This window comes from Amblyraja radiata, chromosome 17, assembly GCF_010909765.2.
Source record: "Amblyraja radiata isolate CabotCenter1 chromosome 17, sAmbRad1.1.pri, whole genome shotgun sequence".
Taxonomy (NCBI): domain Eukaryota; kingdom Metazoa; phylum Chordata; class Chondrichthyes; order Rajiformes; family Rajidae; genus Amblyraja; species Amblyraja radiata.
Window position 1 is genome coordinate 8189775 of NC_045972.1, and position 72089 is coordinate 8261863.

Genomic DNA, 72089 nt, shown 5'->3' on the forward strand with positions numbered 1-72089 from the left:
CCCTCACTACCCTCTGCAGAGCCTTCCTGTCCGAGCAGTTGCAGGTGGAGTACCACGTATTGTGTAGCAATATGTAGCAAATGTACTAGTTTCTGGTGCCCACTGGCAGATTGGAGACTGGGCATTGATGAGGTCTGGTTACTATGAGTGTGTAGGAAGGAACTGCAGATGCTGGTTTACACTGAAAAAAGACACAAAATGCTGGAGTAAATCAGGCAGCATCTCTGGAGATCAGAAATTATGACGTTTCGGGTCGAGACCCTTCTTCAGGTCTCCCTCTCCCTTGACTCTCAGTCTGCAGAACAGTATCGACCTGAAACGTCACCCATTCCTTCTCTCCAGAGATGCTGCCTGTCCCGCTGAGTTACTCCAGCATTTTGTGTCTATCTCTGGGTACTATGATATGCATGTTGAAAATACCATGGATTTACAAAGCTACATCTCAGTTTTGAAAATAATGGCGATAGAATTGATTGCTAATCTGCTTGTAACCTTCCACACTAATGCAGATTCAGGAATGGTCTCCATAGGTTGGAGGGTAGCAAATGTGAACCCACTATTTGAGAAGAAAGGAAGAAGATAAAGAAAATACACTGACCTGTTAAACTGGTATTGGTAGTACAGAAAATGCTGGAATCTATAATGAAGGGCATCATGTAAACACACTTACAAATAAATACTAGACTAAGTGGGACCTGTTAGGTCCCAGCATCACACGGGAGGGCTGGTCCCCCAACGCAATATTCCACCTCTCCACCAATTCCAATATTGGTGGCCAGTGGGGGGTGGGGGGCTTTCTGCAGCGCTAGTATGGTTGTTGTGGGCTGAAGGGACTGGTTTCCAGAGGGCTAGTATGGACATTGTGGGCCAAATGGATTCTTGGGCTGGCGGCTCAGTCACTCAAGCCTGTTGTGCTGGCAGCTGGTGGGCTGGCAGTTGACTAACGGCTATTCCTTGAAATTCCATTTCAAGCAGGGTGCAAGGCCACCAAATTCAAGCTCAATTTCTTACAACTTCAAGCAGGGTGCAAGGCCACTAAAGACAGCGAGTCGTGACCTCTCCCTCCTCCATCTTGCAGAGACTGAGCCACGCCCACACGTCTGGGTTTTATAGTCCCTCCCCCCTCCCACCAGAAGGGGCGTGGCCTTTATGGCGTGATTGACAGGAGAGAGAATCTCAACATTTTATAAGCACTAATAACTCTTTTATTTTTAATCTATGGGAAAAATCCTCCGCACCTGATGAGCAGAGGGGGACTGAGTAAGATGGCAAAAAATCACAGCCGCACGTGGTAGCATTTTTTATAAAATCAATATAAAGCGCAAACAGGAAGTGGTCAAGATTAGACTTTTAATTATATAGAAGGCAAGGCAACTTTAATTAGGCGAGGCAACTTTAGTTAGGCAAGGCAACTTTAATTAGGCAAGGCAACTTTAATTAGGCAAGGCAAGTTTAATTAGGCAAGGCAACTTTAATTAGGCAAGGCAATTTTAATTAGGCAACACAGCTTTAACATTTCCAAACCAAAGGCAACACAGCTTTAGCATTTCCAAGCCAAAGGCAATACAGCTTTAGCATTTCTAAACCAAAGGCAATTCCAAACTATATTTTCAAACCACATTAAGGGCACTGACAGGTCAGTAAAACCACTCACAGTTTAGTAGACACATGTGTTCAGTGTTATCCACAGCTCAGACTGAGAGATGTGACCCTCCCACTCCCCCATCTTGCAGAGACTGACTGAGGCACTCAACAGTTCCGGGTTTTATAGTCCCTCCAGAAGGGACATGGCCTTCACGAGAGTGAATCTCAACATTTTTTAAACACTATTAACTCTTTTGATTTTAATCGATGGGAAAAATTCTCTTATCCTGCGCAGCGGAGGGGGACTCTGAGTAAGATGGTCAAAAATCACAGCCGTAAGTGGCAGCGTTTTTTCTAAAATCAATATACAGAACAACAGGAAGTGGTCAAGATCAGACTTTTAGTAATATAGATATCATTGATTAGATTTAACATTAACTTTGAAAGGGAAATCATATTTGACTAACGTATTGGAGTCTGATTGTATCTCGTAGAATAGATTGGCAACTAGCAGATGTGGCAAATTTGGATTTTCAGAAGTCTTTGTTGGTGAAGAAGGTTAAATTACATGGACCAAGGCATGAGATTTGTGGAGTGATATCTGGTTAATAGAAAACAAATAGCAGGAACAAACAGGAGCCTCTCAGGTTGTGACCAGTGATGCACCACGGGGAACATTGTTTGAGCCCCAACTATTCACAATCTGTATAAACGTTTTGGAAGAGGGGACTGCGAGGAAAGGGTTAAATGTTTGCAGAACGTGCGCGACTCAGCAAACAATATCTCCTCTTGGTGCATGAAGGAAAATGTCAGAAATTGGAGGTATAGGAGAAGGGGTATCAGAAGAGGGATTAGCCAAAAAAATAAATCAATGATGTTGCTCCAAGGCAGTCATGATCCAGGTCATGTTCATTGTGGACAGCAGTCTGGAAACCAAATATAAAGAGGGGGGGGGGGGGGGGACATGCCCTCCCAAAGTAGGGATTTCACCTTTAGGCTGGGCCATGACAGCTGCCAAGGAGATGACAACAGACAAGACTGCCTGCCTTGTTGGATTTGCAATCCCCTGGGCGTCAGTTAAGTAATCTTGTAAGAGAGTGTGCTACATAATAAAATAGCTGTCTCCTTCCGAAATCCGTGAGAATCATTTGACGACCTTTGTGTAGCCATACAGGGACCAAAGGTGATATTTCCAAAATTGGTACCGGCACAACAACAAATGGGAATGTAAGTCGCGATGAGGATGCAAGGAGATTTCAAGAGGTTATAAGCAGGTTGAGTGAATGAGAGTACAAAGTGGAGGTTATCTATTTCAGTTTTAATAAAAACAGAACACCAAGACTGCAACAACCAGGTTCAGGAATAGCTACTTTCCCTCAGCCATCAGGCTATTAAACCTGGCTCGGACAAAACTCTGATTATTAACAACCACTTTCTGTTATTTGCACTTTATTTGCAGTTTATTTATTCATGTGTGTATATATTTATATCATGGTATATGGACACATTTATCTGTACTGTAGTAAATGCCTTACTATTTTTCTGTGTGCTTAAGCAAAGCAAGAATTTCATTGTCCTATACAGGGACACATGACAATAAACTCACTTGAACTTGAACTTTTTAAATGAACGTGAGGTTTAGAAATTATGATATTCAAAAACATCCGATGACCTTATGTGTAAGTAACTGAAAGCTAACATAAAAATGTAGTAATAAAAAAAATGTAGGAAGGACCTGCAGATGCTAGCTTACAACGAAGATAAACATAAAATGCTCGAGTAACTCAGCGGGACAGGCAGCATCTCTGGATAGAAGGAATGGGTGACGTTTCAGGCCGAGGTCCTTCTTCAAACTTCAAGTAACTCTTGCTTCCCCCTCTCTCCATCCCTCCCCGACCTAGTTTTCCAACCAGTCTGACTGTCCCTGATTTAATTTTATCTCTGCATACTGCGTTGTCACCTTCTCCTAGCTAACAATGATCTATTCTACATTTTCCTTGATCCACAACCCCTTTGATGTCTTGTTTTCACACCTTACACTTCCTTATCTCTGTGCCTCACTCTCCCCTGACTTTCAGTCTGAAGAAGGGTCTCGACCCAAAATGTCACCCATTCCTTCTATCCAGAGATGCTGCCTGTCCCATTGAGTTAATCCTGCATGTTGTGTCTGTCTAAAGACAAAAATTTCGGCAAAACATGAAGGCCCTTCGTAAGAACAGTCCTGGGTTATTATATACGATACGGTACCTTACGTTAAAAATTGGATGTACTTACAGTGGAGGCACCAAAGTGGTTCATAAAATGGCAATCATATCATAAGAGGAATGGGGGATTGGTCGGTTGGGGGCGCTCCGAGTCAGCTGGCCTGCCAGCAGCGTGTTCGTTATTTCGACTTTTTGGGGGTTTTTTGGTTTGTCTAAGTGTTTGTTTTGGGTGTCTCTTGGTGTGTCTTATGTGGGGGTGGTGGGGGGGGGAAAGGGGAAACCGTTTTTCAGTCACTTCCTCGACGGAGAGGCGACTTTTTCTATGTCGCTTCTCCGCCCCTCCTCTCGCAACCTAGCAGCTTGGATTGGAGCGGCCTTTCCCGGAGTCGGGCCCAGAGCTTCAGCAGCGGGCGCAACGCAGACTTTTCCATCGCGGAGCGGGCGAACATTTGCCGGGGGTCGCCAGAAAGGAGTACTCCGATCGCTGGCCTGGTGACTTTGACATCGTGGGGACTGTGGTCTGCTGAGCTTCTAGCCGCGGGCGGGGCGTGGACTTACCATCCAGAGTCTGGGATCCCTTGCCGGGGATCGCCGGAGAAGAGCTCCGACCGCTGGCCTGCGGCCTATAACATCCTGAAGCCGCGGTCTCCGGTAGAAAAGTTGCCGATTCGGGCACTCCAAGCCGCGGAGTGTGTTCGACCATCACAATGTCGGAGTCTCGATCCTCCCGATGAAAGGGCCTGTACATCCAGCGACTACGGGGTTTATGGCCCCGACTACGGATGAACAAAGGGAGGAGGACTGACTGAACTTTGTTGCCTTCCACCACAGTGAAGAATGCTGTGGTGGATGTTTGTTTTAAATTCTGTTGTGTATTGTGTGTTCTTTTTTTCAACTGTATCGTTGCTGGCAAATTCATTTCACTGCACCTTAGTTTGCTGCATGTGATGAATAAATTTGACTTTGACTTTGGATAGACTAGGTACCCATCCTGTAGAATTGAGAAGGGTGTCACAGTGTTCCATTCGTTAGTAGAGGTGCTGCTGAAGGAGACAAGACCTCTGCCTTCTGTGGCCGAGAATTCCACAAAATCACAACTCGGGGTGAAAACGTTTTTTCTCATCTCAGTGCTAGGCAAAGAGACATTTCAGGTAACATTTTTTGTAAAGATTCTTTTAGCAGTATGAGGCCATTTATTGAAACATATAAGATTATTAAAGGTTTGGACATGCTAGAGGCAGGAATCATGTTTCCAATGCTGGGAGAGTCCAGATTCAGGGGCCACAGTTTAAGAATAAGAGGTAGGCCATTTAGAACGGAGATAAGGAAACACTTTTTCACACAGAGAGTTGTGAATAGGCAATAGGTGCAAGCCAATCGGCCCTTCAAGCCAGCACCGTCATTCAATGGTGATCATGGCTGATCATTAACAATCAGTACCCCGTTCCTGCCTTCTCCCCATATACCCTGACCGCCATCTTCAAGAGTGGATTGGCAGTGGAGGCCAATTCTCTGGAGGCTTTCAAGAGAGAGATAGATAGAGCTCTTAAAGATAGCAGACTCAAGGGATATGGGGAGAAGGCAGGAATAGGGTACTGATTGTGGATGATCATCGAAATGTCTATTTCAAGAAATATATTTTTTTCGGGGGTTATTTTACTGCTTGTGTGTTAGAAAAATTCTAAGCTTCGGTTATGTAAACTACCAGCTACCAGCTTGAGAATTACTTTCAATTTATTGAAAATGCAGGAGCTTCAGGGGGCTCTGCCCCTGGACCCAACCGGGGGCCTAGCCCAGCCTCCTGGACCCCCGGCCAATATTTCTAAATTTATTTCTGGAGGTGAATATCATGCTTAGTCCACATTGTTTAAAAATTTGGAGTCTACTGTATGAGAAGGATTTAAAAAAAAATGTATAATAGTGTAATTCAATACAAAATAATAATTAAAATAAAATTAAACGGTTATTAAAGTATCATGTAGGCTAGCCGTAAACGATAAACATTCACATTAAGGATGTTTCATTCTAAATATATTTAATATAAAATAATTATAAATAATTGAAAACACTATTATTATTTATGACATAAATTAATATTTGTGGTGTTCTGTCGTGGAACAACCCCATTGATGAAGATAACAGTGGTTGCCCAGACCTCGTTCCTGGTTGCGAAGGGGCCCCATAACTGTTCAAGTTTCAGGGCCCGCCACTGGATGGGGAGAAGGTTGCAGCCAACAACTTTCTCAGCAGCAGTTTTTAAAAACACTCCCCTACCAATAAGAGCCAAATATGGGTGGAAAAGGGCAAATTCTACACGCAGTTCGATAAACTACAGGAAGCAGTCTCCAAATTATTTGTTTTCCCACACAAACATAAAGAACCTCAAAAAGGAACATGCGGTGCCCACAGGCACCATGGGGGGTTTCCAGGACCGCTGAGCATTGTGGAGGGTTGACTGCCTCCTAGATCAGGATTGTAATATAGTTATTTAATATTTAGTATTTAGAATATTCAGTCATTTTTGTATTTGGCAGTACAGCTGGTTTTAAAATATTATTGTTTGTAAATAATTGAATTTTTATTTTTGGTTAAAAAGTATTCTCCAACAAAGAATATTGTATTTCAATACTACAACAACATGCTATTTGAACGTTGGTCCTAAAGGAATGGTGTTACTTTAAAGAATCTTCATGGGCGAGGTTCAATCTGTGTGGGAAGCAACTGCTGACGCTGGTTTACACTGGAGATAGACAAGAAATGCTGGAGTAAATCAGCGGGTCAGGCAGCATCTCTGGAGAAAAGGAATGGGTGACGTTTCGGGTCGAGACCCTTTTTCAGACCACCTGCTCCTTCTCTCCAAGAGATGCTTCCCGTCCCATTGACTTGGCCTCCACAGCCTTCTGTGGCAATGAATTCCGCAGATTCACCACCCTCTGACTAAAGAAATTCTTCCTCCTCCTCTCCTTCCTAAAGGAACACTGAGTTACTCCAGCATGTTGTGTCTATTGGCGGTTGTATCTGTAGACTGGTTCTGGTCATGTATAACCTTACTGGCAGCTTAGACGGCGTCGTTGTGGGTGGACATTTGATCTCTTCAGTGTCACAACAATGATATCAGCAACAATTTACGTCGGGCCCCACCCCAGTACAACCCATGTTGTCTCTTGGGATCTAACATATTGATTCCAGATGTTACAGTGAGATTTGCAAGCGCTCGGTAGCGAGGCGAGAATTGGGTGCAAAATTGTCTCAGTAGTTTGCGTCAGTGCATGGAGAGAGGGGGAGGGGGTTTTCCACGGGAGACGCTGTGCTCTCACCTGCCGACAGGTAAACGCCTGCCCAAAATAGGCAACAAACATCCGGACGGCAGCCAATAGCCGAGGTAGCGATTCGCACCTGGACTGGGAGCAACGCCTCCTGAAGTTGGCGAGGCGTTAAATCTTACTCAGAGGCGGAAGTTGGCAATAAGCCCCAACGCAGGAGAAGCAGAGCGGAGAGAGACGGAGCAATACCGGGGAGAGACTGAGAGCAATACCGGAGAGAGACTGAGAGTAATACCGGAGAGAGACTGAGAGCAATACCGGAGAGAGACGAAGAGCAGGCAATCACTGGCGTTGCAATGAGTAGTAGTTCTACCTTCTCCTTGGGAGTGTTCGCGCTGTTGCTGCTGTTCCAGGTAAGTCCTGGCCGCCGCCGCCCTCAGGTGTGTCCGCCCGCCCGCCCAGCGGGAGAGTTTGGCCGCTGCGATCCCAGATGTAAACTGCGCTCCTTGTCTTTCCCCGTCATCTTATTGATCTCACGGCAATTGGAGTTACTCGAGCGGGGACAGTTGCGGCGAGTGGCGTTGGGTTGGACAAGGGTTGAGTTGGGGGGGACTGGTTGGGAGGTTGTTTCTGTTGTCTAACACCAAGCGGCATCTCCTCCACAGGTCTGGGGCGGCGAGGGTTCACCGCGATGCCCAGGGTTCGCTCAGGACACGTACCTTTTCCACGTGGAGTCTCTGGCGCCGGGTCAAGTCGTCGGCAGAGGTGAGACGGTGGGAGGGTGTCGGGGTGGGGTGGGGGGGTTAACGCGGGAAAGGTGCCCGGCGGCAATTCCAGAGTCTTGCCAGGAAAGGGTGGAGATTACTAGCGGAGTGGACATTGTCTCGGGGGCAGCGCAGCTCCACAGCCGGTAGAGTTGCTGCCCCTCACACCGCCGGAGACTCGGGTTCGAGCCCGACTTCGGCGACTCTCTGTGTGGAGTTTTTTATAATGTCCTCCCCCCCCCCCGTGACCGCGTGGGTTTAGTCCGGGTGCTCCAGATTCCCACCCACCCCACATCCCGAAGGCGTAAATTGGTCTGTGTAAATTGCTCGCGGTGTGTAGGAAAGTGAGATAATGTTGAAATGGTGTGATCGATGGTCGGGGTGGGCCGAAGGGCCTGGTTTCCATGTTGTATATCTGAACTAGACCAGCGATGCTATGATATGAGGGGGGAGGTAGGTGGTGAGGGAGGGATGCGGTGGTGGTTTCCTCACAACGCGCATTCTCCCCCCAAAAAAGCACAGTGAAAATTGGATGGTTAAAAAGGTTGTGGCCATCTGCACCGCGTGTGTGTTTGGGCGGAAACGGCACTTTCGATTATGAAGGTGTGTATGTATTCCTCAGATGCGCCTTGCAGTAAGTCGAGCTGCTCTGTGAATTGCAACTGTGTATTGTCTGTTCCAAATACAAACCACTTGCTACCGTTGAAAAATCTTTGAGTGGTTTTGTGACCTGTTCCTCTACTGTGGTTCCAGTAAAGTTGTGAACAGGTGTGCAGTTATCGAGATAACATTATCATCTTGGGTAGACAGCAACTTTTTGGCCAATTTGTGTTTTCTAAACTAAAAGTTTATAACTACATCAAACAACTATATTCAAAACTTTTTTTAAAAAGTTTTGCTACCTATGTTTTGAACTATTTTCTGTGTTTGATTTTGGATCGATTTTGTACAAAATGGATGCCATCAAATTTCATAAACAGATTCCATTTACCTCAGAAGAGTCTTCTGACAAACGCAGTGTGCCTGTGACTCATAGGAAAGAGTTGGGGGGTTTTAAAATAATGGGTGCTTTTCATTGAAATGGTTTACTTTCCACAGACTGGACTGATGTCCATTGAGCAGTCCTCGTGGAACTAATCCCTGAAACCTTCAGGGGTTTATTATGTAGCCTTCACTGTAGGATCTGGCAAAAATGTGTTTGCATTGGTGTAATAACTGTCACAATAGTGACCGTCATTAAATGCAGCAGTCACTGGGTTTGCAGTTTTGTATTTTCATTGAGTTACATAATTTAAAATATAAAAGATTGGTACTGTTCAACCCTGCAGCATTTTCTCACAAAGACCCGTCATTTATTTATTTGCCTCAGTACTCCACAATTTGAGATTTGTAATAGAAAAAATCACATGTGGTTAAAGTGCACATTGTCAGATTTTAATAAAGGCTGTTTTTATACATTTTGGTTTCACCATGTAGAAATTACAGCAGTGTTTATACATAGTCTCCCCATTTCAGGGCACCGTAATGTTTGGAACACAGCAATGTCATGTAAATGAATGTAGCCGTCTTTAGTATTTTGTTGCATATCCTTTGCATGCAATGACTGCTTGAAATCTGCGATTCATAGACATCACCAGTTGCTGGTGATGCTCTGCCAGGCCTGGATTGCAGACATCTTTAGCTTATGCTTGTTTTGGGGGCTAGTCCCCTTCAGTTTTCTCTTCAACATATAAAAGGCATGCTCAATTGGGTTGAGCCACTCAAGAATTGACCATTTTTTAGCTTTGAAAAACTTGTATGTTTGGAATTATTGTCTTGCTGTAGAATGAACCGCCAGCCAATGAGTTTTGAGGCATTTGTTTGAACTTAAGCGGGTGGGATGTGCCTATACACTTCAGAATTAATTATGCTACTACCATCAGTGGTTGTATCATCAATGAGGATAAGTGAGCCAGTACCTTCAGCAGCCGTACATTCCCAGGCCATAACACCCCCACCACCGTGTTTTACAGATCTTGGGCAGTTCCTTCTCTCCTCCATACTTTGCTCTTGCCATCACTCTGATATGTTAATCTTCGTCTCATCTACAAGACCTTTTCCAGAACTCTGGTTGCTCTTTTAAGTACTTCTTGGCAAACTATAACCTGGCCATCCTATTTTTGCGGTTAACCAGTGGTTAGCGTCTTTCAGTTTAGCCTCTGTATTTCTGTTCATGAAGTCTTCGGCAGACAGTGATCATTGAGAAATTCACACCTGACTCCTGAAGAGTGTTTCTGATCTGTCGAACAGGTGTTTGGAGATTTTTCTTTATTGTAGAGAGAATACTTCTGTCATCATCTGTGGAGGCCTTCCCTGGCCTGCTAGTGCCTTTGCGATTAGCAAGCTCACCAGTGCTCTCTTTCTTCTTAATGATGTTCCAAACAGTTTATTTTGGTTAGCTGATGTCTCTAACAGTTTTATTCTTGTTTCTCAGTCTCATAATGGCTTCTTTGACGTTCATTGGCACAACTTTGATCCTCATGTTGATAAACGGCAATAAAAGTTTCCAAAGGTGATGGAAAGACTGGGTGCTGAACTCTTTTATACCTGCATTAAGAAGGCATTTAAACACACCTGAGCAATTACAAACACCTGTGAATCCCTGTGTCCCAAACATTATGATGCCATGAAGTTCAAGTTCAAATTTTTATTTGGTCACATACACCTTTAGGTGTAGTGAAATTCTTTTTGCCATGCAGCACATAAAAAAAAGAATACAACATGACAGTAATAGATAGTTTCAACATCAAAACATCCCCCCACAATGGTTCCCATTGTGGGGAAAGGCACAAAGTCCAGTCCCATCCCCATGTCCACCCATAGTCGGGCCTCCTTACTCGAGACCGTGGCTTCCGGAGCCGACAGGGCCGCGCCGAATGGAGCTCAACTGGCGATCTCATCAAGAGATCCCAGGCTCCCGATGGAAAGTTCAGCGCCACCTCCCGCAGCCGCTCCACAGACCCGCAGCTCCGCAACGGACCCAGCTCCAGTTACCGGAGTTTCAGCGAAGTCACCGCCAGCCCCGCAATGGCGCTCCAGCACTGCACCGCCGTCCTCCGACCCGCAGCTCCGGTGCCGGTGCCGCCGCCGATGCCGAAGCTCCAGGCGGTCCCCCCAGGAGACGCCGCTCCAGGCCCGCTGGTAGGCCGCGGGGACGGGTCGAAGCTGCAGCCCGGAGAAAAGCTGCATCTCCGACCAGGTAGGGACCCTGAAAATTAGTTTCCCCCCCCCCCCCCCCCCCTCCCCCACACATAAAAAAGCTAGAACTCCTCAAAACAAAACACTAAACTAACTAAAAATAAGAAAAAGAGATGAAAAAAAACAGACAGCTGCAGGCTAGGCAGCCATACCCCCTACAGGACGGCGCCAACTGGGGGACTATGTATAAACACAGCTGTAATTTCTACATGGTGAAACCAAAATGTATTAAAATGGCCTTTATTAAAATCTGACCATGTGCAGTTTAACCACATGTGATTTCCCCCCCCCTTTTTTTTTTCTATTACATATCTCAAATTGTGGATTACTGAGGCAAATAAATAAATTATGGAATTAGATAATTAAATAATGTCCAAACACCATGCCTGTTCTTTTCCCAAACATTACGGAGGGCACAGAACATAATTTAAATACAAAGGTTTGATACAGTTCAACCCTGCAGCATTTTCTTAGATGGTAACATTCCACTGAGGTTTACTTGATATGCAAGGATATGTTTGAAATGTTCCATTATACTTTATTCACTCGTGATAGTACAAAGGGACCAATAAAATAGTTCATCGTCAAGGGTTTTTTCTTGTGTGAGGTGAAGTTTTATTTGCCAGGAAGGAATTAGATAATTAAATAATGTCCAAACACCATGCCTGTTCTTTTCCTCCCTCCTCCCCACCCAGCCTCTTGCCACCATTTTAAACATATTTTCCATATAGTCATGCTGTCACTTTTAAATAGGATAATGAGGAGCAGCATAAAGAGAAACATCATTCCTTATAGCATTAGAACAATGTATACTTTCTTTCAAGTAATCGCCTCCGACCCATTAAGCTTCATGGCCACCACCTCTACTGTGCCATTTCTATAAATCTCAGACATGGAATGTGTTGATGTATAGAAATTGACTACATCAACACGGAAAGTCATGGTTTATTTTCATCGCCCTATGAATTGAATGAGTGAATTGCCAGGGCAGTAATTAAGTTTCACATGACTTGTGACACATGCCTATCTAATAATGACAACATTGTTGTGGTGTTCTTTTCTGTAACCCTTCCAGCTGATCAGTTACAATCACATATCAACAACAACCGTAGCCTTTTGGTTTGGGGCTTGTTTTATTTTTCATCTCTACTTCAGCCCTGTTTATTTTGCAATCTATTGATTAAGAGATCAGAAAAGTCACCACTCCTCTGTTTTGAAGTCTTTGACATCCATTTAAAACAAATTAACTTTGAGTCAGGAACTTTTTTATAAGACTGCACCTCGTATGAAAATGGTTTGTCAGAGATGGATACTGTGAAGCGTAAAAAAAAAAAATGATTTGGTGAAATGAAATCATAATTTTTTTAATTTTATTTTGGAGAAGTGTGTGTAATGAAGAGTTCAAAAGGGAACTGCAGATGCTGGAATATCGAAGGTACACAAAATTGCTGGAGGAACTCAGCGGGTGCAGCAGCATCTATGGAGCGAAGGAAATAGGCGACGTTTCGGGCCGAAACCCTTCTTCAGACTGATAGGGGGTGGGGAAAGAAAGAAGGACAAAGGGAGGAGGAGGAGGAGCCCGAGGGCGGGCGGATGGGAGGAGACAGCTAGAGGGTGAAGGAAGGGGGGGGGGGGAGGGGACAGCACGGGCTAGCCAAATTGGGAGAATTCAATGTTGATGCCAAGGGGACGCAAGGTGGGGTCCTTGCGTCCCCTTGGCATCAACATTGAATTCTCCCAATTTGGCTAGCCCGTGCTGTCCCCCCCCCCCCTCCCCTTCCTTCACCCTCTAGCTGTCTCCTCCCATCCGCCCGCCCTCGGGCTCCTCCTCCTCCTCCCTTTGTCCTTCTTTCTTTCCCCACCCCCTATCAGTCTGAAGAAGGGTTTCGGCCCGAAACGTCGCCTATTTCCTTCGCTCCATAGATGCTGCTGCACCCGCTGAGTTCCTCCAGCAATTTTGTGTACCTTGTAATGAAGAGTTACTAGGTTGTCATCTCGTATGGCAAAAATGCAGATAGTTGGAATGCTGGAAAATTGTATCTGTTCAAAGGCTTGTGTAAGGTTGATAGAACTCGATTGTTTAGTTTTTGGTTCAGGAATGATAAAAGAGCAGAGAAAGATGTAACTTGAATTTGCTTCCAGGGTTAGATGTACCTCAGCCATGGTCAATGTTCACAGTTAAATTTGAATGGAGAGCTAGGGGATACATAAGGAACTGCGGAAATGTAAATAAAACCATGTCTAAGATGGAACCATGGATTTATTATGTTGATTAGTGTTTCATTTATCGTGTTTGTACATGTTGGCTGGGCTCTTAACATAAGCTGGTTTGAAATCGAGGAACTGCTGGTGATCAGAGGCTGGTGGAAATACCCTGTAGGTTAGTGAGCACTGCCTGAGAAGCAGTTAATGATTTAGCTTCCAGAAAGTATTTTTAAATGTTAAACCTTCAATGGGAGTGCTGTACACTGATGTTTTACACGTATTTGACTTTCCTCAAGTATAAATTTTGACCTTTTGTGCAGTGAATTCAAAATGTAGGCAGTGTGTCATGTTACATTCATAGCCAAACTATACACACAATGAACTTTGTTCTTTTCCACCCCTTCCTGGCAAATAAACAAATTGAATTTGCAAACGCTGTAAACATTTAATTGGTCAGGTAGTATCTATCGAAGGTGAAGCAGAGATTCAATTGGAATTCAATTCAATTCATTCAATTCAACTTTAATGTCATTGCACAAATACTGAGTATGGGTACAACGAAATGCAGTTTTGCGTCAGTCCGTAGTAGTAGTGCATATAGAAATTTAAAAAAAAGAAGATACAGAATAATCAAAAATACAGAATAATTAAACAATGGGGACGGAGGGACCGGAGGAATCTATCGGCGGGACTCCGAGTTCAGCAATGCGATGGTATGATTGTAGAAGCTGTTCCTCATCCTGCTGGTACGAGACCTGAGGCTCCTGTACCGTCTCCCTGATGGAAGGAGGGCAAACAGTCCATGGTTGGGGTGGGAGGGGTCTTTAATGATCTTCCCAGCCCGTCTCAGACACCGTTTCCGGTGGAGGGCATCCATGGCAGGGAGCGGGGCACCGATGATGTGCTGCTCGGTTTTCACCACCCGTTGTAGTGCCTTCCTGTCCGCAACAGTGCAGCTGCTGTACCATACCGTGAAGCAGGTGGTCAGGATGCTCTCGATGGTACAGCGGTAGAAGTTGGTCAGTATCTGGGGGGACAGGTGGGCTTTCTTGAGCCTCCTCAGGAAGTAAAGGCGCTGCTGTGCCTTTTTGATCAGCTTGGAGGTGTTGAGGGACCAGGACAAATCCTCCGAGATATGTACCCCGAGGAATTTGTAGCTGGAGACGCGCTCCACCTCAGTCCCGTTTATATGGATGGGGGTATGACTGCCTCCTCTGACCTTCCTGAAGTCGACAATAATTTCCTTCGTCTTCTTGGAGTTGAGGACGAGGTTATTGTTGGCACACCAGGTTGTCAGGTGCTGGACCTCCTCTCTGCAGGCTGACTCATCGTTGTCACTGATCAGTCCTACCACCGTGGTGTCGTCAGCAAACTTAATGATGGCATTGGATCCGTACTTAGGGATGCAGTCGTGGGTGAAGAGGGAGTAGAGGAGAGGGCTGAGCACACAGCCCTGTGGTATGCCGGTGTTCAGTGTTATAGTGGAGGAGGTGAGGTTGTTGACCCTAACAGACTGTGGTCTGTTGGTGAGGAAATCCAGTGCTTTTGGTTGATAAAAGGACACAAGGTGCTGGAGTAACTCAGCAGGTCAGACAGCATCTCTGGAGAACATGAATGAGTATTGACATATTTCATGTCCATACCCTTCCACCCAAAGATCATCTATGATCTTTGCTTCTACCTATCCACGTTCTCCAGAGATGTTGCCTGACCTGCTGAGTGACTCCAGCACTTTTTGTCTTTTTGTGTATTAACCAGCATCTGCAGTTCTTTGTTTCTACTTCTTCTGATTCATCTTTGATCTGAAATGTTAACTCTGCTTCACCTTCTATAGACACTACCTGACCAATTAAATGTTTATTGCATTTGCTAATTCAAGAATTTGTTTATTCATCATCAGGGAGGAGTGGCAAAGAACAAAGTTCATATTGTGTATGACTTTGCTATGAATGTAATGTGATACACTAACTACATTTTGAATCTTCTGCCCAAGTGGTTAAAATTTAAACTTTGGGAAAGTAAAACACAGCGTTGGTTTTTGTAAGGAATTGTGTCATTAGTTTAACAGGTCAAAATTATCACAATCCATTATGCTTTCAGTATTACTGGCAAATCTGCTTGTTTATTTTCTGCACAATTACTTAATTGACCCAGTACCAATTGACTGAACTTAATTTAATGCAAATCTTACCTACCGATAAGTTTAACATGCTTAAATTATTTGATACAAGAGTCCAGGCAAAGGTGTTTAATTGTCAGATGTACCAACAATGGAACAATGAAATTCTTAATTTCAGATGCATAAAAGGCCTGTAAAAGCTATACATAGATAATATATAACACAAAGATCAATAAATTAGAAGCCCCAATAAAAAAAGACTGTAGTCCTCAGTGCAACCAAAGACAGTTCATAGTTGAGATTGGTGCTGTGGCAGCTTTGACAGTCCGGAGTCGCCTTCCAGTGGGAAGTGCTTCAAAGAGTTTGTGGCCAGTGTGAGAGGGTGATCTTACCCGCAGTGTACGGTTCGTCGATGGGGGGGGAAGGTGACACCATCATGCCAGCTGTGTGACTTCCTGTCTGTAAGCAGATTCCTCCCCATCCTGGATCAGACCAACCAGAGTTGTGTCATCTGCAAACTTGAGAATCTTGTATAGAGGGGAGCCCCAATTGGGTTTACACTCCCATGACCCTGATGCCCACAGAAGAACCCTGCAGATTCTGAATCTGATAGTCAGTCGATATGGCTTGATACGGTTATCATTTTCAGAAAGGTTTTCTTTAAAATAATAACATCTAAACCATAAAATTGGAAGATATGATTACAGTAGCTGCTAGTTTCCATATTGTATGATTCTTGTGAATTATGTCTAGGAAATTTGCTTCCATTCCTTTGGTGCCAATACATTGTTTGCAGTAAACTTGCATCCATTTTGGATTATCGGAAGACTTTTATTGATGATGGTCTTTTTCACAGTGTGGTGTTCCTTGTGATATCGAGGTCTATTCTCATTCTCGGATCAGTCCTGTCATTTCCCTGCAAAGTATCCCCTCACCTATGCCTACTTAACAACCAGTTTCTACCCCTTTCAATGAGCCACCAATTGTCCACACTAGGGGCAATTTACAGTACCCAATTGATGTAACTTACTGCACATCAATGTGGGAGAAAACCGCAGCACTTGGGGAGAGCATACAAACTCCACAAAGATAGTACTGCTGATCAAAATCAAATGGAGCCCCTAGGCGGTTGCACTATCTGCAGCATTGCTGAGCTGCCCTGTACACTTTGTTGTGTATTTATAGTTCAAAGAACACTTCTGCTCTTGTTTTAAAGAGTACCATTCTTGTTTTAAGTCATTTGCTCCCTGTGCCAAAGTAGAAACGAGAGCATCTGGGTTATAGCAGTGGTGTTGCCACTTTTGTTAAACTGGGAAACCATATCCCTAACAAATGACATGCACGGTGACTAATCCATCGCTAAGACAGATGGCACAATGGGCTAAGTGTTCGGCTGGCAACCGGAAGGTAGCCGGTTCGAATCCCGCTTGGAGTGCATACTGTCGTTGTGTCCTTGGGCAAGACACTTCACCCACCTTTGCCTGTGTGTGAATGTGTGTGAGTGATTGGTGGTGGTCGGAGGGGCCGTAGGCGCAGATTGGCAGCCACGCTTCCGTCAGTCTGCCCCAGGGCAGCTGTGGCTACAGAAGTAGCTTACCACCACCGAGTGTGACTGAGGAGTGAATGAATAATGCGATGTAAAGCGCCTTGAGTATTAGAAAGGCGCTATATAAATCCCATCCATTATTATTATTATTATTATTATTAAAATCCACAACGTTCCCATTTGCAACCTAGAAACAGTTCCCCTCATCTGTCATTGCATTGAGGCCCAGTTTCAATTTCTTGAATTGTGTTACAATGAAAGTGAAAAGATACCTACTATAGGCTATTCCTACTGGAGTAATACAGTACTTATACTTAATACAAGTTTGAGTAGTTTTTGTATGTAATGTAGGTCCAATGCATATTTGCAAAGTTTAGAGATGTACAGGGCAAGTTTTTTTTTAGTTTTTTTCCCCCTTCATGCAGAGTGGTTGATGTCTGGAATATGCTGTCAGGGATGGTGGAGTCAGATGTAATAGTGGCATTTAGGAGGCCTTTAGATAGACAATGGGCATTGGGAGATATGGATCATATGCAGGCAGAGGAGATTAATTTAATTTGCCGTCATGTTTGCTGAGGACATTTTAGGCCAAAGGGCCTGTTCCTGTGCTTGTTGCGAGGGCTTTGAAGGCAATACATAAAGATTTGTAAGGCTAGGACACTTCGTAGCTGACAAGTTGTGGAGAAAAAGAATAAAGAACAAAATATTTAGTTTGGGTATTTTTTGTTTAACTTGTTTATTTAATTGAAGTGCTTACTTCTCTAGAAACGTTAATATCTAGGTGTGTAAATGGTCAAACTAATGTACTCAGCGGGTAAGGCAGCATCCCTGGAGAGAAGGCACAATGACCTTTTTTCTGCGGAGATCCTTCAGCCTGAGTCACGGGAGAGGGAGTCTAGAGATATGGAAGGGTAATGTGTGAAAATGACAGTTCAACGTTTGTGATGATGGGGAAATGTAGAAAGGTTCATTGTTAGCTGAGGGGAGGTGACAAGGAGGCATCCGATCAGTAAAATGATTTGGAAGGACAGTGAAACACTGGAGAACTAGGGCGAGGGAGGGATGGAGAGAGGTAAAGCAAGGGTTACTTGAAATTGGAGAAATCAATATTCAGACTGCAGGTTTGTAAACCACACCTGTCTGGCTAGATGTGGGTGAAACTGTAGGAAGAGGAGATGACAATTTCTATGTGAAAGGGCAAACCTGATTTCATATTTTGAGAAGCTCCATTGAAGTCTGCCCCTATGGGGATGTCAAGTCAACCAAATCAACTTTATTTGTCACCTACACATACAAGGTGTACAGTGAAATGAAAGTGGCAAAGCCTGCGGGCGGGATTGTGCAAAACAACAGAATGTGGATCACTCCTCATTCCTGGTTGTTTATCAGTATGAGAGCAAAGGCACCAACCACTGCTATGAAAGCCGACTTGTGATATCGTCCCCAGAGCACTCGATTTCTCTTGACAGGAACAAATTCAAAGAGGTAGAGCATTACATGTGGGAAATGCTGGGTTGGATAACATAAGCTGCTTGTGTCAAAAGAGAACTGCATCCTGTGTTTTGAGTCTCTTGCTGTTGACTTTTGGGTCTTCACCTGTGAATAGGCGTAACAAAGAGGAAAGTAAGCTTTCGCTCCAGCATTGTCAGTATTTATACTGCGTTGCTATTTATTTTCCTGTGTTCCTCTGTTGGTTAAACATTGGCAGTTCATGTTGCAGAATTCATGAACTGCTACCCAGCTCTTCCCTATTTCTGAGAATAGTGACTTATTGGAATCGATCAAACTCACTCGACCCCTATTAGACTGAATGTCACTAGTGGTTCCTGACTAGATAACTAACCCAATTCAATTAGTTTTGGTTTTGAGGGTTGTATATGAGCGCATGGATTTTTCTGGCTGTGCTGCAGATTCCTCTGATCCTGGGCGTGTTTGGGCTGGAATGTGGTGCTGGAGTAACTGAACACCCGAGGCTGTGAAACCAGTTTCGGCAGTTGCAGAAACAGGGCGAGGCAAAATGATTACAGTCTACCTTTTTTGTGCCTGTGGGTTTAATAACACATTTGTGGTTGTAGCAAGGATTTACATTTAAGAACGCTGTTATAATGGTGAATGTGTAGAGAATATATTCTATTGATTCATGTTTTGTCAGGTGGCATGCCTTTAAGGTGAATTACATTCGACTCTTCAGATCTATATCCACCGTGTTGCTGGTCTGGATACACATCTTTTAGTGTGTGTGTGTGTGTATTTTCCTTCTACATTCTTGCCTGTTCTGCAGGGGTATTCCTAGAATAGATGCCCCACCACAGTGTGTTCTTCTTGGATAGTCCCATGGAATGCATTCCTTACTTCCTTTTTTTGTTTGTTCAGTATTGAAGCAGTCTTGATTTCCCCTCCCATTGCCCCAAAGAGGAAGAGACTGGAGACTGCAGGTGCTGAAATCTTAGAGCAGAAATTCGACTGCTGCAGTGCTGGTGTCGGGAGGCCTTGACTGCGGTCTGAGGAAGGGCCTTGACCCAAAGCGCCACGTGACCAGTTCCCTTCACATATGTTGCCTGCCCTGCTGCTTTCCTCTAGCAGTTAGATATGAGGAACTGCAGTTTTGTCCATTTTTGCACTTGTTGGAGGCAACTTTGGTATGGGGCAAAGACAGAGTTGAAATGGGGTAACTTAGTGGTAGCTATGCAGATTAGTTCACAAAGAAATACCGGTGTTCTGATCCTATTATATTAATTGGTACAAGCATTGCTTGGAATAAAAGGTGGTGCTGGTTTAGATTAAGAAAAACCTGATGCAAATAGATGGTGATGAGAGGCCTGATGTTGTTACAAAATGTTGTTGGTTTTGAAATCTATCTATATGGGCTGTTCTGGACAAATTTGGTTTTGGAACGAACTTTATTTCATGGATCAGGTTACTATACTCTCATCCCACAGCCTCAGTTCAAACTAATTCCCAGTTGTCCAAGTCGTTCGACTTGCATCGTGGAACCCACCAGGGGTGTCCTCTGAGCCCCATGCTTTTTGACTTGGCTATTGAACCACTTGCCATGACCTTTCGCAGCTGTGAGGACAGAGCCGGTATTTGGAGGGGCAGTACACAGCATAAGGTCTCACTATATGCTGATGACTGTTTGCTTGTTGTCTCAAACCCAGGCACCTCTCTGCATTCTGCTATGCCACTGCTCAATAATTTTGGTCAATTTTCAGGTTATAAGATAAATCTTGGAAAAAGCAAACTGTTTCCCATTAACTATGAAGTACAACCCTCGGATCTTACCAACTTGCCATTCATAATTGGGAAAAAAACAAGCTCTCATACTTGGGCATTTCAGTTACGAGGAAATACAAGGATCTTTTCAAAGAGAATGTTATCATTCTGTTAAACCAGGTCAAACAGACGCGAACACAGTGGTCACCCTTGTCAATGTCACTTGTCGGCCGGATAAATTCAATCAAAATGACCATTTTACCAAAGTGAAATCAGTACAAATTATTTGAGAAAATCATTCTTCTGAATTATTTTTGGGCTCATTGTTCCAAATGTTGTGTGGACATGGAACTCTTTACGTAGACAGAATTCAGATGAGGAGGGGGGGGGGGAGGGACATAATATAAGAATGTACTAGTAGAGGTGGATCATTCAGCTTCTCTGCTGTTGAATCACGTGTTGGATGAACTCTTACATCTATGCTAATTTCTTACACTATCCCCCTCTGCTTCAATTCCTCTAATATTCAAAAAATCTATTGACCAATATTAAATGCAATCAATGAATGCACCTCCACAACCCCCTGGGGTAAAACATTCTAACCATTCACTCCTTTTTGAGTGAAGCAGTTTCTCTACTCTGAAAGGCACACAAAAATGCTGGAGAAACTCAGCGGGTGCAGCAGCATCTATGGAGCGAAGGAAATAGGCAACGTTTCGGCCCGATACGTTGCCTATTTCCTTCGCTCCATAGGTGCTGCTGCACCCGCTGAGTTTCTCCAGCATTTTTGTGTACCTTCGATTTTCCAGCATCTGCAGTTCCTTCTTAAACACTTTCTCTACTCTGAAACATGATTCCTCTAACTTCAAATTTGTTTGAGACCATTGTCCTCAATTTTAGACTTCACATTGAAGAGGAGCATCTTCCCAGTATCTCCTCTGTTAAGCCCTCCGAGGGATTTTGTATTTGTCACCTACTGTTCATTCTATTAAACTCTGAATAATTGCCTTGGCCTCAACATCCACCACCCCAGGACTCTGCCTGATGAATCTTTCCTTTATTCCTTCCAAAACCAGTCAATGCTCCAACACCTGAATTGGATGCCAAAACAGATGAGGTTTTGAATTATCATGGCAGCTTTAATGATTCAGCATTTGGGCATGACATGCAATTTGTCAGTCCAACAGAACTGAGTTACTGTGCTTGTTTTTCTGATGTCCTTCCTGTACAAGCAACTTGCTTGACATTATGGCTATTGAGTTCACATGGTATTCACCATTTTCTATTCACCTTGATGTGGTGAAAGAGTGGGTGTCTTTCGTGAGTTATTATTTGGCAATTATGCTTCATTTCTGGTGAGGTTAGAATAATAGCATGCCAAGCCTCGGATACCAGATCAAGAAACACCAAAGTAGAAGGATCAGAATGCAACAAAGGAAATCCCCTTTAATGATCTTTTTGATTGCATGCCAGGTGTTTTTTGATGTGTAATAACAAATGGCGACATGCCAAGGTCATAATTCTTGTTGTATAGTCATAAACTCTTACAGCATAGAAGCATGCCGGGAAGCCAACTCATTTGTGCTGTCCAACATGCCCCATCTGAACTCATTTGTCTGTGTTTGGCCCTTGTCTTAAATCTTTCCATTCAATGAACATGTTGTTTAAATGCTATTGTACCCGCTTCAACTACCACCTTTGGAAGTCTGTTCCATGTACCCTTGTCCTTGTGTAGGGGGACAAAAAAGTTGCCCCTAAGGTTCATATTAAATTCTTCCCCTCTTAACTTACACCCTAGTTCTTTCTTTCCCCTACCCCGGTGGGAAAAGTCTCTGTACATTAACCCTATCTTTTCCCCTTATGATTCTATACAGCTCTAAGGATCATCTATTCATCCATGTACTTGTACTCTTAGATCCATCCCTCTGTTCTACAACACCCCTCAGGGCCTGTTGTTCACTGTGAAGATACTGTCCTGGTTTGACTTCCCAAATTCAACATCGCTCACTTATGTGAATTCAAATCCATTATCCATTCCTCATCAGTGCATCTGCTCAGGTTATGAACCTGCTGTAATTCTTGGTGACCAACTTCACTGACGATACCACCTATTCTAGTGTTATCTGCAAACTTACTAATCGTGCCTAGTGTGTTCTCATCAAAATCATTGATATAAATGACAAGCAGCAATGGGGCCAGCACTGATCTCTGAGGCACGCTATTTGTCATGGACTTCTAAAAAAACCTTTATCTACACCCTCTGCTTCCCACCTTAAGCTAATTCTGGATTCACAGCTCTCCCTGACTCCCATTCAATCTAACCTTCCTGAGTAGCCTAACATGCGGAACCATATCACATTGCTGAAGTCCATATGGACTATGTTAACAACCCTGCTCTCAGCAACCTCCTTGGTTGCACTACATCACAAAAGCACAATCAAATTTGAGACATAATCTCCCATGCACAAAACCATGCTGACCATCTCTGATCACCCCTGTTTTTCCAAATGCATGTATATTCTCTCAATCCTCTAGTAATCTTCCTACTATAGCTGTTAGGCTTGCTGGCCAATAGTTCCCAGGTTTTTTCTTTGCTGTCCTTCTTAAATGGATGCAAAACATTAGCCACCTTCCAGTATTCTAGCACCTCACTTGCTTGATCCATATCTCCAACAGGGCTCTTAGAATATCTTCCCTCACTTCCCACAGTGCCCTCTGATATATTTGATCAAGTCAGAGAGACTTGCAGTGCATTCAGAAAGTATTCAGACCCCTTCACTTTTCCACATTTTGTTACGTTACGCTAGTGAAGATGCAATAAATTGGGGACGGTAGTCCTGTAATGTTGCAGGTGTGGATGTCTTTGTCATCTGTAATTGTGGTGTAATTAATGGCATAGACGGCTGGCGTATTCAGTATTTTCCGAAGTGTCTCTACTGAAGATTAGTTTGTTACATGTTTATAGCTGTGTAAATGGCATGTATATGGAGGACATAGCATCTTGGTCTAATGTGTTTGTCTATCTGTTTATATAAACACCACATATAGTGAATTATTTGTTCTTTTAGTTCGAAGAAGACCCTTGTTCAAAGCTCTTATGGCATAACATTGCTAGTGAGCTGAACATACCAGATTCCTAGTTTTAGGTTGTTTCAAGATTCAGGCTGAATACTGTCACGGCAAGAAAATAATATGCAGATAAAAGCTCCTGAAGTGTTAGTCTCCTAAAGATCGAATGGGTCAGGCAGAGATCATCCCATAATTCTGTTAGGCAGGCAGTTCCAGGATTTAGACTGGGCAACAATGAAGGGATGTTGATGCATTTCCAGCTCAGACATATGTGAGATTTGGAAAATGTGGGTTGGTGTTCCCATGGACTTGCTGTCCTTAGTGGCTGAGGTGGCAAGTTTATGGTAAGCCCTTGGCATGTTGCACTTTGTCGATGGTGATGCACTGCAGTCAGTGTGTCCTAGAGTAGGAGGGAATTAATGTTTAATGAGATGGATGAGGCTGCTTTTTCCTTGTTTGCATTGAGTTTCTTGAATGTTGTTGGGATGTGAATAATATTTGTATTGTAGTCCTTGTGAGAAGTTCCATATAAATGGTGAGAAGACACTAGGGTGCTGGGAGTGAGTATTGATGTTGTTGCAACCAATTTACTTGTGCAAGAATGGGATTTACTTGGGCTATGTGGATGGCCATGTGCTAAATTTAGCCTGTAAATGAGAAGCAAGCATCTCCAGGTTCCAAGATGGGTAAATAGCCTGCGATTCATTCTATAAGTGGTCAGAAGTTAAATTTGGTTTGAAGTCCAATAGAACTAAATAAAAACTTGAATAAATGACACGGTTGATTACAGAAACTTTTTAAGACCACTTGGTGAGTTGTTCAAACCCATTTGTTTTCGGTTAGAATTTTCACGAGCTGCTGTTTGGCAATTAAAAATAAAAAAATCGCATACACGTTTGATGTTGGAAGATTGTCGAGGAAGTGAAGCATGTTCAGAATTGAGTTGCCCTGGGCATTGGTACCAAAATAGTCTGCTCTGGAGATTTTGACAATTAACAAAAGCCTTAATTATTCATTCATTGAGAATAAATTCTTAAATTTTTTTTAAAAAAGTTTTAAAGCCCAGTCTTGAAATGGCTACCACTCTAAAGTAACGGTTATTTAAAATACAATGAATTCTAAATTGGCTGAGGATAATGTCTATTTGGGAAGTCAATTTTGTATTTCTTCACTATCATATTCTTTAATGTGGCTCCAGTATGATTCCAGTGGGCATTATAGTGGAATGATCGCAAACAATATTCCACAAGCTGAATAAGGATAGCAGCAATTAAAATGGATTTTGTAAATGTGACATACTGCCTTTGGGCAAATGTATTTGGAATCTTAGAAAGGGTCTTTTCATCCACTCGGATATTTTCCAAGTGTTATTTCATTCATATTTATAATTGGCCTGCAAACTAGATTGACTAGAAATTAATGTAACAATATTTTTTTTTTAAATTAATAATTTGCGCAGGACTTACAAGGATTCTTACAAGGATTCTTCACAGCACTGCTGTGAATCTGTTGGAGAGGGAAATATACAGTTTGATTTGGTAGAATGAAATGGATGGTTAGAATCTTCCATGTGTTTCTGCACTTTGCCCATGTGAGTGTCGTGGAAATCCCTTTTTAAATATAATAATCTGATTCCACCAGCCCTGGCAGCACAATCCAGATATCGACCACTGTGAGCTAAAACTTAATTCTCCTACTTCCCATCTTAAAACGCTACGCTCCTGTTTTTAATAACCCCCTGTTAGGAAAAAGATTCTGACCATCTACCCCAAGATGGCTATCCGAAACGTCACCATTCCTTCTCTCCAGAGATGCTGCAGCCTGCCCCGCTGAGTTACTCCAGCATTTTGTGTTCATCTTCGGTTTAAACCAGCATCTGCAGTTCCTTCTTACACATGGCTATCCATCATCTTGGATACTTACCAGGTCACCATTCAGCCTCCTTCACTCTAGGCAAAAATAAATCCAGCCTAAACGCTTTCTTCCCCCCCCCCCCCCCCCCCCCCCCCCTCCCAAATCTAGCCACCAACCTGTGGAATCTGCCCATTTTCTCGCACAATTGCATCTAGCACACTGTTCTTCAAGTGTGGCCCAATTAGCGTTTTGTAAGGTTGAATCTTCAATAGTCTATTCTATGCCCCAGTATTAACTAATTCTCTTTCCAGCATTTTGGGTTTTACATTTTGGGTTTCCAGTACCTGGAGCTTTTTTGATAATATCTTTGAATGGTCCAATATTAAAGGCTTTGTTCTAATCTCTCTACATAATTAAATATTCTTACCAGGATCAAACACGGGTATGCATTTGCCAAAGTCTGAAACCCCCTCCAGTCATATTACACCCACACCTGCACGTCCAGGATTTCTCTCGCTCCACCATTGGCAATTGTCAAATAGCACTGAGTGAAAACGAGCCAACTTTTCAACATGATCAAACGTGAGGAGGCACAAGCAGCTGCAAGTGTGGAACATGAGCTGGTCTTGTTTTGAGGAGGAGTTTTCTGTGGTTAATGTGCACAGTCGGATTTTAATAATGGCCATTTTTATACATTTTGGTTTCGCCATGTGGAAATGACAGCTGTGTTTATACATAGTCCCACCCCTATTTCAGGGCACCATAATGTTTGGGACACAGCAATGTCATGTAAATTATATTTTGTTGCATATCCTTTGCATGCAATGACTGCTTGAAGTCTGCGATTCATGGACATCACCAGTTGCTGGGTGTCTTCTTTGGTGATGCTCTGCCAGGCATGTACTGCAGCCATCTTTAGCTTATGCTTGTTTTGGGGACTAGTCCCCTTCAGTTTTCCTTTCAGCATATAAAAGGCATGCTCAATTGGGTTCAGATTGGGTGATTGACTTGGCCACTCAAGAATTTACCATTTTTTAGTTTTGAAAAACTCCTTTGTTACTTTAACAGTATGTTTGGGATAATTGTCTTGCTGTGGAATGAACCACCGGCCAATGAGTTTTGAATTGTGGAGGGGACATGGATATGTGATGATGGGGGTCCGAAACCATCTTCAGACTGGTCCACTCATCTGTGTCCTCCAGAGATGCTGCCTGGCCTGTTCAGTTACTCCAGCACTTATTTTGGTAAACCAACATCTGTAGTTCCTTGTTTAAGAAGGAACTGCAGATGCTGGAAAAATCGAAGGTAGACAAAAATGCTGGAGGAACTCAGCGGGTGAGGCAGCATCCATGGAGCGAAGGAAATGGGCAATGTTTTGGGTCAAGAGCCTTCTTCAGACCTTATCTCTTGGGGTTTGCATGCTTTCCTGTGCTGTGGGGGCATTGACCCAGTAAGGAACCAAGATAACTAATTATGTGAAACAGCTGCAGTGTGTAGTGTGATTAACCTGTGACCACTGAAATGTGAGTGGCTTATTTTTGTGTCTGAATGCTGTTATCCCTTGTGTTGTGTGTCTAGCAAATTATAATTTAATAAATTCAGTTTGCATGAAGAAGGTGTTTCTTCTGAATGTTCAAGTAGCACTGGGATGAGGTAAATGCTGATAAAGTGCTTAATTGTTCTTGCCTTTTTATTTTTGTAGTTCACTTCAACTGCAGTGATCAAAAGGGTCTGGAATTCCACACGAATGATCCGCATTTCCATGTTCAATCTGATGGAAAGGTGCTTGTCGGAAGATATGTATCGTCAACAAACCAAATAAGTTTTATGATCACTGCACATAGTGAGACTAAAGAGACATGGAAGACTGCCGTCAGCATCCTAATAAATGGTGAAAAGGTATTTATTTATTTTTAAAATTCAAGATGAATGTTTGAATAGTAGTGACCACAATAAATACCAAAGATTTGCAATATTCTAGCATTTTTGAACAATGGAGGTTTGGGAATAGATGAATGGGAGCATTCCAACTTTAATGGCTGTTGTAGATTTAGGCACGATTCTTGGATTTTGAGCAGAAACACTTTCCCGCTACAGGTGAAGTTATTGTAAAGAACCACTGCCTTTTGCGTTACAGGTGAAAGATTCTACGGGGAGCACACCTGACGTGCCAGTGATTATGTGGCCTTCACGGTTTTATCGCTCCGGATTGAGACGGTGGAAGCGAGAGTGGGTGATTCCTGTCACCAAACATCCAGAAAACGATATAGGGACTTTCCCTAAGCAAGTTGTACAGGTTTGTATTTAAAACTCAAATTGTAGTGAAGTACCGTTTTGGGAATTGTGGCGGTATTGACTTCAAACTGAGTCAGTTTTGGCTCAAATACTGTTTGGAATTAAGTAGTATAAATAACACAAGCGTGAAAGTGGCAACTAAATTATTACCGACTATCTAATCGTCAATGAAGCATAGGAATGTAAACAAGTGGAATTTTTTTCCAAATAATTTCATACTTTTTTTCCAAATAATTCCATACTTTTTCCAAATTTCAAAACAAGAATTGTATCTTAGTGACCCAGAATTTGTAATGAGGAAAACAATGATGCTTTTTATGCTGTTATGGAGAAAGAGTTCAACCCCACACTGGTGTGCTCCTACAAACAGGCATTGGTCCACACCTGCAGAGGCACAGATATATAATAGTAGAAAGTAGATGAATGGTAGCGATGTCAGTGATTGCCCCTCCACAGAGTGCCGTATACCCGACTTTTCCATTGATTTCAGTGACGTGACTCTTTCACATGGTTATAACCTGTCACTTTAAAATAAGAACAAATGTTGTACCTTCATTCCCAAGAATCTTATAGAAACTTACAAAATTCTTAAGGGGTTGGACAGGCTAGATGCAGGAAGATTGTTCCCGATGTTGGGGAAGTCCAGAACAAGTGGTCACAGTTTAAGGATAAGGGGGAAATCTTTTAGGACCGAGATGAGAAAAACATTTTTCACACAGAGAGTGGTGAATCTCTGGAATTCTCTGCCACAGAAGGTAGTTGAGGCTAGTTCATTGGCTATATTTAAGAGGGAGTTAGATGTGGCCCTTGTGGCTAAAGGAATCAGGGGGTATGGAGAGAAGGCAGGTACAGGATACTGAGTTGGATGATCAGCCATGATCATATTGAATGGCAGTGCAGGCTCGAAGGGCCGAATGGCCTACTCCTGCACCTATTTTCTATGTTTCATTGAATGAGATGTAATGTCATTTTTAGTGGTGTGCTAAAATATAATTATTGCTTAACCACTCTGAACCTGGGTGCCCGTCCACACCTGGCTCCATGCTTGGACACTTGCCTTGCAGCTCCTGCCTATCCAGACCCACTTTCTCAATACCCAAAGGGCTGATGCTCTGCACCTATCAGCAGTGAATGGGTCTGCGAGCCATGTTTGAGCATTCCAATAGATTTTAAAGATTTTTTTAAAATACAAGAAATAGTTTTGTTTTAAACCATTAAATTATAATAATTCATGCCCACACATTGGGGTTGTCATTTTGATACCTGCACTCCCTGACATATAATTAAGGACCCAATGTGGCCCTTAACTATATGCCGTTGGCACCTTTGCCCCTCACCCTCAAGTCCTGATCTTTTCTTATTACTCTACTAACTGGGGAAGCTGCCACCTCTTTGTTTCCTCATGTTGCATCCTCTTTCCTTGGATTTCCTGTACTCCCAGTTCCCAATTTCCCACCAGGGTTACAGGAATGTTTGTTTCCAACCTGGTTGTCTCCACCTACATCAGCCAGTTTAGAAAAGACCTTGAAATTGGGATGTATTGAACCATATCGTTCAATGTTCATGTGGTGTCTTGAGGTGATTCACATTTGAGTTTTTTGTTGATTGGTATAGCTTTTCTGACTTGCCATAAAGTGCTTGCAAAACTGTTCTCATCAGATTTATTCTTCTCTCTTAACAGATCAAGTCTAACCTGGCAAATATATATTACGTTATAACAGGCCCAGGAGCAAATGAGCCACCTATTGGGATTTTTACTATAAATAAAAAGAATGGTTATATTTATCTGCATAAACCTTTAGACAGAGAAAAACAAGACAAATACAGAGTGAGTATAATCTATATTACTAAAACTCTTCTCTTGTGTGTATGTACATGTGTGTCATCTGGGCACAATCGGGTTAATTCCTATTTTCTTCCAAACGCTAGGCCACAGCCATTTTCACACATCCTACTCACATTTTCCCCCCCGGAGGCGATAAACACCCTCCCATCGCATTTCCACCTATATTTCTGAACTTTCTGATCCTTGTAATTTTAAAAAACAGCCCAAACTCGCCCGTTTTGAGGAGAAATCCGGCTAACGTCACAATGCACTCACACGGCAGGGAGGGACACTCCGGGAGGGAGGGGCACTCCTATGCTCGCCATCAACGAGCAATGGCGGCAGCTTCCACCTCTACCCTCTCTACCCCACCCCCACCCCCCCTCCCTCCATCTCTACCACCACCCCCCCTCCTCCCTCTGTCTGTTAAGAACCAACTAACTAGCCTGACTATTTTATAAGAGTCTTAGATTTCTGGTTGAATGGTGAAGGGATGTGTAGAAACGAGGAACTGCATTTGCTGATTTACACAAAAGGGCACTGTGTTGAAATAACTCAGCGGGTCCGGGAGCATCTCTGGGGAGCATGGATAGGTGACTTTTTGCATCCCAACCCACTGAGTTACTCCAGCACGGTCCTTTATTTTTGAAATAATGTTTTTTTAATTGCAAGAGGATCACTTCTCTAATGACCACAATTTTTAATCTATCTGAAATAGCTGTTGGCTCATGCCTACGATGAAAATAATAATCCGGTTGAAGAGGCAGTGGATGTTCTCATCGAGGTTATTGATATGAATGATAATAGACCACAGTTTACTGAACCAACTTTCTATGGTACGGTAAAAGAAGGAGCTACGACAGGTAAGGCACTTTTTCATCTAATTTCTGAATTGATATTGAATGACCAATTCTTTATCGGATGAGAATTCCGTGGTGTTTTGAATTGTTATCCCAAATCTACAGCGTAAAGGGGCACTATGGTTCCCTTTTCACCTTTGAAATTTGTCCTGCATGGGTAGTGGAAAGAGAGATTATAGACAAAGACTGCAGATTTTTTTTTCTCTCAATGGGTTATTTCTACTGTTAATATATCCTGGTTGGACAAGTGTGGCTAGTTAGGCCAAATATGACAAATCTTTTATTTATTTATTTATCCCCCCCCCCCCTCTTTTTTTTTTTTACCCCCCCCCCCCCCCCAAAAACAAAAAAAGAGAAAGAAAAGAAAGAACCAAAAGACAACAGAAAAAAGCCACCAAAAAAAATAAAAATAAAATAAAGATTTAAAAAAAAACAATTATTTTGCCTTGCTGCCAAATTTTTACTTGTTTTCTCTGAACCCATTACATATGTTTATTTATAAAATGAATGAAGGGTTTTGTCGTCTTTAAAGAATCACTGTCCAGAAACAGCCACGACAATTTGCTTTTGTAATGCTTTAGTTGGATAAGCAGACTCGACGCATCCACATCTAGTGATGTAGTTGCCACAACATTGTACCACAGTTACAGAGTACAATCCAATCAGAGGAATAAGTGTACTTTGGCTCGGTAAACTGATTAAAGAAATTAGGATAACTTAAAATGCTTATTAGCCTATCCTGGTATTTGCAGTTGGCTCCAAAGGAATTGGCACATGACTAAATCTGCCAAGGTTGCCACAGACATACTCTGGCTTTCGAAGATGATTCTGGGCAAAGCAAACTATCTGTTTCCTCTCGAGTGGGGAATGCAGCTTTACTCAGAACGCTCCAGTCAAGAGTGCATTATGATAACATATTTACATAGGAAATATTCTTTTTTTAAATTTTTGTATTTTTATTAGAAGCAATGTACAGTAGTATAGCCCGCAGCATATGACAAAATACATTTAATGTACATCTTCTATTTTAAATTTAACAGGATAAAAATAGAACAAGAGAGAAAGAATGAAAAAGAGAGAGTGTGAAAGAAATAGTGATGTGTAAACCCCTAGACTAGCATAGTGCAGTCCAGGAGTGAACGAGTAAAAGCCTATAGAAGACAAAGACGACAAAAACCAAAAATAATAACAAAAAAGGAAAAAAAAATAGACCCTTATGTGTTGATATACCTGCTTCATTTCTCGAACCTGTTCGTGAATCGGTTTAATTCCAGAGTTGTGTTGCACCATATTATACTTGTAATGAATCAATAAAAGGAGACCATACCTTTAAAAATTACTCTGATTTTCCTGCTAAGACGAGTCACATATCTTCAAGATGTAGCATCTCAGACATGCTTGTGATCCACATTTTAAGCGTTGGGGTAGATGCATTTTTCCAAAATTTAAGTATAGGTTTTTTTTGCCATTATCAAGCCGTAGTTGAGAAAACGACTTTGAAAGGTCTGAAGAAGGGTTTCGGCCCGAAACGTCGCCTATTTCCTTCACTCCATAGTTGCTGCTGCACCCGCTGAGTTTCCCCAGCAATTTTGTGTACCTTCGATATTCCAGCATCTGCAGTTCCCTTTTGAAGACTTTGGAAATATTGATAGCTCAGAGCAGGCACCTGTTATTCCAAAAATAATTATTTCTGTATTGGGGTCCAGTTTTGTTTTTAACAATTTTGAGAAGATTTCAAAGGTTTCTTTCCAAAATGTATGGAGTTTTATGCAAGAGGCGAAGGAGTGTGCTATAGTTGCTTCTTGGGATAAACATTTGTCGCAGATGGGAGATACATTTGGGAAAATTTTGTTCAGTTTAGTTTTTGAGTAATATAGTCTATGTACAGATGGCACAATGGGCTAAGTGTTCGGCTGGCAACCGGAAGGTAGCTGGTTCGAATCCCGCTTGGAGTGCATACTGTCGTTGTGTCCTTGGGCAAGACACTTCACCCACCTTTGCCTGTGTGTGTCCTTGGGCAAGACACTTCACCCACCTTTGCCTGTGTGTGTGGATGTAATTATGTGAAGCACTTTGGGGTCAATGCAAGTTGACTAAAAATGTGCTATATAAATAAAAGAAATTAAAAATGTAGTATTTTAAATTGGATTAGAATATGTCTTGCATTAATCGAACAGTTATGTACATATAGAAGATATTTTTCCCATCTGTCTTTGGGAATTTTTAAACTTAATTCCTGTTCCCATACATAGGAAATATTCTAAGGGGCTTCAACAGGATGGATGCTTTTCCTCCTAATGGGGCAAGCTGGGCAGCACAGTGGCACAGTGGTAATGTTGCAGCCTTACAACACCAGAGACAGGTTTGATCCTGACCACTTGTTGCTGTCTGTGCCACGTGGGTTTTCTCCGGGTACTCCGGTTTCCACCCACATTCCAAAGATGAGCAGCTTTGTAGGTTAATTGGCTTCTGTAAATTGTCCCTCGTGTGTTGGATAGGACTAGTGTCTGGGTGATCGTTGGTCGTCATGGTCTTGGTGGGTCGAAGGGCTTGTTTCCACACTATCTCTAAACTCAAAAACCAGGTATGAGGTTATCTAGTCTAGATGTAATCGGGAGGAATTGCTTCTGATGGGTGTGAATGTTTAGAATTGTTTGCTCCAGGGAGCCATTGAGTTGCATTCAAAACGGAGGTGTTTGTTGGGTAGTGAAGAAAGTGTGAGGAATGGGTAGTAAAGTGCAGATGAGCCTTGGAACATTGTGTTGGAAGCAGGTTCTAGGGTGTGTGAACTTCTGCATTTTATTGTGGTGCAGTAGTTTAACTTAACAGTGGGGCCTTTACTTCATCCAGTTCTATCTAATTGTGTCATGCTCTCATATTAGTATTTTGGAGTATTGTTTCTTGTACACTGAACAAACCGGCAGATTTTTATCATAAAATGTGTTTATGACAATGGGGTCGATGAGATTGCAGTATTGCTGGTTTGTTGAAAAATGCTGACATGTCTGTATCTCAGTTCAGTTTTTAAACCTAATATTTTCCATGGGCTTGGGAGAAAAATGTTTGTGTCTATACTGATGTAATTTAATGTACATTTGTTGGCAGGTACTGCAATCATGAACTTGACAGCCACGGACGCAGATGAGAAAGATAATTTGAATTCTATGATCGGATATTCCATTCAGGATCAAGATCCAAAATTTCCTCATGCACATATGTTTACAATTAGTACTAAAACTGGACTGATCAGTGTGCTGACAGAAGGTCTGGATCGGGAGGTGAGTCTGTACATTTCACTGCAGAGTTTGTAGGTGAAAATATTAACTCTTATTTGAAGCATCCCTTTGGTTTTTCCTTGGTTTAATGAATAAAGAGTGTGCCTATTTAAAATATTGGGTAGCAGTAGATTTGTAGCCTTGTGGCACAAGTGACCTGGGTTCAATCCTGACTTTCGGTTGCAGCCTGTATTTGTACGTTCTCGCTGTGACCGCAAGGGCTTTGGGTGATCTGGTTTCCTCTCGCATTCTAAAGACGTGTAGGTTAATAGGCTTCTGTAAATTCTCCCTAGTGTGCAGGATAGAAATAGTGTATGGGTTATCGCTGGTCTGTGCCGACTCGGAGGGCCAAAGGGCCCGTTTCCAAGCTGCATTTCTAAGCTAAATAAATAAACTTCATTTGCAGTGATGCTGAAGTATTGGAGACCACGGGGCTTGGGGGCCCTTGATGGATGTAGCATGTTTGGAAAAGGGCAATATTCTCTACATTAGGGACTTGTTGGTCATTAATCCTTGGGAGATGTTTTTCTGTTGGGATGGAAGAAATTAATGTGGAAATTGTAGACATTTAAAACTGCAAGAATGTTGCCAAATTACAGTTAGAGCTACTGAGAAAGGCGCCGATGGAACATTTAATAGTTGCCATTTTAACTATAGACACTTTATCTGTGGTATTAATTTAATTGGCAGAATTAGCGGGCAATTGGGGGAAAAGACTTTCTCCTGGCGGGCATGGTGAAAAAAATAAACCTTTATTACATTTGAAGGATATTTGGACAAACTATTGAAGGTGGTGCCACAGACCATGGGTTGAGAACTCAAGTGGTTGTCAATTAGTTTGTTTTTTTAACCAGTGTCGTTATAGAATGTGTTGTAATTATCTGACTATGAAGAATACGCTTCAAACATGCTCTTTAATTTTATTTCATTTCAGAAATACGATAAATACACACTTGTGGTTCAAGCAGCAGATAGTAGAGGTGAAGGACTGGCTACCAAAGCCACAGCAATAATTACTGTTCTGGACAGAAATGATAATGCCCCACAATTTGTGACCACTTCGGTAAAGATTTATTTTTTTTGCATATTTTACCATTTCCCTTTTGCATTTTTAAACATTTCCTGCGGAGTACAAAAAAACAGATCCTTAAACTGGACATGAAATTAATGTTTCTAATTGTTTGAGGTGGAATGTTGAAGCATTGCATAATATTCTGGCCATTTCCACTTGTGTTTGCCAGGCAAAGGATCTTTTAACTTTGTGAAAGAAGTGCTTGCACCTTGTACACTTGGAGTTGGAATTACAAAGTCCCAGACCATCTCTAATCAACTGTGACTGAGGAGATGCTCCCCTTATCCTTGCGAAATGAAAGCTCATTTGGGCAATATTCAAGAGTATTTTGGGAACCATTCTGTGGTAAATTGTTAGTGGCTTCAGGAGAATGGAGATTTTTCTTTTTGATATTGGATGGCTGCAAGAAGAGAACAAAGTTGAATCCACCCTAGCTTGGGTGTTGAGTTGGAACAGTCTGTAAATCATAAAGCCTATTGAATTAGGGGATTGAAGGCTTTGTGGCCACGTTTACCGATGATACAAAGTTAGTGATACAAAGATATTAAAGATACAAAGGGGCAGGAGTGTAGAGAAGTTAAGGGCTCTGCAGAAGGACTCTGACCGGTTAGGAGAGTGGGCTGAGAAATACAGTGTAGCAAAATGTGGAATCATGCATTGGTAGTAGGTATAAAGGCGCAGACTATTTTCTAAACGGGGAGAGAATTCAGAAATCGGAGATGCAAAGGAACTTGGGATTGCTGGTGCAGGATTCCCAAAAATCTAACTTGCAAGTCGAATCGGTAGTAAGCAAGGGGAATGCAATGCTAGCATTAACTTTGAGAGGGCTAGAATACAAAAAAACAAGGATGTAACGCTGAGGCATTATTAGGCATTGGTCAGACGCGTTGTTTTGGGCTCCATATCTGAGGAAGGATGTGCCGGCATTGGAGAGAGTCTGGAGGGGTTTACGAGAATGATCCCAGGGATTATTGGGTTCATGTGATGAGCATTTGAAGGCACTGGACCTGTACTCGCTGGAGTTTGGAAGGATAAAGGGGACTTCATTAAAAATATCCATTGACTTGGCCTCCACAAGCTTACTTACTTGTGGAGGCCATGTCAATGGATATTTTTAAGGTGGAGATTGATAAGTTCTTGATTAGTACATGTGTCGAGCGTTATGGGTAGAAAGCAGGACACTAGGATTGAGAGGGAAAGATAGATCAGCCATGATTGAATGGGGGAGTAGGCTTAATGGGCAGAGTGACCTAATTCTGCTCCTACAACTTGTAATAATGACTATTTTTTTAATTGCAGGTTACTGTTAGTGCTCCAGAAAATGAAGTGGATTATGATGTATCAAGGCACCCTGTAACTGATGCCGATAAGGCATATACACCAGCCTGGAAAGCAAACTTCAGTATAATCTTTGGGAATGAGAGACAGCAATTCACTGTGGAGACCGACTTGGATAATAATGGAATCCTTAAATTGATAAAGGTATGGCACTCCAGTCCACTGGTAACCACACATTTTTGTATGTTGAGATGGGATTTGGGCAGTTTGGAACGGCTGCAATATTGGCATCTCCTGATAATGTGGAAAATTGCCTTGATGTCCTCTCCATGTAAAACGAAATACTGGTGTAAATAATATTGGATTAACCAAACCCAGTCAGGCCAACAATATGGTAGTTTTGCTTTCACGAAAGGGCAGAAAATGGGCCTTATTACATGGTAATAAATAACATCACATGCTCATTGAATCTTGGTTTAATTATCAGCAGATAGACACAAAATGATGGAGTAACTCAGTGGGATAGGCAGCATCTCTGGAGAGAAATAATTGGCGACGATTCGGGTCTCGTCCCTTCTTGACTCTTGTCACTTGACACCGGACCTGAAAAGGGCTAAATCCCAGAGATATAAGGGGGGGGGGGGGGATGCCACTTTATTGGCCCAAATCACACCTCATTCACATAAGGGAAGATCTTTGTGGCTTACAATTGAAATCCCGCTTTTACTTCCCACCCACCACGCTAGGACTGCTGCAGATGTCCCTTCGTGTTCTATGATCAGTCATTGTATACTGCTTCCATAATAAGGTCACATGTGGGGCCATCCACTTATTTCCACGGCAAACAATGTCCAGAATTTTTTTGCTATACAGAATAAAAGTGCATCAGTTCATGTCTGTGTGTGGCAGTATTTAGGCAATCATGAAAATAGGCTGCAAACATTTATATAACATTCATGTCACATGTGCAAGGCAATAAGTCAAGTCAAGTTTATTTGTCACATACACATACGAGATGTGCAGTGAAATGAAAGTGGCAATGCTCGCGGACCTTTGTGCAAAAGACAAACAACCAAACAAACTATAAACACAATCATAACCCACATATTCTTTTACATAATAAATAATGGAAGGAAAAACGTTCAGCAGAGTTAGTCCCTGGTGAGATAGGCGTTTACAGTCCGAATGGCCTCTGGGAAGAAACTCCTTCTGAACCTCTCCGTTCTCACCGCATGGCAACGGAGGCGTTTGCCTGACCGTAGCAGCTTGAACAGTCCGTTACAGGGGTGGAAAAGTCTCCCATGATTTTATTTGCTCTGGAGTTGCACCTCCTGTTAAATAGCTCCTGCAGGGGTGTGAGTGAAGTTCCCATAGTGCGTTCGGCCAAACTATGCAATAACGATCTTGCAATGAGACGTTTGGAGCATTCTCTTGACACGACTACAGAGTTTGTGCAAAAAAATCCCTTGGGATGGGGGAGTGAACTAGGGCAGCCTTGACTACTGTGGAGTGGTCAACAGGTCAATGAAGGACTCAACAAGACTACTTTGAAGCTGGTGTGACTTGGGTGGGGGAGGGATGGAGAGAGTGAATACAAGGGTTACTTGAAGTTAGAGAAATCAATGTTCATACCACTGGGTTGTAAGCTGCCCAAGCGAAATAGGAGATGCTGTTCTTCCAATTTGCATTTGGCCTCACTTACACAATGGAGGAGGCCCAGGACAGAGGCGGCAGTGTGGGAAGGGGAATTAAAGTGTTTGGCAACTGGGGGATTGGGTAGGTACTGAGCAAAGGTATTTTCCAGTCTACGTTTGGTCTAGTTAATTCTTCCTGCTTGCCATTGTGAAGCAACACGGTGCTTTTGGCTCTGTGATCAAATGGTACTTTCTAAAAGCATTTTGTTGGGATATTCCCTGTAGTTTTTGCATATTTAATTGTATTTGTCAATGTGACTTTTTCATTTATCTCACATATTTTAGTTTAAATTGTTTTTCATGAAGAGATTGTAGGGTGACTTGGACAGGTTGGGAGGAGTGGGCAGATGCAGTTTAATGCAGATAAATGTGAGGTTATCCACTTTGGTAGCGAAAATAGGAAGGCAGATTACTATCTAAATGGCGTCAAGTTGGGAAAAGGGGAAGTACAACGGGATCTGGGGGTCCTTGTTCATCAGTCTATGAATGTAAGCATGCAGGTACAGCAGGCAGTGAAGAAAGCGAATGGCATGTTGGCCTTTATAACAAGAAGAGTTGAGTATAGGAGCAATGAGGTCCTTCTGCAGCTGTATAAGGCCCTAGTGAGACCACACCTGGAGTATCGTGTACAGTTTTGGTCTCCTAATTTGAGGAAGGACATTCTTGCTATTGAGGGAGTGCAGCTTAGGGAATTTACAAGGTTAATTCCCAGGATGGCGGGACTGTCATATGCTGAGAGAATGGAGTAGCTGTGCTTGTACACTCTGGAGTAGAAGGATGAGAGGCAATCTCATTGAAACGTATAAGATTGTTAAGGTTTTGGACACGCTAGAGGCAGGAAACGTGTTCCCGATGTTGGGGGAGACCAGACCCAGGGACTACAGTTTAAGAATAAGGAGTAAGCCATTTAGAACGGAGACGAGGAAACACTTTTTCTCACAGAGAGTTGTGAGTCTGTGGAATTCTCTGCCTCAGAGAGCGGTGGAGGCAGGATCTCTGGATGCTTTCAAGAGAGAGCTAGATTGGGCCCTTAAAAATAGCAGAGTCAGGGGATATGGGGAGAGGGGGAGAGGGCAGGAACGGGATACTGATTGGGGATGATTAGACATGATCATATTGAATGGCGGTGCTGGCTCGAATGGCCGAATGGCCTACTCCTACACCTATTGTCTATTGTCTATAATGCTTAATCAATATATCACTGATTTTTTTTTTTTAATTTTCCAATGCAGCCCCTGGATTTTGAGAAGAGCAAAACGCATATTGTGACAATTGAAGTAAGGAATCTGATGCCTTTCCCTGATACCCTATCACTCTCCTCAGCTACAGTAACCATCAACGTGATTGATGTCAATGAAGCGCCAATATTTACTCCAGAAACAAAGACTAGCATGCAGCCTGAGAATCTACCGGTTGGCAGTACTGTCACTACAAGCAAGGCAAAAGACCCAGACAGTGCACAGCACCAAAATGTTAGGTATGAAATAGAAATGTGGGGACACCTTCAAATTAGCAATATTTTCCTGTGCTGAGCTGCTATTTTGAGTAGGATTATTAATTGAGAGCTACAAGGTGGGTAGTTTCAACACTGTGTGTAGGAATGAGCTGCAGGTGCTGGTTTACACCAAAGATAGTCTGAAGAAGGGTCTCGACCTGAGATCACCCATTCGTTCTATCCAGAGATGCTGCCTGTCCCACTGAGTTTCTCCAGCATTTTGTGCCATCTTAGTTCAGGACAATATCTGTTGAATGCTCTTTGTAATTATGAATGCTGGGACCTTGAGTTAGATACTAGATAGTTTCATTGGAATGGGATGAGGCTATGCAGCCTTGGAGCCTGCTCCATTGTTCAAATAGATATTGGCTGTCCCTATCTTTGGCCTCTGCTCCACCTTCCTACCTGTGTCCTATAATCTGTGCCAGACCAAAATCATCTGTCCTCGGTCTTGAATGAGTTGGCCTCAGCTTTTTGTGATGAGGGATTCCCTCTCACAAATTTGTGATCCCAGAGATAAAGTTATCTTGAATTCTGTTTCTGAAACCATATCCTCCCCTGCGGCTCTCCGCAGTTAAGCTTCCTGCATTGTCCCAGATGCTACCTGACCAGCTGAATTCCTCCGGTAGCTTTCTTTTTGCTCCAGACGTCAGCACCTGCAGTCTCTTGTACCTATCAAAATATTTAGCGTGCACTTTTTTATAATTTCAATATCAAACATTTCCTTTCAGGGTATAGGTATTTTGTCACTCCTGTAAACCATTAGATTTTAAAGTGCAAATTGGGTATCATTATTGATATGAAGAAAGACACAAAGCTGGGGTAAATCAGCGGGACAGGCGGCATCTCTGGAGAGAAGGAATGGATTACATTTTGGGTCGAGGCCCTTCAGACTGGTTAGGGATAAGGGAAAAAAATGATTTGGTTGTGTCTTCAATGTTATTGAAACCTTGTATAATAGGCCGTAGTCTGTTTTGCCATTGTCTTTTTTTAAAAAAGGATATAATTTAAGGATTTATTTAATGCTGTACGGCCATCCACTAGTGGATATGGCCTATCCAGCTGTAATGGGGCACAGTAGCAAGCGGCACAAAGTGAGATCCGTTTATCTCAGCCCTCGTACTAATTTGGCTATAAATTAAACTAGTCAGTTTAATGATTTACACATGCTAAGTGTTTTAAAATAAAGTATAAAATCAAGAGAGGAATAGATCATGTAGATGCACAGAGTCTCTTGCCCAGAGTAGGTGAATCAAAGACCAGAGGACATAGGTTTAAGATGAAGGGGAAAAGATTTAATAGGAATCTGAGGGGTACGTTTTTCACACAAAGGGTGATGGGTGTATGGAACAAGCTGCCAGAGGTGGTAATTGAGGCTGGGACTATCCCAAGGTTTAAGAAACTGCTAGATGGGTACATGGATAGGACAGGTTTGGAGGGTATGGGGTAAATGCGGGCAGGTAGGACGAGTGTAGCTGGGACACGTTGGGCCAAAGGGCCAGTTTATAATGCTTATTTATCTTGTTATATATATAAGTATGTGTATATGTATATGTGTGTGTGTGTGTGTGTATATATATGTGTGGGTGTGTGTGTGTGCTCTGATAAATCTCTAGTTTTCCACAAAGGCTGCACTTAAAATAACATTGTATTGCTTGTGGGGAGGAAAAAACATCATTTTCTTTTGACTTTGGGATTGGTGATAGTACGTGAATTTAATTTTGCATATATTGCAGGTACCGGATGGGAAGTGACCCAGCACAATGGTTTGAAATCGAGATGGAGACTGGCATCGTAAAACTAATCAGCGAAATGGATAGGGAGTCAGAATTTGTTAAAGATAACATTTACACTGCCACGGTCCTGGCTTATGATGATGGTGAGCCTCCACAGATCTACATGGCCACGTCCTGTAATAGTTTAGCCGCCTTCACTAATCATTAATGTTTCAATTTTTTATCCACTGGTCATAGGACAGTCACAATGAGGTTAATTTAATGCTTGATATGAAAGTGGGAATGGATTTTGAGAGGTTTTTCTGTCCCTCCATGTAGTTTCGCATTGAAGCTTTTAAAAGTTTTCAGAATCCAAGGGTGAACTGAAGTACAAATGAAAAGAAATTGGAGCCAATTTCAAAATGACGTTATTTTTGGTTCTGCAGTTTTCCAATGTTTGTTTTTCCTTTTGATCTGCGATGTAGTTCATCAGTACTGTTTAAATTGTCCATTTGAACCGAATCGCAAATGCAAATTTAGAACCTCAGAAAAATTATGCAATGATCTGTTTATATATGACATGATTTCATATTCGCTATGTAAATAGATTTGCAGAACATTTCCCAATGAAACTGTTTTTATGGCAAGCAATGAAGATTTTGCTCCTTAAAATGTAAATATAAAGGAACAATATTAAACCAAGATAACATTTTAAAGTGAAGTTTTGCAGCAGCTGTTGCGTTGCATAGTGTTTCCCATTGATTGCATTAGCATTTGCTGTTTTCAGCAGGATCGTTTCGTCTTTAAGATCAGTCATCCTCACTTTGAAAAGCCGCCTTACGTACAGTACCTGTTACATTTCTGCTCCAGTGGTGAATTAGCCACCATCATTTCTAGCAAAAAGGTATATCTGTGTAATTTTCCAGGTGCAGCAGTCAAAAATTAAACTAATACTGGGGTAATTATAGGAAGCCTCTAGCAGAATGACACCCTGGCCTTACCCAGCAATTCTTTCCTCAGAGTTATGGGAGGGGTGTGAACATGTTAACATTGGCCATCGTCCAAAATACCAACTAAGATGGACCAGTAGCTGATACTAATGCTTAAAAAAATAAAAAATAAAAAAGTTTAAATTATTTCAATCAATTTTCTTCATAAATAGATATTAAGATAAATGCTATAATGGCAACCCTGCGGTTCATCTGGAGGAATTAACTAAAGTGGTCAATTCTTCATCCATCAAGTTTAGCTTTATTGTCACCAATGTATAGTGAAATGCTTTGTAGGCATTGTAGCGCATCAGTCTATAGCTAAACGTTCAATCTCTACAATGACGTAGAGGTGAACCGGATAGTATCCTGCCTTGTGGAAGGATCATTGGAAAGCTTGATAACAGATGGAAAGAAGCCTCGGTCACTATGTGAAAAGACAATTTACTAGTCCCAGATAACATGAACTTTTTCCAATGTTTGCAATTGGTTTCAGAATTTTCCTTTTTGTCTGCAGGGAGTCCACCTGCCACTGGTACTGGGACTATCCTTGTGGATCTTGAAGATATCAATGATAATCCGCCCATTGCCACTTCACCTCTCAACCGGGTGTGCAACAAGAATGGTCTCCCTGTGAATGTGACCATTGTAGACAAAGACATTCCACCCAACACGTTTCCTTATGCAATAGCGCTGGTTCATGGAGCTGAGAATAACTGGACTATTGAATCAACAGGCAGGGGTAAGTTTATTACATTTCAAACAGAATGATGAACTAATAAGCATTTTAACCCTTTATCCTCAACGACTAGTCTTTCCTTGTCCGCTGCCTTGCTACTTGCTAGATATACACGCATTAGTAGAAAGCTGAATGCTGAGATGTGGGAACCTTAACTCTGCCTCTTATCAGCACACCACTCTCCCCTCACACATCCTCAAGGGCCTGCCCCACTTACCCGATTTTGCCGGCACCCATCATAGTCGCAGCAGGTCGCCGCAAATTTTCAACGTGTCGAAAATCCAGCGGCGACCATAAAAAGGTATGACTCTTTGGGCGACTACTCGCCATCAAACAGGCGTCACCCCGCGACCGTATCCAAAGAGTCATTCATTATACCAGCAATTATCTTGCAACATGCCTTTGTTATGGAATATTGCACGATTTTCAAGGAACCTACTCCAATGTAGGAAACTGGGAAGGATTAGGAGACAAGTCTAATGATAAGAGATGGAGCATATATCAGCAACAAGAGGGATTGATGGTGCAATTTGGTATTGTGGGGGTGATGTGTTCGTCGTGAAGTTTTGGATGCAGTGGAGTCATCACTCGTGAGGATGTATTTCAGTTGATTTGGTTACGATACAATAGAACTTTATTTTTCCCAGGAGGGAAATTGAGGTGGAGTTGGATGAAGGGAATGAAGACATGGGCCAAATCAAAGTGGCAGGTAGCAGCAAGGCTAATAATCTGATGAGAACAAACACAAGGGGCCATCGCCCCATAGCTTGCAAACTGGCATGTTTCGAGTTAAGCAATCCGTGATTCTGCGGAGGTTGCATAACAATCTGTCATCTTTTGTTCAGATGATGTGAAGCTGTTACGGCTGAAAAGAGAAATTGATCCGAACATCTATGAAGTTTCCATGAGAGTAACAGATGGCGGGACTCCACAGATGTCTCAGGTCACTGGACTGCGAGTGGAAGTGTGTGACTGTGAAAACGGAGCATGTAAACAGAGGATCGCTGCCGCTGCTTTTGGTATCCCTGGCATTCTGGCTATTCTGGGCGCTATCTTGGCCTTGTTGAGTAAGTATCATCTCAATTTCAAAGTGATCGTTGCTTCAAGAGTTGGGCTTAATCTTCTTCATTCCAAATCTTCAACTAAGCTGAGGTTCTGTGTATACGCCTTCTCTTTGGTCGAGGATGGCATAGGATTCTCTCCCCCTGCAATCTTTAGAGGCGGCTGTAAAGGGTGTGCAAGTAAATTGCTGATTAGAAATGCCACGTGATTTGGAAAACGAGTGAAGCAAGTCATTTGGCCCACAATGTTTGCAATGCCTGGGTCAAAGAATTATCCACTTAGTTTCCAACTGGAATGTAGATCTTTAAAGGAAAGGAATTGAACTCTGAAGGAGCAGTCAGTTTCTAACTGTATTTTTGTTTTGTTGCATTTCCCTCAATATTTTCTCATGTTTATATATAATCAATACTGTTTTTACAGCTAATTCTATTTCAACCTCATTCAAACATAGAGATGTCACGTGGTGTTCTTTTTATCCTTTTGTACCAATTACATGCAACATTCTCTACTTGCCAATACCTTGCCCATATGTGCTCTATTAACTTTTAAGGTTATGAATGTTAATTATGTCCCGTTTGAAGGAAAATGATTGTGGATTCCATAGATAGGTTTTAGTTCCATTTATTCCTCCTGTTTCATAACTGCAGGATGAGTTGTTTAAATTTAGGATATTAGAGTACTGCACCTTCAGAGTTCAATTCCTTTCCTTTAAAGATCTACATTCCAGGCTGGGCTTTTTGCTATTGCATCCATATGCTATGTATAATCCTTTGTAAGTTAAATGTATCAACGTTTATAAAAAAAAACTAATATTTCCAATTGAAGACTTTAAATATTTTTTGTTCTATAAATTCTAGTAAATATTTTTAAATGTGTCTTTTAGTTTTGGGGCTCCTGCTCCTGCTCTTTATAAAAAGGAGGCGAAGTGTCAAGAAGGATCCCTTATTGCCTGAGGAGGACATTCGGGATAATGTTTACCATTATGATGAAGAAGGTGGTGGTGAAGAAGACCAGGTTGGTGATGAATGGAATCGTTTTTCAGGGAGTCAGGGTGCAGATGATTACAAATAGTTAAACTCCACTATCATGTTTTATCCTCCCCATTTGGCCACAGTTGTGTCCATGTCCTGCAAAGGATTCAAACGCTTGCATCATGTGCACTTGTGACAGGTTGCTTAATGCTTCAGGTGTGTTGTGTTTCGGCTGTTGTAATAACTGAAGCCTTACACCTAGATAAAGGTCCAAAGACTTTATTAACGACATAGCATATATAACTTCATACTGGCACGTCTTTCTAATTCTAAAGGGAACAGGCAGGGAGGACTACTGTAAAAGTAAGTGGGCATAACTACCAAAGCATGACTCGTAACATGAGTGACACTGATCTACAAGGTGCAAATACTCTGCTCCAAGCTGCATTAACAGTTCATGCGTATAAAGCCTAGCCACCCACAACTCACTCCCACCTTGGCTGGACACTTTACCAGCTTCTACTCAGTCAGTAAGTGTGCCCTGTCTGTTTCATAACAAACGGGAAGCATATCATCTTGGTAAGATGTCCACTGTAGGTTTGCTTGAGTCCCATTGAGTAGTCTGGGCAGTTGGCAGATAATATCTTTATTATATAACTGTGTATCAAAATATCTCCATGCAATGTTGTGATTATAACTGTCTCGTTTAACAGGATTATGATCTCAGCCAACTGCACCGGGGCCTGGATGCCAGACCGGAGGTTGTTCGCAATGATGTGGCTCCTGTCCTCATGGCACCACAGTATCGGCCGCGCCCTGCTAACCCTGATGAGATCGGCACCTTTATTGATGAGGTAGGGTAGCAACCAGTCTGGAGACGGGTCTCGACCCGAAACGTCACCCGTTCCTTCTCACCAAAGATGCTGCCTGTCTCACTGAGTTACTGCAACATTTTAGTGTCTATCCTCAGTGTAAACCAGCATCTGCAGTTCCTACTTACACATTATTAAAATAACCTTGCTCTGGTGGGTGGGGGGAGGAGTAAAATTCCAATGCTGTTGATTTTGTATTACTGTCATAACCCAACACATGCAAGAAGTAGAAATTTGGATTATTTTGTTAATATTACTTAGATTCGCGTTATCCTGGCAGAAAATCCTTTGAGCCGGGCTGTTGCTGGTCTTCAGAAGTTCCCTGCTTTATACTAACTATCACTTGGTTTTGTTCCCACAGAACCTGAAGACCGCTGACAATGATCCAACTGCCCCTCCGTACGACTCCCTCCTGGTGTTTGATTATGAAGGCGGTGGTTCGGAGGCGGAATCTCTAAGTTCGGTGAACTCGTCCAACAACTCTGATGAGGACCAGGATTATGACCACTTGAACAGTTGGGGCCCGCGCTTCCGGAAGCTCGCTGAAATGTACGGCCACGGGGAGGAATGAGGAGGTGCAAATGAGCAAACATTTTACGGACTTGGGTTTCAACCACCTAATGATTGGAAAATATTGTGAGCAGAGTGCATGGCACAATTTGGTAGCAGGTGGAATGGATAACACTTTCCAGTTGGTCCTGCATTGAAACTTAGCAAATTGTTATGATGAAAACGAGCTTTTCCTGAGCTAATTGCAATGAATTATTGCTCGGAGCTTTATTTTCATTAGTCCATGACTCTCTCTTTAATTTTCCCAAAGTATAAATGAGCCAAAGTTTATTCTATTTTATATTACCCTACTCTGCTCTTATGGCAATATTCCACTGCTCAAATAATCTCTCTGCAGCTTTTTGAATGCAAATGAGAATGTTATTGGTTTTAGGTATGCAATAATGTAATATAAAGATAGGATTGCTTTTGAATAATTTACAGATCCATATGCAGAGTTTAATGTGGTTAAAGGCATCGTGGAATCAAATCTTTGCAGCTACTAGCCAAAATTTGCTTTGCATAAACGGCATATGCATTCTCAGGAATTGCTCATTTAGGAGCTTTTAAGGAAAGTCCACTTTTTAAACAAATATAGGATTACCTTCCTGTATGTACTACTGATTAATGAGTTGAAAATAAATGATTTTTTTACTAAATGTGTGAAAGCTGGTTTTATGATTGGTAGGTAGACTTTCAAAGCAAGAATCTACTGTCAGATCTTTGCAGTGGATGTGGTTTATTTGCACCATGTTTCCAAATAGTATTTTTAAATGATGTTATCTAATAGTCTGACCCATTCCCCACCAATCTTTGCCTCTAACATTATATATGTGGAACAAAGAGGGGACAGAATTTTGTTAATCCAATATTAGATTCTCTAACAAAGTCCTCTGCACTGGAGATTTTGAATGCCAACAGCCCTGTAAAACTATAAATCAATTAGAGGTGACCTAGATCATGTGCATCAACTTCCACAACCTTTTCCTTGTCCTGTTGTCCCTTCCTAAAATCCCATTAATTTATACCTGAAACTAATCAAAAGTCCAGGCACGCATTGAAAAAAACCAACTTGTCAATAAGGTGACATCTAATTTGCATCATAACAGCAGTGCAAATGTTTTTCCCTTTGACTTGTGTGACTGGACAACTTGGATATAAGCTCGCACCTGCACTTGCAGTTAAGCCTTTAGTGGACACTACAGGCTATAAGTGCCTTCCTGGATGATGGCGTCATGAAAGTGGTTCATATAGCACAGCACTGATTTATAGTTTTTCTACTATAATATTTCATATTTGCTAACTTAAGTAGAGCATAATTTGTGATATAAAACTGCAATGTAGATGATGTGACGACTAATGTTGCACTTCTCTGGTGAAAGGGTTGAGTTTTTCTGTTTTTTCTGTCATTTTAAAACCAAAGCTAGTGCCTATTATTTTGATGCAATTAAAATTGACGAAAAATTGGCTCCTTAAATTATTTTTATTTTATATTAGTTTCTTATTTGGCTGTTGCAATTTTAATTTTTCTGCTTTTGATGTTCAAGTGTATGTATTTTAAATAAATGTTTGTTGCAAAACACATCTGCCTCAGATCTTGCATGGATTGCTGTAGTAATGTGCTTTGAGGGTTTTGAGCTATTTTCGCATTGGTCTTGAACAAAATGAATGAATTGCCCTTTCAACATCTTCCTAATCGTTGATCCTGTGATCTCATTATCCCTTATATGCACACGTTGGGACAGGACATACAGTAACAGCAGCATGACTCAGTACATAAATATAGGAGCAGGATTATAGCCTTCTCAAGCTTGCCCTGCCATTCAATACAATGTGATCTGCCCAGTCCTCATTCCTGACTGTCCCAGCTCCAAAAACATGCCGTTCTAAAATGCTTCTACCTCCTTTTAAATACCTCACTCTGAGAATGCCAAAAAATTGCCATCTTCAGTGAGAAGTCCATTCTTAAGTGCACTTAATAATAATGGAAGCACAGTTCAATGTCAGTCAGTGGCTTTGAGGAAAAAGCTGCTTAGGACAACTTTTCGTAACACAAATAAATTGGAACAGATCTCTAAATGGGCTGTTCATGGCCCGGAGGTTAGCCTTGGTACAGTGGGTGAAAGTAACCAAGCAACTGACATCAAAACCCATGACTGTTTCTTGAGCGTGTAGCCAGGTAAATAATTCAATCCTTAGAAGCATTCCCTTTGTATTGAGGAAGAAATGCTTCCACTCCAGTTCTCATGTAATTTGAGGCAATTGTGGGCATTGGGCGAGGGGGGGTTGCAACTTACATTGGGCTTCTACCTATAGAACACAGTGGATTAAGAACCACTTCTGCATCGCATTGGATTCTATCCACTGATGGGCACAGTGGACAAGGCCCCCTATGAGATATCAATACCAAGAGAAATGTAGGGAGCATAGCCTTTTACAAGCTAAAGCCTTCATTTGTCAACTGGGAAGGACTGTACAGTACCTTCCAAGTTCAGCTGCCTGCAGAAATATGTCCATCTAACAGTGATTTTATTATTATTATTTTTTAATTTATTTATTTATTTTATTTTTAAATCGAAGCATTTGTACAGAGAGAAAACATTTGGCATCTAAGATCATACAATTATTGTACAGGTTCATTTTTAACCTTATAACCTAAAGTATGAAAATGAGAAAAGAAAAAGAAAACGTGAAAGAAAAGAAGTAGTAAGTGAGGAGATAGATTGAAGAAGAACAAAAGAGAACCCCTTAAACTACCAAAGCAGTGTAGCAGATAGACTGCTACAGTAAAAAGAGAAGTGGGGGTATACCTGCCCCTCGTCCCCCTCCTCACTCAACCCAGCATCGGATTTAAATTTAAATTTGTGTTGCACCATACTATTGTTGTAAGAATTCAGTAAAGGGTGTCCATGTCTTAAGGAATTGATCTGTTTTTTCTGCCAAGACAAGCCTAATGTTTTCCAAATGTAGTGTCTCGGACTTATCTGTAATCCACATCTTCACTGTGGGGACTGTTGTCTGTTTCCGAAATTTGAGTAGTAATTTTTTTTGGCGTTATTAGGCCATAGTTAAGGAAATGTCTTTGAAATATCGTTAGCTTAGAACAGGCCTCTGACTTCCCAGTGTGATCAGTTTTATATCGGGATCCAATTTAGTTTTAAGTATTTTAGAAAAGATATCAAAAATTCCCCTCCAGAAGTTTTATAATTTTGTGCAGGAAACAAAAGAGTGGGTTATAGTCGCTTCTTGGAGGAGACATTTATCGCAGATCGTAGAGATATTTGGGAAGATTTTGTTCAATTTAGACTTTGAATAATAGAGTCTATGCAGTATTTTAAATTGTATTAGGGAGTGTCTAACATTAAGAGAACAGTAATGTGTATATATAAAAGACTTTCTTCCCAACTATCTTTTGAAATTGTTAAACCCAATTCCTCTTCCCATGCTTGCCTAATTATTTCCGATGATGGGATATGTACATTTAAATGGGTATTGTAGAAATAGGATATTAACTTATTTGTATCCGCCTTTCTGTTCATGCATTCGTCTAATATATCTGGGGCCCATAAAGTAACAATCTTGCGTGTGTATTTTCACATAGTCTTGTATTTGAAGATATCTAACGAAATGGCTACTTTTCCAGTTATTATATAATGCACGCATTGTGATCTTGAACAACAGGTCACTAGTTTCTAGCTGAGTGCATTCCATAAATAGAGCTGGATCATTCCACACATTTTAATCTTCCTTGCTGCAACACTGCACCTCCAGTAAACTTGTCGACAGAGTGGAACTAACGGGAATCTAGTCAACTTGCTCCTGCACCAGGTGCAAAGTTGCACTTCAATAAAGCATTGAGGAAGCAGCTGGCCTCTGAATTCGCGGTGCACCCTGAGAGCATCAGCCACAGGTACCAGTGATTCTGGTGATCCTTGGCAGCTTGCTACAAACTTCAGATGTGCTGAAGTTATTGCCATTAACACGCATGGATTTCTGAGGTGGGTGTCAGGGTGGCCGGTGGCCATTGTTGATGTGTGTGGGGGGGGGGGGGGGAAGGGGAAGAGAGAGAGAGACACGATTGTGATCATTATAGACGACTGGCAACAAGCAAGAGTTGCGCATGAAATGTGTACATAGTTAACATATGAAATGAAATAAGTTTTTCAATGTTTTGAAAGTTGTAAATAAATGTTTTGCCTATGATTTTGGTCATTTTCGCCGCCTGATACTAAACATGGTAAAAAATATCAGAAATATTTATCTTATCCATCTCAATCTGTAATGCCACTGAGATCATATATTGCACAAGACGGTCTTTCGTCTTCATACCAATGTGAACAGAATCAAGTTGCTCTGAGCTGGATGATGTTGAAAGTTTGGTATTCAGTATGTGGTGATCATGTCAGTCCTGATTATGAAGTGATATTGAATAATGAATGGGATGAACTAGCCTTTGTCCATCCCTTTTGCACACAGTATGGACATGGTTCATCATTTTGAGAATCAGCAATAGTTGCCCCTGGGTTAATTAGCTCGGTGCTAATGAAGATCAGGTGAAATCACGGGGCTTTTTGTTTTTATGCGCATTAGCTAGTGATTATATGGCACTAGTTTGAACTAGGGAATACATTTGTACGCACTCAACAAATCAGTTTGTGGATAAAAGATTAATTAAAAGATTAATAAGACAAAGGGTGGGGGAAGCTGTACTGATGACCATGCCTTTCTAGGGTAACCCTAGAGCGGGCGTCTACCAATTTTAACTTTGATCTTGCACGAGCATGAATTTGTCTATAGCAAAGATTGCATGATGAGAAACATTGGTGATCAGACAAAATGTACAGAAGAAATAGGAAGATTGTGATTAAGTCCTGGAATGGACGATGCATTATGATGGAAGATAAGGGTGGGAACAGCGCAAAGTCTCAAGTTGGTAACTTGGTGCAGAAGTATTTCAACTCATACATAGAATACATGAAAGTTTTAAAAGAACAGCAAGAAACGTAATGGCAATTGATGTTGAGGCTCTGCCCACATCAAATGCTCCAGAAACCAAGCACCAAAAACACATGCTAACTGAAATGAGTTTGGAAGCATACATTATATTTGCAAGTGACACTCTCACTGAGAGTGCTGCCTCGTTGAAGACTTAAGGCCCTGTCTCAGTATTGGATCTTTGGCACTTTATTAAACAATGTGCTTTGTTGGAATATGAGGCTTAATTTAAAAAAATGTTAATCAAAGTTAATCAAACACAAAGATTTTCACATCTGAATTTGCAAGCGAGTTTTCACCATTTAGTTAAATGGCATCAAAAAACATCTGACACAAACTACAAACATCTACAATTTATACATAAGCAGTGACGGGAAAGACTAAAGTTTCAAGCGGAATCCAAAAGATGGATGAGTCAGATGTGAATTGCTGTTTTGGTCACAGTGAAACTATCTCTTGCATGTTTAGCAATTGTAAACGGTAAGATATTTTAGCTGCCAAAAAAATGCACAATAAATCCTCAAAATGTTTGAAACCGATGTGTTAAATTAAAACAATTCAAGCAATAAGATTTATTTATCGAGGGGAAGTTTTGACAGGAAATATACACAGAATGGAAATCTACCTAAACCAACCAAATATCCAATGGAGATTTGGGCTTCTGCAACATTTACTGAACTGCAGAAAACAATATCTGCAAGACAAACCTCAAGACAGTGGAGTTCCGCAGGGGTCGTTGCTAGTAGCCGCACTATTCACGTTGTATATTAATGATTTGGACGCGGACATTGAAGGCTTTGTGGCAGAGTTTGTAGATGATATGAAAATAGGTGGAGGGACAGGTAGTGTAGAGAAAGCAGGGATTCTGCAGAAGGGACCAAGCGCAGGCAGGTGGGACTAGTGTAGCTGGGACATGTTGACTGGTGTGGGCCTGTTTCCACACTGTATCACTCTATGACTCACTGATCCCTGGTCTCTAGCGATGTAAGGCAGCACCTCTACCACTGTGCCACACCCAGCAACGTTTGTTCTTGAACTATGGGTGACTTTAATAGTCTCGACCAGAAACATCACCCACTCCTTCTCTCCAGAAATGCTGCCTGGCCCGCTGAGTTACCCAAGCACTTTGTGCCCTTTTTATGATAGAGATCAAAGTATCTCAGAAAATCTGTAGGAAGGAACTGCAGATGGTGGTTTACACCAAATATAGACACAAAACTCTGGAATAGCTCAGTGGGACAGGCAGCATCTCTGGAAAGAAGGAACGGATGACGTTTCAGGTCGAGACCCTCCTTCTGACTTCCTCATCAGTCTGAAGAACGCAAAACGTCACCCATTCCTTCGCTCCAGAGATGCTGCCTGTCCCACTGAGTTACTCCAGCATTTTATGTCTATCTACAGTATAAATCTGTAACTAATGTGTAGATTTTAAAAAGAGAAAAGTCATGTATGTAAATGTGCAACAGGTATGTATGATGGGTGTACACATGTAGTATATTTACAGTTAACTAAACCTGTGTGGCGCCACCCAGTGGTTAGGCCACCTACTATGCGAACCCTCGGCAGTCGGGGGGGGGGGGGTACGGTCACGTGACTGGGTAATGGCGGGAAGGAGTTGTCACGAGGTATAAGTATTGAGCCCAGGTCAGCCTTCCCCCATTCGCATGTGTGTTGTTCTCTTTACTTCAGCAATAAAGACCTCTTTGTTTCACCACGCGTGGCTTGCTTATTCGCCCGCCATGCTTGCTGTATATGTCTCCGCAGTTCTGTGTCTTTTCACAACACTCTCAACACTCGACATTGTTGAAGTTAAAGCAATGAATGCCTCCATTACACACACACACACACACACGCACACACATTGCAGTTCCAACATGTCAGCCAAAGTTCAAGCTTATCTGGTTTGCCTGAGACCTGCTTCATTGTTGGAAGTGTTCCAAATGAGCTCTGCACCGGTGACTAAGCAACAGACATTGCTCAATGCTAACCTTAAGATGGAGGGTAAGTTATTGATTAAGCTGCAGCAGATGGCATTGGTCTGAGGAACTGTACGGCATGATCCCAAGGTTGCATTGATTATTTCCTAATGGCCGTGGCTGCCTTCGATCTTCTAAAACCATGCAGTGCAAGGGAAGGCTATTCACCTCATCATGCCTATGCTACCTTTGTGTCAGGGTTGTTTCAAACCACTAAAAGATGGCTTCCCCCTTGTCCTCGGTTGGGCCTTCAACTCTTGTGCATCCTACTTGGCTGGATGTTGTTTGGAGTTGCAACCAATTAGTCTGATCTCTCCTGCATTCAGCTCATTCCCATTCACTGGATCAGTTGGAAGAAGTTCTCACCAATACACAGACTTGCTGTATATTCAATACATCTTTCGGAGGATGATTAAACATTTATGAGAAAAGAAAAAATAAAGCTTCTGTGAAAGTAGCTGTGCTTTTTTTTTTACTAATTGCAACCCATTTTATTGTTGCCCGATTGGGGAATTTAGAACAGCAGGTCTCATCTTCAGAATTAAGGATAATTCACTTAGGATTGAAATGAGGACAGATTACATCAGTCAGAAGATTGATAGTTCTATCATAGGTAGACACACCTACAGAAGGAAATTCAGCCATCTACTGTAGACTCCAGGGTCCAGAGAGTTGAGATACATATTCTTCAAACTAGACAAGCCAAATACAATTTATGAAAACCCGTCATTAGCCTCAACCTGTAATTGCGATACATATCTGTAACATGTTGTAATATGCAATACAAGTCTGCAATATATATGCTGGAGTACCTCAGCGTGACAGGCAGCATCTGCAGTTCCTTCCTACACATTGCAGTACAAATGTTCCCTCCATGGGGGAAAGCACTGTGGAGTATCTAATGCGTCTTGTGCATGTGATGTAATTGTATGTGTGATCAAATCAAACTAGGTCATTAGTTGTTCTACAGAAATATCACATATTCTGAAGATTCTGTGTATATCTTGGAGTGTATTTAACGCAACACAATTCCAGCACACAGGCCACTAGTGAATGAAGACATTTGCGTAGATTGCGACCACAGCATCTTTATTCTTGTCAAGTACATGCTTTAAAACTATAGAATGGAAATCATTTTATCCTGGCGATCTCAGGCCATCATTTCCTTCAGATCTATAATTTTGCTGAATTCCTGTTAATTTGAGTGGATTCCTGTCCTTGGTTAAACACGCTTCCTTAAGCTGTCCGGCACATCATCCTCTTCCTCCACTTCACATGGGACAGGACAATCATCCAACATGTCCACCACTTCCTTACTCTCATTTACAATAGCTTATCCCTTGCACTTATCAGTTTTCAAGGATCCTCATTACTCCTGGCCGTGCTCTTTTTCCTATAATAACAATGTAAAAATATTACTATGTTTATTTTAGCAGCCATTCTTGTACATCCTCATTCTTTGCCTGTTTTCTGCATTTTGTCACCTCTTTTTTTAAATGCTTTGTATCACTTCCATTTAACAGGCTGTGTGAGAGTTTGTTTATTCCTTTTAGATTTACATTCGCCTCAACTCTTCAGCTTTTATGGGTGATGGCTAGAGCTTTACATCTGAGAGGTAGAAACAACTAAAGGGCCTGTCCCACGAGCATGCGACCTGCATGCGGCAAGCGAGACCAAACCCAAAGCGGGGGCCACGCGGAGGTCGAGTGAGCGACGTGAAATTCGGGCGAACACCTGTCGAGGCGGTGCGTACGGCGTCGAGGCGGTGCGTACACCTGTCGAGGCGGTGCGTGCGGCGTCGAGGCGGTGCGTACGGCGTCGAGGCGGTGCGTACGGCGTCGAGGCGGTGCGTACGGCGTCGAGGCGGTGCGCACACCTGTCGAGGTGTGGCGTCGAGGCGGTGCGTACGGCGTCGAGGCGGTGCGCACACCTGTCGAGGTGTGGCGTCGAGGCGGTGCGTACGGCGTCGAGGCGGTGCGCACACCTGTCGAGGCGGTGCGTGCGGCGTCGAGGCGGTGCGTACGGCGTCGAGGCGGTGCGCACACCTGTCGAGGCGGTGCGTGCGGCGTCGAGGCGGTGCGTACGGCGTCGAGGCGGTGCGCACACCTGTCGAGGCGGTGCGTGCGGCGTCGAGGCGGTGCGTACACCTGTCGAGGCGGTGCGTGCGGCGTCGAGGCGGTGCGTACGGCGTCGAGGCGGTGCGTGCGGCGTCGAGGCGGTGCGTACGGCGTCGAGGCGGTGCGCACACCTGTCGAGGCGGTGCGTGCGGCGTCGAGGCGGTGCGTACACCTGTCGAGGCGGTGCGTACGGCGTCGAGGCGGTGCGCACACCTGTCGAGGCGGTGCGTACGGCGTCGAGGCGGTGCGCACACCTGTCGAGGCGGTGCGTGCGGCGTCGAGGCGGTGCGTACACCTGTCGAGGCGGTGCGTGCGGCGTCGAGGCGGTGCGTACGGCGTCGAGGCGGTGCGTACACCTGTCGAGGCGGTGCGTGCGGCGTCGAGGCGGTGCGTACGGCGTCGAGGCGGTGCGCACACCTGTCGAGGCGGTGCGTGCGGCGTCGAGGCGGTGCGTACGGCGTCGAGGCGGTGCGCACACCTGTCGAGGCGGTGCGTGCGGCGTCGAGGCGGTGCGTACACCTGTCGAGGCGGTGCGCACACCTGTCGAGGCGGTGCGTACGGCGTCGAGGCGGTGCGTACGGCGTCGAGGCGGTGCGCACGCCTGTCGAGGCGGCTGCGGGACGGCAGGCCGTTGCCGTGCGGAATTTTTGAACACGGTCAGTTTTTCGGAGCCCCGCGCGGTGTCGAGACCAGCTCCGCACAACTCCATACGGCTCCGGCGATTGAAGTGGGACCGGCCCCGCGAGGCCGTATGGCTCAAGCGACCACTTTAGGTCGCGCTTGCCGCATGCAGTCGCATGCTGGTGGGACAGGGCCTTGAGTCATCGTGCTCGTGCATCTATTTTGTTGCCTCAGACGTTCTTGTCTTTGTGCCGATCAACAGATTTCCCTCGTTGACCACGGGAACTCTGCTTCATCGGGAATCATACGGTTTCACATTAATCATGGGTCACGGACAGCGGCAGTCAATGGCGGATCAATGGCGGGAGCCGGAGGTCGGACACACCACCGGGGGAACAAAGGGGGACCCGGCGTGAGAGGGGGGGGGGGCACCAAGAACAAAGGAGGTGGGGGGTAGGGCACTGAGACCAAAGGGGGCCATTGAGGACCAAATATGTGGCGACTCTTTACATACTTTGGGTACGCAAAACATAGAATCTCATGGTGAGAAGAAACTTTTTCACCCAGAGAGTTGTGAATTTATGGAATTCCCTGCCACAGAGAGCAGTGGAGGCCAAGTCATTGGATAGATTTAAGAGAGAGTTAGATAGGGCTCTAGGGGCTTGTGGAATCAAGGGATATGGGGAGAAGGCAGGCACGGGTTATTGATTGGGGACGATCAGCCATGATCACAATGAATGGCGGTGCTGGCTCGAAGGGCCGAATGGCCTCCTCCTGCACCAATTTTCTATGTTTCTATGGTGACTTGTCACATGTGACAATAAAGTTTTGTTCATTCATTCATTCATTACAAAAGTTGCATTATTATGAGCACTCTTTGTTAAAAATCATAAATCTTTAAGATGTTAACTGAATTTGGACCAGTGCTCATTATAACATCCAATATCCACTGTGCTTTTATTGGAGAGGCATTGCAGCAGAAAACTATCCCTGAGAAATGGATTCTTCCTTACATGAAGTTATCAGCTTATCCCAGCCTACGCAAGTTAAAATTACTTCTTCAAGCCACTCTGGCTTTGAAAATGCTTGTCCAATCTCTGCATGCGTTTTGGATCAAGACCGTTCTTGACTGCTGCATCAAACAGCTGTGCCTGGTTTGCCAAGGCCTGCTGGATCTCTGGATCAGTTGCTAACCATTTAAATTCCCCTTCCCATTCTCATGCTGACCTTGTTTAGGTGACAACCTTCCTCCTTCCCAACAAGCTCCCCCCCCCCCACCCCTCTGCCTTTCCCCCCCCTCTCTTTCCTGTGCTCCACCTGGATTTGCACACATTTCTCCCTTTCCCCTTCCCCCTGTCCTCTCCCATCTACATTCCTTCCTCTGGCTTCACAATTGCACAATAACGAGATCTTCTATCTCCTTATGTCACTTTTTGTCGTTTCATCACCGGCTTTTGTCCAACCATCTGAAAATCAAAAATCACCTTGCCCGTATCCACCTATCACTTGCTAGGCTTCGCCCTGCTCCCTTTGTTCTTCCAGCTTTCTTTCCCTCATCGAAGGTTTAAAGGGATATGTGTCAATCACAGTCAGGTGGGGACCAACGTAGATTGGGCATATTGGCATCTGGTGTTTTCAGGGCCTGTTTTCATGCTGTATGACTCTATGACTGTGACTCTAGGACCACAATCAGTCTGAAGGAGGGTTATGACCCAAAATGTAACCTGTCCGTGGTCCCCAGAGCAGCTACCTGACCTGCTGAGTTACTCAAGAACTTGGTGCCTTTTTTTGGTTCTTTGTAAAACAAGGCCGTGCGGTTCCCGGAGGTTGCAGGCGGTTGCTGGAGGTTGCAGGTAGTGGAAGCAGGTAGGGAGACTGACAAAAACCTCCGGGAACCGCACGGAAATCTTGGGTGGGGCGCAAAGTCTCCAGAGGTTTCCGTTCAGGTTTCCTAAGTGGGACAGGGGCATAAGGCATCTTTTACACGCTGCTTATATTTACTGCAACATCTGAGTCTCTGAATGCCGACATTTCTTCAAAACATAAATTCTTACTGCCTTTCCCTCTTTAAGGAGTAAACCCCAACTTGCCCAACATTCCTTTCCTCTTTAAGATACACATTAAAACCAACCACCTTGCCAGCCTTCCAGTTACGTGCCACAATACCTCCTTATATTACTCAACATCAAAACCTGTTTGCCAAGGGCCCTTTGTAGCAGGTAAGGATATTTTACCACATGAAAGCTGGTTAAATATAATCAGATTGTTAATGCTGACATAAAGTGAAACACCTCAACTTTTGAATGATGTTTGAACTTGTTTTTTTCTTAATTTATCTTGGATTGGAGAAATACCTTTTAAGCAATTCAGCTAATTCTGCTCACAAGCAAAAAATTACTTTTTATTACTTATTAATTATTACTTTTGTGGCAGTGAATTTATTCAGGTATCGAGTATGTATGTGAGAGGCATTGGATCTAGTTATAAGAACAATTTACATCACTAGACACAAGGTTTTGTTTAATGGTGAAATACATTAACTGAAGAGGGGTTAATGTATGACTTATTTACTGGGCCATGGAAATTATTATAATACATATTTAAAACATAAATATCCTTATACATGGCAATGACTCAACTGTGCAATTAGGCAAGGAAAACATTTCTTTAACACAATAGTCCAAGAGAATGGGTTATCAAATGTGAAATAGAGTCTTTGGATGAATTTCTGTCCGCTTTGTGGACATTGTCTTCAGCTGATTTTCAAGTCCTTAAGGGGCTGTCCCACTGCGGCGACCTAATCTGCGTGTTTAGACGGGTTTGCCCTAGACTCAAACTCGCAGCATGGTCGACACATGGTCCTAAGAGGTCCTATGAGCTCAAGAGAAGTTCCTGCATACTCGCAGCCTCAGTTTGGTCAAGGAAAAATTTTCAGCATGTTGAAAATGTTTCCACGAATAAAAATTGGTCGGCATGGTTCTTTTGAAGTCATAGTGCAGTGGAGTGGGGTCGCTATTTAGTTACAGGCAGTCGAGGGCAGCTGTAGGCAATCTCCTTCGCTGACCGGGCATTTTAATTGGCTGACTGGCCCGTGTGTGTGTGTGTGTGTGTGTGTGTGTGCGTGTGTGCGTGTGTGCGTGTGTGCGTGTGTGCGTGTGCGTGTGTGCGTGTGTGCGTGTGTGCGTGTGTGTGCGCGCGCGGTCAGTCGATCCAGCTGGCGGTTTCATCGCTGACGGTCGATCAAGCTCGAGGTTTTCCAGGCGAGTGCCCTCGAGCTTGAAGGTCAAAGACAGTCGCTGAAAGCTTGCGTCAGTGGGACGGGCCCTTTAGTGTCTGGATTCCTTTTGGTTCACCAACTAAAGACCAAGTGTCAGCATAGAAGGTGTGTAGAAAGCCTGGCACGGATTATAACACGGAGTGGAGTCACTCTCCATCAACATTCAAATTTTCCATCAGCAGTTACTGGATTGTGAGTTTCTTCCGAGCTGAATCATCCTACTACAACCAGAGAGCAGTGCTGAACTACTATCTACCTCATTGGTGACCCGACGGACTATCCTTGATTAGACTTTGCTGGCTTTACCTTGCACAAAACTTTATTTCCTTATCATGTATCTATACACTGTAAATGGCTCGATTGTAATCGTGTATGGTCTTTCTGCTGACTGGATAACACGCAACAAAAGCTTTTCGCTGTACCTCGGTACACGTGACAATAAACCAAACCAAACTAAACTAAACTAATCTAAGCCTGACTGATGTTACTTTTCTCTCCCTCAGCCGCCTGCCCTGCGGCATGTGGAGTTCTGCAAGTGATAAACCAGCAGAAATCAACATTGCATCTCTGAAAAAATCGAGCCCATCACCTTCTGCCTGGCAATGTCTGCATTTAGCCGAGCAATCAGGAAACTTGGCTCCAATGAAGGTATTCTTAGATTAGGCAATAAACAGTTCATTCAAAATTGGAAAGCAAATGTCACTGTGTGCTCAATGTCACCACAATGACCACGACAGCAGCAGATACATCAATCAGACTGGTGTTTCATTCAACCCTTAAGCCTGTTATTTCCTATTCCATTGTCTACAATCGCCACATAGGAAAGAACATTGATTTGTGATGATAAAATAGGTACGACTGGTTAGTGAGCAGCGATGTAATTTCTGAAACGGCCAAGGAGCCAATGTTCAAGGGTTTCTCTTTCGGATACCCTCTAGGTATGTCTTTAATTCAGATACAGTCACAAGTCTATTGCTAAATCAAGTAAAGACAGATCACAGTTAGGAAAGGCTTGAACTGATTTAGGGATGCTACTCAAATATCAACATCAAATGGGAAATAAGTAGTTGTCCCACTGCCATGAATAGTCAGTGGGACTGGAGTCCACAAGCCTGTTCCATTCATGACCAGATAGTGACAAACATGAGCAGTGAGGTGGAGAGATTCCAAAAGGGAGGAGTGGGCGGGGAGGGGACAGGGGGTTGAAGGGGGCTGGGAGGGAGGGAGGTAGGGATGGGGCGGGGGGGGGGGAGGGGCAGAGGAAGGGTGGGAGGGACAGAGGTCTGGGAGGGAGATGGAGGAGGGGGGAAGTGAGTTGAAGAAAGCGCTGTTCCCTGGGGCTCCAATGTGAGGGGCTCGCTGGTGCACCTTACGAGTCGGGAGTGGGGTCGGAAGCCGAGATTCTAAACGGCCGGGAAGATGATGGGATCTGGGGATGGGTCGGCAGGTCATTCCATTCATATTCAGTTTACACTTTATATTTGTTTTATTCAAGTTGCTGGCATCCGTGGTGCTTTACAGACATGGGGGGGGTGGGGGGTCGATTAGCGGGCCACGGGTGTATTGTTGGTTCATTATCAAGTGAACTCTGTTGGTCCAGAAATATGGATAATCCAGAAAGGCTGTGGAACCGAGGATGTCTGAACCTGTACTGCTGCCCTATCTGTACTCACCATGTTATATTCAGTTGCATCAGAATCTATGTACTGTGGTATCTATTGCTGGGTTACACTGCTCACAGTTACAAGATATACTCCTTATCGCAGTCTATGAATTTTTATGAGACAATTCCTGTAATTCATGTAATTTGTTATAGGGGGGACCTCATTGAAACATACACTGGATAGTGGATGTGGAGAGGATGTTTCCACTAGTGGGAGAGTCTAGGACTAGAGGTCATAGCATCAAAATTAAAGGATGTTCTTTTAGGAAGGAGATGAGAAGAAATTTATTTAGTCAGAGGGTGGTGAATCTGTGGAATTATTCGCCACAGAAGGCTGTGGAGGTCAAGTCAGTGGGTATTTTTAAGCAGAGATAAATAGAGTCTTGTCACAGGTTATGGGGAGAAGGCAGGAGAATGAGGTTAGGAGGGAGAGATAGATCAGCCATGATTGAATGGCGGAGTAGACTTGATGAGCCGAAAGGCCTAATTCTACTCCTATTCCTTATGACCTTAATACTCACAAAATCAACACTGTGGTCATCCTCACCCTGGCAATGCCCTCTGACCTTTGACCACACTGCAGATGCATACAACACTTGTACTACCAGGAGATTAGCAATAAATCTCTACATCATTCCTATATTTGGTGAGTATTCTGATTTCAAAATTCAGTACAGTATAGTCCAAACTCCTAGCATTAGGATAAAGCAAATACATTTACAGACATTAGAGACCATCCCATTTAAACTACTTTATAGCATAAATGTGTGGAGTTTCAGCATTCAATTTCAAAACAAGCCTGAAACCCAGCAGCACAAATATATCACATTTCTAGCACAAAACTCTGCAAAATGGTGTAGTTGGTGGGCAGCCGTGGTTAACTCTGTGTGTTGTTTTTGTGGACGCTGGTGTCCATGTCCTGCACAAGGGCCATAGTTAGCCATCTTTGGCTCGTGAAAGCTTCTCAGCTCTTTTCTCGGATGATGCCCATTGTTCCTGTGCACAGCACCTCCCTCAACCCCCATCTCATTAGATCTAGCCAGTGACAACTGTCTATTGCTTGCCACCTTCTGCCTTCTCTATAATTGATGTTATGGGATTGTGGTTTAAGATGTGACGTTTTCGCAGTCCTGTATTGGTTGGAAGCTTGACTTCACTTCCCTTTCTTACACTTGCTGGAACTTCAGGCCGAAGCCTTGCAGCTGTTGTCGGTGATGTTGTGGTTCGGTGGCCCCTCAGTCTCGGTGCTGAAAGTGAGTCGAAGTTTTTCTTTATGCTGAGGGTCAGAGATAAGCAAGAGTGTATATGTTATCTGCCTTACTTGAAACAACATTCTTTAGCTTTTCTGTGTAGGAAAGAACTGCAGATGCTGGTTTAATTTGAAGGTAGACACAAAATGCTGGAGTAACACAGGCAGCATCTCTGGACAGAAGGAACGGGTGGCGTTTAGGGTCAAGGCCCGAATCAGTCTGAAGAATGGTCTCGCTGAGTTACTCCAGCATGCTGTGCCTAGTTCTTCAGCTTTTATTTGGATTGTGGATAGATTGATGACATGATGTAAGAGTGTATGGCCACTCAGCTGCAAACTTTCCACAATCTGCGGCAATGCAGGCCCTTGGCTGCTACGAGCTGGTCTGGAGCATTGCAAGGCGTGAATGATGACTGGAGATACAACTGAATCAATTTTTGGGAAGTTTGGAAAATAATCCACAGCCATGAGAGGCCACAGCCTCTACCCAAGCTCAAGGTCTGGACGGCATTACATGTTTCAAAATGGCCTCCTTCAGTCCCACTGTCTCCGTAGATCTGCACACATATTTGTGTGTGAAATCTTTCACTCTGGGTTCAGTCAACGCCAGAACTTCTGCGCTCTCCACATTTGACTGCTCCCTCCCAAATCTGATGAGTTAGGTGCTCATTCACCTCCGCGAATAAGAGACCGATTCACCTTGAGAGAGGATGAATGGTGCAAACTATGCCGCAGCTCATCTAAGTGACCAGCCATCCCCTCAGTGCTGAAGTTAATGGACTTGCCACCTGAGTTCAAGATTATTGATCCCGAGATATGCATTTGAATCCCACCATTGCAGCTGGTGAATCTATTTTTGATTAATTGAACAAATCTGTAGTTTAGTCTAGAGATACAGCGCGGAAACAGGCCCTTCGGCCCACTGGGTTCGTGCCGACCAACGATGCCGCACATTAACACTATCCTACACACAGCAGGGACAATTTTTACATTTACCAAGCCAAATTAACCTACAGTCCTGTACGTCTTTGGAGTGTGGGGAAAACTGAAGATCTCAGAGAAAACCCACGCAGGTCATGGGGAGAACGTACAAACTCCGTACAGACAGCACCCGTAGTCGGGATCGAACCTGGGTCTCTGGTGCTGTGAGGCAGCAACTCTACCTGCATCATCATATCGCCTCTGTAATTAAAATTAATGTGAGTAATGGTAATCAAAAGTCTATCTGATTATCGGAAAAAATCATCTTGGTTACGAGTGGTAAACAGATTCAAAATCTGCTGTTCTTATGTTTAATTCCAGACCCACCATCACGGTTGACTCTTAGCTATCACAATTCGATGGATGCCAATGCTGTTCATGTCGTGTTCCATTGTATCGAGCAACTTATTTTTCTATACCTTCCGCATCAATGGCTTTCCAAAGGCAGAGTTAAGTTTAGTTTAGTTCAGAGATACAGCACGGAAACAAGCCCTTCGGTCCACTGAGTCCGTGCCGACCAGCGATCCCCGTACATAAGGTCATAAGTTCATAAGTGATACAGTCAGAACAGAGCGTTTAAGCTACAATTCAATCACAGCTTTTCACTGTACCTCAGTACACGTGACAGTAAACTAAATCAAACTCATCTATCGTTAAAAAATACACATAAAGTGCTGGAGTAGCTTTACAGATCAGGCAGCATCTCTGGAGAACATGTATGGGCAACATTTCAGCTTGAGACTCTTCTTTAGACTGATTGATGTAGGGGGGAGAAAGCTGGAAGAGAGGTGAGGAAAAGATAAAGCCCAGCAAGTTGATTTCATTGGCAGATGGTTGGACAAAGACCAGAGCTAAAAGGACAAAAAGCATGAGATAAGGAAATGAGGAGAGAAGAGACACAAACTGTGAAGCAGGGACTGAGGGCAGCTGGAGCTTCCAGTTGCTTACCATGTTATCTCTCCTCCCATTTACACAGTGGCCTTTCTGTCCTGGGCCTCCTCCACTGCTAGTGAAGCCAGAGGCAAATTGGAGAAACAGCATCTCATACTCCACCTGGGTAGCGCCGCACGATGGCAGCCTCGCCAACGGTCTGTCTTGTCCTTCTCTTCTTTTGTTGTTTGTAGTCTGTTGTTAAATGTGTGTTTTAGTGTATCTTTAGTTTTGTATTATGTGGAGTTTGGGGGGGGGGGGGGGGGGGGATTTTTAAAATCTCTTTCCTCGACAGAGATGTGACTTTTTTCGTATGGTGTCTCCGTCCGCACCGTGGCCTAACATCGTGGAGCTGGCGGTCCCTTGGCTGGGATCAACTACGGGAGCTCCAACTACGGGAGCCTGCGGACTTAACATCATGGAGCTGGCGGTTCCTTAGTTAGGGATCGACTTTGTGAGCTCCTACCGCAGGAGCTTCGATCACCCCATCGCGGGAACTTCGATCGCCTCAACTATGGGTGGTTCGACTGCCCCGACCGTGGGAGAAAAGGAGGGATGATAACACGTTCTTGCCTTCCATCACTGTGGATGTTTATGTTAATTTTGTTGTAGTTGTGTGTCTTGTTGCTTTTTTGGTATGACTGTATGACAAATCAAACGCTTTGTATGTTTTTACATACTTGGCCAATAAATAAATTACAATTACAATTACAATGATACAAACATTGAATTCTCCAATTTGAAGTGACTAACATACAAATACCCCTCCTTCAATCCCTCCACCAGTTCCCCCCCTCTCTTCCCTGTGCCCCACCTGATGCGCACCCATTTCTCCCATTCCCCCTTTCACTTATATTCCTTCCTCTAGCTTCACATTTCACACTTCCTGTATCCTTATTCCTTATCATCGCTGGCCTTTGTCCAATCATCTGTAAATCAAAATCCCCCCTCACCTGTATCCACCTATCACTCGCCCGTCTTTGCCCCACCCACTCCTCTCTCCCAGATTTCTCTCCCCTTTTATCAGTCTGAAGAAGAGTCCCAACCCGAACCAACACCTATCCATGTTCTCCGAAGAACATGACCCACTGGTTACTCAAACACTTTACGACTTTATTTTGTGAACCAGCATTTGCAGTTCCTTGTGTCTACATGCCTTTTGTTCATTTCTCAGTGCTGATGGCCTGATTGCATTGATCGCTTGCTTGTAGTTTGAAAGCTGCTCTAAACCTAGCCATACTTGCCTGTTTCAAGCAATACATTTGCTGAAAGAAGTATCTACACAGCCGCAGAGATTGTCCACCCTATTGATGTTGGATTATTACACAATATCACAGCATGAGACTACAATGCTGGACAGTTTCTGCAGCCAAGATTAGCTGGAGAGGTGTGGCCTGAGGAGCATCAACTACCCTTTATGTCCATGGCTACTTAGAGTCATAGAGTCATACAGTGTAGAGACAGACCCTTTAGCCCAACTTGTCCACACTGGCCAATGTGTCCCAGCTACACTCATCCCACCTGCCTGCATTTGGTCCATATCCCTCTAAACCTGTCCTATCCATGTACCTGTCTAAATATTTCTTAAACATTGCGATAGTCCCTGCCTCAACTACCTCCGCTGGCAGCTTGTTCTATACACCCACCACCCTTTGTGTGAAAAATTTACCCCTCGGATTCCTATTAAAACTTTTCCCCTTCATCGTAAACCTTGTCCTCTGGTCCTCGATTCCCCTACTCTGGGCAAGAGACTCTGTGCATCTACCTGATCTATTCCTCTCATGATTTTATACACCTCCATACTCCTCATCCTCCTGCGCTCCAAGGAATAGAGCCCCAGCCTACTCAACCTCCCCCTTATAGCTGACACCGTCGAGTCGTGACATTTTTAAGGTGGAGATCGACAGATTTTTGATTAGTACGGGTTAGTTAGTCAGGGGTTATGGGGCAAAATCAGTTAAATGGGGTTGGGAGGCAAAGATAGATCAGCCATGGCAGGAGTAGACTTAATGGGCCGAATGGCCTCATTCTGCTCCTAGAACTTATGTACATGAGATGTTAGGTTAATTGGGCTCTGTGAATTAGTTGTTCTGTATCAGTGATTGATAGAATTGGGCGGAGGGGGGGGGGGGGGGGGGGGGCAGGAGAGGGGGTTAGTAGAATGTGTTTAGTTTAGAGATTTAGTTTTGAGATATTGCATACAAACAGACCCTATGGGCCACCAATCCATTGTTCATCCTAGTTCTATATTCTCCTTTCACATCTACTCCTTACATGCTGGGGAGAATTAGCAGAGGCCAATTAAACTATAAAATCTTTGGGAAGTGGGCGAAATTGGAATGGAAACATAGAAACAGAAAATAGGTGCAGGAGTAGGCCATTTGGCCCTTCGAGCCAGCACCGCCATTCAATATGATCATAGCTGATCAACGAAAATCAGTACCCCATTCCGGCTTTTCCCCCATATCCCTTGATTCCCTTAGCCCTAACAGCTAAATCCAACTCTCTCTTGACAACATCCAGTGAATACCCAGGGAAACCCGCACAGTCACAAGGAGAACATATAAACTCCACCCGAGGTCAGGATCAAACCCAGGTCTCTGGCGCTGTGTGGCAGCAGCTCAACCAACGTTGCCACCGTGCTGTCTCTTAATACAGGGAGAATAAATAAATATGATTAATGTAAGGTTTGTGTAAATGGGTGATTGATGGTCAGCATGGATTCTGTGATTGGCTTTATGTTTCGAATGAAATGTCTTTTGCCACCTGAAGGCAATGTCTGCATCATTCTGGGGTATCATGTTAGAAGATAGTTTTAATGTCACTCCCTGGCCTGCAGTGGTCGAGTTCCCCATTTGAAGCAACACACTCTGACCTCAATGTTTAGAATCTTTTTATCATGAAATGTGCTATATCTGTAAAGATCACTTGATTGAAGTTACTGGCAATGTCATTTGTAACGAGGATTCAATCATGTACGTCATGCAGGCAAATAAATAAAAAAACATCTCTGAGGCATTCAAGGTGTGGTTTAAATTGTAACATCCATTTTGAATGTGTTTCTCACAGTATCCTGGTCTGACAATAAAATGTAACAACTCAATTATGAGTTCAAGGATAAACAATGATGATATTATTTCACCAGATTCTGGAAATTTATCTCCACCATAATGGTTCTGATAATCTCTCAAATAGACCACAAGTTCAGATGAACTGGAAGGTGTTGTCTACGCAAACATTATGTGTATCCAGATACAGTGAATGAAAAAAGTTTGAGAGCTCAGCTGAATGGCAAATGCCAAGGAGATTGAATGGTAATGAAGACAGAAACTAAATGCTGGAGTAACCCAGCGGGACAGGCAGCATCTCTGGTTAGAAGGAATGGGTGATGTTTCGGGTCGAGACCCTTCTTCAGATCGAGAGTCAGGGGAGAGGGAGACACAGAGAGAAGGAAGGGGAAGTGTGAAAAAGAGACAAAGGAGATGAGGTAGGAAAATGTAGGATAGATCATTGTTATCTAGGGGAAGGTGACACCGAAGTATACAGAGATTTAGTTTTTAGAGATACAGCACGGGAACAGGCCCTTCAGCCCACCGAGTCCACGACATCCAGATATCCCCGCACATTAACACTGGGGACAATTTTTCACATTTAACAAGTCAATTAACCTACAAACCTGTATGTCTTTGGAGTGCGGGAGGAAACACAAGATCTCGGCGAAAACCCACGCAGGTCATGGGGAGAACGTACAAACTCCGTATAGATAGTGATAAGGCTGAATTAAGTTAAAAATATAAGAAGATATGAAATTGGTTCCTGGGCTAGCTTACAGCTTATATTTAGTCTCAAATTAGGCTTTTCTCCAGTAGATTAATACAGAAAGCAAGTCTAGGCCTGCCTCAGGTTGCGGTGTATTGAGATAATAAATACCATAACATTTGTCTCCCAAGTGATGAGAGAGGAAGCAGAGAAGTAGCTAGATCTCTTTGATGTATTTGAGAGGTAAAATGTCTTACACCTAGTGTCCGATGTTTATGAGGGAGGCGGTGACGAGAGAGGAGAAGCTAGATTGATCTAAGGGGTTTTAACAACAGCGCCTGTATTCGGGATCGAACCCGGGTCTCTGGCGCTGCAAGTGCGGTAAGGCAGCAACTCTACCGCTGGGCCACCGTGCCACCCGACAGAGAGAAAATGCAATCAGTGGGATAATGACCTCTGTCTAAGTGAGTGTGGACTGCTCATCGGATTTCATTGTTTTCATTGGTACTATCTCTTCTTTTACAAATTACAAATATGTGAAATTGTGTCATTTATTCCTAGGTACTTATGAATCGTAGTCATGCGGGTGTACAGCATGGAAACAAATCCTTTGCTCCAATGCATCTAGAATCGACATTAACTGCGTTAACCCTACATTTATCCCATTATTTTAATGCTCCGCATTCTCATTACTCCCGCAAGATTCTATTACTCACCTACACATGAGTGCTATTGTACTGTGGCCAAAAATCTCTAGGGTGTGGAAGGAACTCAGAGCAGGTTGAGGAAACAGTGTATGAGAGATTGTGCAAAGTCCACACAGACGGGACCCAGATTGTTTAAGAAGGAACTGCAGATGCTGGAAAACCGAAGGTAGACAAAAATGCTGAAGAAACTCAGCGGGTGCAGCAGCATCTATGGAGCGAAGGAAATAGGCAACGTTTCGGGACGAAACGTTGCCTATTTCCTTCGCTCCATAGATGCTGCTGCACCCGCTGAGTTTCTCCAGCATTTTTGTCTACCCAGGACCCAGATTGAACCCGCATCTCTGATGAATGCGTCACAGTTCCCCCACCATCTGCAGACAGTGAGTGCTACGATCAAACAGATCCAGCAAATGATCCTTTCCCTGCAGATGGCTATCTAATATGTTTTGACTATTCAGCAAATGTTGTTTTGTAGGCATCACTTCTGGGCAAGTATTTTCCTGCTTTTGACAGGAAATTCAATCGGAATGATCACCAGGAAAAGCCGGGAGTGGCTCGGGGATTGCCAGAGTTGCGAAAGAAGTTGGATAATTAAATGTGGTCACCATCACATTGAACAGGCACTCAATTGATCTTGGCTTGAACAAAAAATATATTTTCGTTCTCCACTCTTCCCGCAGGTGTTGACTCATATAATGAGACATAAATCTCCAGGTGCCAGCAAGTCTTCCTCACATCAGAGCAATGATTGTGTGAGAATCAGAAGGTCATGAAGCACAGCCCCTGTCCCACTTAGGAAACCTGAACGGAAACCTCTGAAGATTTTGCGCCCCACCCAAGGTTTCCGTGCGGCTCCCGGAGGTTCCCGGAGGTTTTTGTCAGTCTCCCTACCTGCTTTCACTACCTGCAACCTCCGGCAACCACCTGCAACCTCCGGGAACCGCACGGAAACCTTGGGTGGGGCGCAAAGTCTCCAGAGGTTTCCGTTCAGGTTTCCTAAGTGGGACAGGGGCATTATGCTCATTTTGCACACTAATGTTCCTGGTGAAGTTACAGTCTTTCTATCTCTTGGTCAGAGAGATCGCAGCATTGGCATGCTTATTACCAGCCGGGCATTATTCCTTTGTACCGAAGATAGACGCAAGAAAGCTGGAGTAACTCAGCGGGTCAGGCAGCATCTCTGGAGAAAAGGAATAGGTGACGTTTCGGGTCGAGACCCTTCTTCAGATTGAAACATCACCTATTCCTTTTCATCAGTCTGGCATATTCACCAGTTGATAATTGATGGGAGAGACCAAAATGTAACACTGAAAAAAAATCTGATTAGTAGATTTATCTTTGAAATACCATTTCCTGGGAATTTCTACTTATTAGTAACTTATTTTCTTTTCTATATAATAACTGTTGATAACCGAAGATAGACACAAAGAGCTGGAGTAACAGTGGGTCAGACAGCATTTCCGGAGAAAAAGGAATGGGTGACATTTAGAGTCGAGACCCTTGTTCGGACCTCTGGAGAAAAGGAATGGGTGACGTTTCGTGTTGAATCTGAGTCTGAAGAAGGGTCTCGACCCGAAACATCACCCATTGCTTTTCTCCAGTGATGCTGTCTGACCCGCTGAGTTACTCCAGGTTTTTGTGTCGATCTTCGGTTTCAACCAGCATCTACAGTTTCTTCCTACACAACTGTTGATAACCTCCTTGCAATTTGAAAGCTTGAAACATGAAATCCTTTTCATCATAGCCGGTGACTTCAGGAATGTACACCAATGTACACCACAAATACCATCGGCATGCCTCCAGTCCCACAGAAGCCATTAACACTCTTGATAACTGCTACCTCACAATCAAGTACACCCATTACTCCATTCTAGTCAGTCTGTTGGTGCCAGTCTTGCTGGCTTACAGACAGAGACACCAAGGAAAAGAGTAATCAGCAGAGATCTGCTTCAGTTTGTTACTTTTAGATTTAGAGATACAGCGTGAAAATAGGACCTTCGACCCACTGAGTCCACGCCGACCAATCATCCCCGCACGCTAACACTATCCTACACACACTAGGGACAATTTATAACAAAGCGAATTAACCTACAAACCTGTACGTCTTTGGAGTGCGGGAGGAAACCAGAGATCCCAGAGAAAATCCACGCAGGTCACGGGGAGAACATACACACACTCCGTACAGACAGCACCTGTAGTCGGGATCGAACCCGGGACCCTGGCGCTGTAAGGCAGCAACTTTACCGCTGCACCACCGTGCAGGCTTGATTTGGGGGACTGGAACGTGCTCAAGACCATTTCATTCAGCCTGAATGAGTATACATCAGCTGTCACCGGCTTCATCAAGAAATGCATTGAAGGTTGCCTTCTGAAAAAGACAGTTAGGATCCATCCTTACCAGAAACCATGGATGAACAAGGTGCTAAAGTCCAGATTGGAGAATTACAATAAGGTTACAATTGGTGTGCTGCATGGTAAGTCATATTTCACTACACCAATTGGTGTATGTGACAATAAATGTATTTTGTATCCTTTGTAGGATGGTCCATAAGGCAATCGGGAATGCCAATTGAGAATTCCAGAAAATGCTAGAGGCTCAATTTAATCAGACAGATGCCAGGCAACTATGCAGGGGCTGAATACCGTGACAAGCTGAAACTAGGGACAATCTCTGGAAACTACTTGTCTCTACTGGATGAGCTCAATAGGTTTTACGCCCATTTTGTACAGGCAACAATGCTCCACAGGTTCACCCCTTCCCCCACTGGCTCTGTGTCATATATCTCGGTGGCAGAGATGAAATCCTCCGTCGGGGGTAAACTCGTGGAAATCCCAGGAAGGATTCTGAAATTGTGCGCATATCAACTGGCCACAGTCTTTGTTCACATCTTCAACATCTCACTTCTGCCAACTAATGTCCCCATCTGCTTCATCCACCATTCCAGTCCCCATGAAAAATAAACTTCCCTGCCTGCCTCAGTGACTATCGCACAGTTGCTCCAGTATTGACCAGAATGAAATGCTTTGAAAAATTGCCAATGGCCCACATCTGCACCAGTCTTCCTGACTATCTAGAGGAAAGTGCTCAGGAAAGTTAGGTCAATGGAAGACGTTATCTCGCTTACATTACCTTCAATTCTGGATTGTTTCACAATAAGAACACTATGTCACAATGCTACAGCATAGCATTAGTGCAAAAAACAACAAGAAGCTGGACAAATTGGTTAAACGAGCTAGCTCAGTGCTGGAGGGGAGAGTAGACTCTGGGATGGATGTGCTTGAGAGGCGTATGAGGCACAAGGTGCAGGTCATCCTGAAAAATCCCGGGCATCCCCTCCATGCAATTCTGGAGAGTCAAAAGAGCACTCGGAACAACAACCGGCTCCTCTCCCTGCCCTGTAGAACGGAGCGGTTCAGGAGATCCTTCACCCCTGCAGCCATTAGATTTTATAATTCGGGCCGCTAGGCTGTAGGGGGATGCATTTTGCAATTTTTAATTTTTAACTGTTAATTATTGGTCTTTTTAAGTATTTATTGCTCTCAGGTAGTGTCCACATTGTATTCTATGTATTTTCTGTTTGCGTTCATTTTGAATCTGTGGGTTTGTTGGTTGGGGGCTTCTGGACATCTGAATTTCCCTGAGGGGATCAATAAAGTATTTATTATTATTATTATTATTAGCCACCAACACCAGAATACCAAGTCAATGTTGAGGGGGGACCTCTTTGAAACTTACAGAATGATGAAAGGCAGAGATAGAGTGGATGTGGTAAGGATGTTTCTACTGGTGGGAGAGTCTAGGACCAGAGGTCATGGCCTCAGAATTAAAGAGCGCTCTTTTATAAACGAGGTGAGGAGGAACTTCTTTAGTCAGAGGGTAGTTAATCTGTGGAACTCATTGCCACAGAAGGCTGTGGAAGCCAAGTCAGTGGATATTTTTAAGGCAGAGATAGACAAATTCCTGAATAGAATTGGGTGTCAAGGGTTATGGGGAGAAGGCAGGAAAATTGTATTAGGAGGCAGAGATCGTCCATGATTGAATGGCAGAGTGGACTCGATGGGCCG

General features: G+C 43.2%; 1 protein-coding gene across 1 annotated transcript; it reads left to right on the top strand.

The window, feature by feature from the left end:
* The first annotated feature begins 7156 nt into the window (after positions 1-7156).
* Positions 7157-47216, top strand: LOC116982459 (B-cadherin-like). The gene is made up of 16 exons (XM_033035693.1): positions 7157-7464; positions 7717-7816; positions 26761-26957; positions 27196-27354; positions 29035-29181; positions 29897-30041; positions 33144-33316; positions 34248-34376; positions 35685-35867; positions 38590-38834; positions 40589-40731; positions 42074-42298; positions 43141-43362; positions 44241-44371; positions 45042-45182; positions 45562-47216. Exons 1-16 carry the CDS (start codon positions 7408-7410, stop codon positions 45769-45771), a joined length of 2607 nt encoding a protein of 868 aa, XP_032891584.1. The 5' UTR covers positions 7157-7407; the 3' UTR covers positions 45772-47216.
* The last annotated feature ends 24873 nt before the right edge of the window (positions 47217-72089 follow it).

Bases quoted from the DNA above. Each gene is read 5' to 3' on its own strand.
- LOC116982459 (XM_033035693.1), top strand. From the start codon at position 7,408: ATGAGTAGTAGTTCTACCTTCTCCTTGGGAGTGTTCGCGCTGTTGCTG. The intron at 27,355-29,034 runs GTTTGTATTTAA...CTCTCTTAACAG, and splicing joins TCCCTAAGCAAGTTGTACAG to ATCAAGTCTAACCTGGCAAA. The intron at 42,299-43,140 runs GTAAGTTTATTA...TCTTTTGTTCAG, and splicing joins TATTGAATCAACAGGCAGGG to ATGATGTGAAGCTGTTACGG.